Genomic DNA, 70,025 nt, shown 5'->3' with positions numbered 1-70,025 from the left:
TCCCATCTAACTTAATTTTTCCTATAATTTCTAATACTGCTATAGGCTCCTTTCTGTTGCTAGTCTTCTCACCACCTGATTCATAAACTTGAGGCCTTAACATTGCACCATGCAGGACTGATTCATTAAACATGACTGCAGGTACCAAAAGCAGGCACAGAGATTTGATGAGCTATTTGGCTTGAGAATTATACAGACAAGGCAGCATAGCAGAACTTGGCAATATGCCAGAATCCCTTCCACTTCTAGCTGACTACAGCTAGAAGTCTTGAGTAATTACTTAATTACTAACAGCATGGATGTTCCTACACCACTACACAGAGGAGAATTTGATCGCTGCCTTGCAATAAATGCTTGGTCCAATAAGGAAGACAAAAGAGAACTTTCTGATCTCTGGTTATCACTGACTAACCTTCAGGGTTGTTTACATACACCCATTCCGAAATCAACTGCAATGGCTTTCAAACTTCAATAAACACATCCAGCATACAGAATTCATGAAACACGCTCCACAACTTGATGATTTGAAACCACTAATACGTGGTATTCTTTTCTCTTTGTTTCTTTTTGAGCTTCAGTATTTTTATGAGCTCAGTTTTCAAGTTTTAGTTTGCTCGTGGCTGGAGACAAAAGCATGTTACTATTCTTTAGAAATGGGTAGACTGACGTTCTACTGGAATAATGTGAAGCAGTAGTTAAGACATAAAAGAACCCCCCAAAAAGCTGAAAGTGCAAAGAATATCAAAAGTTCAAGGTCAAAAAAACAAAATAGTGCTAATAGCGGCAGCTTTGTTCTAATGCAAGAATAAATTGAGTTGTAACTCTGTCTTAAAGATAACCACCACTGGAAATGATCACAGCTTGCCAGTCTTCCGCTGACTCCATGAGAGAATTTTCTTTGAGAATACTTGTCTAGATCACTGAGTTCCTGCTGGGGAACCCAAACTAGCAAATTCAAATTTTGATCCATCTGGAACTTCTGAAGGATGAACCATCTCTCTTCCGACTGTAAAATATAATGATCCAGCAGTTGCACAGAAAGCTAATTAGTTTTTGATCTATATATTTGAATGAGGATAAATAAACCTCCTTTAGTATCTAAAAGGCTGTCAACTTCAAAAGGTTGTTCTTGATGATCTTTCAAAGTCTCTTCCAGCCGGGGCTCTTTGATGGTTCTACACAACATGTATAAAGAAATCCTTGGCTGTTCATTTTTTTGTTAGTAGAGTGCTGTTCGCTACAAACAGATATAAAACAGTACAGTAGAGATTGCTGCTCATGACTCAAGCTGTTTGTCTTCATGCAGCGTGAAGAAAAGGAGGCTATCCATTCTGAGGAAAGAAAACCAGGCATTTTTCCCTCAGCTTAACTAGCCTTCAAAACATTTCTTTGCAGATGACTTCAGTGTTTCTGGAAAATCTCCAAGAGAAAAGATAGTGGCTCTTCCCTTGTTGAATTCTATTCCATTAGGTCAAAACATTGTTTCATCCACAAGTCAATTACTTATGGCGTAAGATTCTAGAACGAAAGAAAAAAAAATACAGGAGTAAACTATTATGTCTTCTCTTCTAGAAATTGTACTAGTTATACAAGAATACTGCAGGTTTTAAACACTAATACAGCGTGACGGTGAATTAAGACATTGCCACATGATCCTAAACAATCCAGTTACAGCAGCTTTTTGACCCATGGTTATCTGGTAGGCCCTAGCCACTTACCACACACAATATTCTGTTTAAGCTTAGAGATGCTGCTTTGCAACTGGAGCAAGTTAAGAACATTTACCAGTTATTGCCAGCCATCTGCTAAGCAGTTTGCAACCTAAAAGCCTGTTCTGACTCTATGACTTTGGATCAGATAACTACGCCCCTAAGACACCACTTTTACACAAAGATTTAGGTTTATGATCTTTATACCAGCTGTGCACAACACATCCATGCAACGCTGCTGCTATTCTTTCCACACAGTAACGGCAGGTGCTTTTGGAGGTGTGAGGTTTTTCTGTCTGTTTTGCTTTTCTGAGGAATAAACATAGAGTTCTTATTTGACAAGCAGGGAAAGTGAAGACGAAGTGAAATTACAGTGCAGGAAGTTACATTCCAGGAAGTTCAAGGCTACGTGCTCAGCCTAACTCACTGCATGCAACAGACATCAACCTATAACCAGGCTGATTCTGAACAACGCATACACAAGGTTCTCTTGCATCAGTGTTTCCCTGATGGTGCACACGCAGCAACAGTGTAAGGGAAATCACCTGGACATACCAAGGCACTACACAACTCAGTCTTTGCTCCAGTTATCACAGCATTACTTCTCTCTTCCAGCAGTCTCTAGCTCAGCATCACTCCAACCTAGGACAAGATGCCTGGAAGCAGTCTAGGAGAGCATCACATGGTGATACATGGCAATCCTCTCAATAGAGGATAAGAAGAAAGATATCCCTAGTCTGGTTCTCACAGGGCTCCTGGATGGGCCTGAAATATTTTTATGGTGTATATCCTTAAAGTCCAAGCAGGGTTGCTGCCTTACCTGCAGCTGACTTACACCAGCTTGATTACGAAACTAAGGAGAGTGATAGAGGGGCCATTTTTTTGTTTGTTTGATTTTGGGGCGGAGGGGGGAGCTGCTATTTGCTTGTATCTGTGCAGTGAGAATGCCTGAATGAGATTACTGTTCTCTTCTCATTTTATAGCTGTGCTGATAAGCAACAGGCTTCACACTCCCCACGCGACACGTAACATGTGTCACATAGCTTGCAAACAACACCAAAAACGGCACAGCTACTTCTGACGTCTTCCTGTGTCGTGCCACACAGACACAACGTGACATAAAAGAACTATTACGTCAGATAAAAAGTCTTTAAGCATGACCTAGAAGCACAGCGTAGAGAAGTAGGTGCCATTTCAAAGCAGTTCATAACGTAGCCCTAGTATTATACACTGACTACCTCATTTGGTCTTCAGTATTTCTCATTGGCACCTCACAGGATCCAGCTGAGTTATTCCAAGATAGCTCAGCTTCCTCTCCCGTAACGCAGCCCTGTTTCAAGCCTGCTTCCTTGTTTCATGCCTGTTTCCTTGACAGTTTCTTCTGCATCACAGAATCAATTTTCTTACCCTCATTCCTACCTCACTCCCACCCTTGCACCCATCCATGTTCCTGCACTTTCTGAGATTTTTTTCCCTTTTCAACAGTCTTCAGCAAATATTTGAATATAATTGCTTGGCTTGTAATTTAACAGAAGAATCAAAATTGGCAGAACAGAAAAATGCAGCACGAGGGTGTCACTAACTTCCACATTCCTGTAGATTTACATCAGTGGTCTCCAAAGTAGGGTGCACCTAGGGGGTGCAACACAAACCACTGTGATGTGGAAAGAAAATATTTTTGTGTCACTAATAAGTAAATATGCATATACTGGGGGCATGTGCTCAAATTAATTTACTGATAGGATGCATAAACAAAAAGGTTTGGAGAACACTGTTCTGCATCTCAAAAAGAAGCCAGTATGAAAAAACCACATCTGCAACTCTTAACCAAGGGCTGTATGACAGACAAAACAACGTTCTTCCTTTTCTCTTGAGGAAATGAAAATTATTTTCAGTCAATCTGCAAATTTAACTTATTTCCAAACAAATATGCTTCAATTCACACTTACATATAGTATGCATTTCATAAAAGCTTTCAAAACACTTTTTAAACATTTAAGTCAGATTTAAAATTTCAAAACACAAAGTTTCTGGTGTCCCAGCTAATAAATTTGAAAACAAAACCTTTAATTTCACAAGTTTCAGAACAATTTTTTTCCATCCCTTCCTTTTTTCCCCTCATCCAGTTTGCTGTAGTTGACCTAATTTCACGTGTACCCAAAACTTTAAAAGAAGTTAATTGCCCTCACTGAAAGTTCAGAAATGGTTCTCAGTATCATCTTAACCAGCGTAAACTTCACAGGGAGACCAACAATGAGAGTTTTATTACGTATTTACTTATTTCTGAAAATCTTGTATGACTCAATTGAAATTCTTTCTAAGCTAGCTAGACGCACTTCAACTATATCCCCTGGGAGCCATGACATTCAGATTTGGAGAAGGACTAATGTGAGTCTTGATGTTCCTCATGCTGATGTACTCCAAGAAGCAGCTGATGCTTTGGTCTGCACACATACCACAGGAAACAGATTGAGAGGGCAAAACAGCTTTTGGAGAAGTGTAAATGGGGGCCTGCTATGCTCCCGTTGAAAATACAGAACACAGAACTGATAACTGATTAAGGGACTTAACTAACTCAAGCAATATGAGTAACTGTAAGAAATGTTGCATCGTTGCTACCTGAATTTCACTAATAAGATGTAGCATTGATCAACTACTTCCCCGTACAGAGTAATAACCAGTTTTCTCTTTCCATGTATAAGGTTCTCAGGCTCACTAGTCTGTTTACTTTGAAGAGCTTTCCCACCACATCCTTATAGGCTTAGAAACAAGCACAAACCACAAGAAAAACACATGATAAGTAAACTTAGCATTCTTTATGACAAAAGAAAACGCACCTGCACACCTAAGCAGTAAGCTGTCACCCCTCCCCTCCCCATGAGTCTCACGCTGCTTTCTACTTGAGCAAAAAGGGACTGGGGACGTACACAGCCTGGCCCAGCACTGCCACTCCAACACTCTGCACGCTCTCCTGAGGCGTGGTGAAGCCTCACCATCACATACCTGTTTCACTGATGGGGGAACAGCCGCTCAGATGCTAGCATTTTCCATCCTCCACACCCTGGGTGGCACCCGCTAGGATGACAGACAATGCTCAGACAATCCCGGAGCTCACCCCACTCCCCCCAGATGGAATAAGAGTAAGCCCACCGAGACCTGAACCATTAACAGTCAGCAACAATAACAGCCCTGAACCCACAGGGACAACACAAAACACATCCCCTCTTTCCTCCATACCTGGCTCCACAATGTCCTTGTGACCCCTTCCAGATGCTCCAAAGGCCAAGCACAGAACACACTCAGAAACCCATGGCACCACCCATAACTTCACATCCAGAAACGTGATGGAGGGAAACTAAAGCCCAGGGAAGGTATTTGCTCAGCGCTATTTAACAGACACAAGGATCCAGGTCTTTTCGACTTCCCATCTAGTGATTTACCCACCAACACTGTTTCTAAGGCAACAAGCCTGTCTAGGCCAGCGGGGGAATGGAAATCTCTGCACTGAGAACATGCTAGTACGTTCTAGACCGTCAAAGGCCATATGCAAAATTAATTCTCCCCTTGTGTTGCCCTGTTTTAAGGTACCATCACACTCCTTACCTGCTTCAGTCTCTTCCTCCTCCATGTCAGAAGGTTGCATAGATGCAGCTGCAGGTAAACAGAAATGTGCGTGGAGGAAGCACGACAGTTTGCAAAATATGCAACTCTACTTTAAACCGGCAGTTTCATCAGTTATAGAACAAATACAGCATATTCTCCAGATGAATCATATGTTAAACCTGTATTGAAGGCTTTGCAATTAATTTTAACTTCCCACCAGCAATCACTTCCATTTCTAAACCTTAATCTGCATTATATATGTTTACAGCTTTACAAAATCTTTCTGAAGTGGGTTTACTTAAAATGATTAAGCTGCACAGATTTGCCATAAGAAGCCAGACAACTGAGAAGAGAATCCACATCTCCTTTCTTTACTTCATAGACTTGTCACACAAACACTGTGACTTTCTCTTTGCAGACTCTAAGTGCAATGTGGCTATTCTAAAGTACATTTAAGTGTACCAGCAAAAGAACGTTTGTTTGTTTTTAAAATCTTTTTCATCTTCTTCAAACCCACCAGTAGTAGTTTCTGAACTTCAGAGGTGTCTGAACCACGGGCTAGAACCATAGCTCTAACAAACATATGAAAATATCAAAAGATTTTTTTTTTTTTATCCTAAATCCTGCTGACAAGATCTTTAAACTTTGATTTGCCTGGGGAAAAATAAAACCAACAAAAAAATACCCCCAAACCCTGTTTTCATGGCACTGCTTCCTTACCTATGTTACCGTTTCCAGGCCTACCACCATTTACTTCATTTTTTTCTTCCTCCCCATCTGTAAAAGCATGGACGTAAGAAATTAAACTAAACATACAGAAAATTTCTTCCAAGGTGACACGGTAGTTTACAACCCAAGAAACATCCTGCTTCAGCCTTGTATTAATTTCAGCACCTCACGTAAGATACCAGACTGAGAATCCCACATGCAACCACTGTTCATTCTACTCCAGAAGGGCACTGAACTCACATCTGATGACTAGAAATTCCCCAACTGGGAAAGATTTGGTCTGGTGACCTCCGTGACAAAGGATTTTTTAGTCTTCCCTTGTACACCCCGATCTGCTTGGGTGCTTAGGGGCTGGTGATCTAGTCTGGTTCAGAGGAACAGACCACAGAGGTCCTGGCACCAAGATGCATATTGTGAAAGGAGAACAGACTGAAGGAGTTGTCCCCTCCCTTAGCTGATCACTGTGCAGAGATTCCCAACCCCCAGTGCACACACCCACAAACCAGGGAATTGAACAGTCTAATTGCTTGCTGTAAATTAAAGAAAAAAAAATAGAAAATGAAAAAGCAGGATTAGAACGGACAGCAGGCACGTAAGTGAAGATCTGGATAGGAATACAGACAATACTGAGAATCTATACTTCCTGCAGAAGGGCATCATGTAAAGAAATCGGGGATGGACAGCAGACTGGTAACTAATGGAAAGAGGTGAGAAGCTCATTCACTGACTTTCTCCTTGCCTTATCTTGGCTGTTACAAGAAGACAGGCATATGCAAAAACATGAGTAGAAGTGAATCAAAAGGCACTGTTAAAAGATTATTTTTTTTCCTGAAACAATTAGAAGGGATTAGAGAAAGAAAAGGACACAATTGCAACTTGGCCCATAGGAGATAAGCACAGACCATAGTCTTTCCTTCAGCACAACAAAAGCAAGGACCAGGCAGTTCTGCACAACTGACTAGCAACATGTATGTCTTTGCCAGTCCTTAGATGGGTTTTCAAGATATAACCAAGGTCAACTAACAGCATACTCCAGCCAAAAGACTGCTTTACAGCGTGCAAGTTTCCATCCCTCAACCTGAGGCCAGCCCCCAGTCTCCATGGTCAGAAACAGAATTCACCCCCAGACAGAGCTGCTGACGGGGCAACTCTCAGGCTGCTTCCTGTCGGTAATTCTGTCAGCCCCCCTAACACATACACTAAGTGCAAAGTGATTATCTGCTACTAGACCTCAACTGAGATTTTGAGGTTGAGTGTGCTCACGCTGAAAATTACATCAAAAACATACACGTGGCAAAAAAGGAAAGAGCAGATCACACTCCATGTTACAACCAACAGGTGATGTGAAAAATAAAAGTTTTTTTTAAAAAAAGGAGCACTAAACTACAAAAGTATTTCTAGTAAGAAATATTTATGGACTGTTAATGGCAATGACCTGAGACAGGTTTCTTACCTGCATTATGGTTTCCAAGTAGATGAACTTCTCCTATAATAAAAAATATATATATATATATATAAAGAATGTGTATTGATGACCTGTAAAAAAACATCTATACTCTGTAAAACAGCTAAGGCCTATAAGAAAACTTACTTCTTTATTTGTCAAATGAAAGACCATACTGCTACAAAAAAAAGTCAAATTGGGACTAAATTAAAGCAGCAGTCTGATTTCCAAACATATGTGACAGTCCAGCTCTCTTACCTGGAATATTCCTCTGATCAGCTCCTCCTGTTCCAGATCTAGCTTTTTCTGTGCCAAAAAAAAATAAAAGTATCTGAAATATCTGGAGATACCACGTGGAATTAAAGTTTTGTGCTTTTGGACACTAGCTGACAGCCTCCATCCCCCAAAATGAGGCACAGCAAGTTTATTTTCTAGAATTGTCAGAAGAAGTGTGGTCAAACCTTTGTTGTTTCAAGGCAAAAACAGTTGAACTGTTGCAATTCAAACTGATGGCACGTATGAGTGACATCCCTCATGGGTACGTATCAAGCATAATATTGTTTAACATCAACAACATGGACAAGGGCACAGAAGGCAGCCTCAGCAAATTTGCAGATGACATCAAACTGGGGAGAGCAGGAGATACGCTGGAGGGCAGGACTGCCACTGAGAGGGATTTCAACAACCTGGAGGAACATGCTGGCCAAAAACACGTGATGTTCAACAAAAGCAACTGTGTAGTTGTGCATCTCTTGAAATCACCCCATGGAAGAGGACCTCATTAGCTCTCCCTGACTAGAAAACATCTCTGCAGAAAAGGACCCAGACCTGCTGAATAACAGAGCTGAACATCAGTCAGCAATGTGCACGTGCAGCAAAAGTCTACCATATACAGGTCTACCACATACTCATCTGAGAAAAACATGCAAGTACAAGCTAGTGTTTCCCAGTACACAAAGCCTAGCATCTGAGTGCAGCAAAGTTCAGTATATTAGCTCCCTCAAGTTTACTAGTCTTTGTCTAAGTTGTACTTGTTTCTACTACTGTAATTACAATACATCCCATGGTCAGAAACTTTCATACATTCTACAGAACTTACATCAACATAATCCTAAAGCATGTTGAGCTCAACTAAGAAATGCCATACATACTTCTTTTGAACAGGTATATTAGTAGCCCAGTTCCAACGATGACAAGACAAACAATGGGAGCAATAATAAGCCCACGTCTACTTCTCTTTTGATATCCGTACCCTTTAAAAAAATAAATTATGATTGACTAGTTAAAATGCAACATTTTAAGGTGATACACATCTCAGTAGAAATAATATTCCATGTACATTCTATAGCTATTTACTTTTAAGAAGTAAGCCCAATAAATTAATGCCCCAGAATTAGTTACTAGCAAAACGCTAAGCCAGCTCCAGAAAAGTCACATGGTAACTAACTCAGTTCAGTGAAGGCACATCATCGCATGGAAGGTGATGGCTCTTCCATTTTTTTGCCTATGAACAGCCAAGCCAGATCTCAGACAAATGAAATTTCAGCATATCTGTCATTTCTAACAGGTTTCTAGCACACAACTCCAGTGAGGGAGGGAGAATTCCCTACTGTAAAACTAGGACAATTACTTTTGCACAGAAGTGTAAAATTTTGTTGGTCAGGAAGTGCCTTACACACCCCTCAAACCAGATTGTTCCAAATATTCTCATTCCAGGTTAAAAATGCAAGCCTCCAGCCGACCTGAAGCTCAGCTGAGGCCGAAAGCAATAACCAAAAGAAGGAAAATTCTCCCTTCTCCTTTCTATATCTGTCTGTGAAGGAGAAAAAGAAGCATGCTTTCTGACTGATATGCATGCTAGAAAAGAACTGACTTTGTCTAATGGCTGCTGGCTGACTCACTCGAAGTGACTGACTAGTTTCACAGCATGGAACGCGGTACAAAAAATGCCAGAGTCACCAGCATTAATTACACAAAGCCAGGGTGTTCAGAAGATAACTTTTAAGAGCACAGAAAACTTTTCTCCTCTCGGGTGGTAGTAAATGGGACTACATTTGGCTTGCAGACGGTCATTAGTGGAGTTCCCCAGGGCTGTTCTATGGCCAGTTCTGTGGAGGCTGAGAGGTGACCCCACGACTCTCAGCAACTCCCCAAGGAGGGGAAGCGCAGAGGAGGTGCCGGCCTCTGCTCCTGTCACCGATGATGGGATGCATGGGAAGGGCACAATGCTGCCCCAGGGCAGGGTCAGACTGGACGTTAGGGAAAATTCCTTTCCCATGAGGGTGGTCAAACACTGGAGCAGGCTTCCTGGAGAGGTGGTTGATGCCCCATGGCTGTCAGGGTTCAAGAGGCATTTGGACAATGCCCTCTGTAATATGTTCTAACTTCTGGTTACCCCTGAAGGGGTCAGGCAGTTGGACTACATGATTTTTGTAGGCCCCTTCCAACTGAACTATTCTATTCTAGTCTCCAGGCATCTCCCTCTATCACTCATTTCAAGTCAAAGCTGAAGGTTTTATTTTATTGAGATCCCTACAAGAAGTATCTTTCCAGGGGGATCAAATTATCAACACAGTACATTTTGTCAACCTTTAAACACACTTGTAGCAGCAGACAAAAGGCTTCTGGTGCTTTTTAGTCTTTCAATTCAACTTTGAGAAGTCAACAGAAATCTTACAGTCAAAATCCATGCTATTTTCCCAGTCAGCCTCTTAGAATTGCATATACAACCCAACCCATTACCTTGATAAGTTGGAAAACACTGATTCAAAGTGATTTCGGAGCTCTTTTCCGTTTCAAAGTATTTAATGAAACATGCAGCTTTTGCCCCAGTATCAACATCCGATGTAGGGATCACAACCTTCTGGTCCCAGAAAGTGGTTGCTATGCCAGCAATCTTCCAACTATAACCCAGAGGCTTCTGGAAATCTGCTGCACATGTTAGCACAAAGTTGTCACCACTCACGTTGCAACTTATATGAGGTTCAGAAGGGGGAGCTGAAAGGAGAGAAAACATGCTGTATTACTTCGGTTGCACACTTCCTTGAGTTTTAGCACAGGACAAGGGTTGGAGCAATATTAGCAGCAGAAAAGCACATAGATAAAATCACTTTTTTTTTGGCGGGTGGAGCACATGTGTAAGAGGAATGTATTTCTAGAAGTGGCCCTGTTCCTGGCTCTTCAGTGCCTAGGGCTGATGCTCCTCGTGCTTTGTTGTCAGTAGGTTTAATATAAACACTAGTCAATTATCTTTCTGGAAAACAATTAGTGAAGCTGCGCAGATCTGCACAGTACAATGTCACAAATATTTAAAGATACAACATGCCTGCAGGAGCATCTTTAGTAGAGGCTTACTGCTTAGGGTAACTTGGTCAGCTTGCTCAAAGAGCTTGATTTTCCCTCTGTGGTGGTACGCTGTGTACCACCCACATGCATTCTGAACACCATGCCAAGGTGAGCAATAATGGGCACACCTTAGATGCCACCTTTGAGAATTTGCTTGAAGTGTCTCAGCAACTTAACAATGGAGACAAACAGTCCCCTACTTTCTGTTTGCTTCTCTGACAAATAAACACTCCCCTTTCTAGCCTTCTTAAAAGGGAACAAAGCGGTGCAAATTCTTAACGCAGTTCTTCCATACTTACCTAACACAGTAAGCCTGAAGTTTAAGAAGTCATTTTTTCTATCATTAAAAATACGTTCTAAAGCGTATGTTCCATTATCACTGTTCTCCAGTATAAATATGGTCAAGTTCCCACTCTCCTTGTTAAGCAAGCCTCTGTTCTGGAGAGAATTGTAATATATTGGTTCGCCTTGCCCTTCCCATTCAGCCACTTTATCTTTGTTTTTCGTCCAAATAGCTTCGTCTATTTTTTTGTCTGATTGTACTGGAAAAGTAAAATTTTCTCCTGAAATGCCGAACACTTCCTCTTCACAGTAGACGTGTGCTATAGGGGAAAAAAAAAAAAAAAAGTTGCTTTAACTTTTTTTAATAAACTATTACTTGACCCTGTATGCACTGTTACATTTCAATTTATCATATAGATCCAAATTGAGGTTAAAAGCACATCACTGATGTTGCAAAGTATGTTAGTTAAGAGTTACCCAAACCCAGCCCGTCCTCACAACCATATGATAGGCTTTAGAAATGGATCAAAATCCCACAGCCTGATCTCAGGTACAGTCATTGTCCCAACCATCTTCCTTATCCTAAGCTCCTGTGTGGTTAGTACCTTCCATCTGTTCATCCGAATTAAGCCTCCTGCCCATGGTCTGGTGAAAGAGACAAAATGAAGAGTTGTTGTCACCAGCGAAATCAATCTCAGCATCTTGTTGCAGAAAGCTTAGACTGAAGCTCCTGCTGAGCATGTAAACTGCAATTTTTCCAACGCTTTGTAATTTAGCTGAACATTCACAGAGTAACAAGCACACTTCTGACACAAAACTGCTGCTCCATTCAAAGTGCCTGCTCTGAAATCAAGGAGATACTATGGAATCCCTTTGAAAACGTCACTTAAGCCAGGTCATTTCATGGCCAACATAGGCAAAATGGCAACCTGACCTCTGAGAGTCCAGCAGAGCTGCAAGCACAGAACGGGAGCTGTGCTGAGATCTCAGCTGCTGACTACCAGCTTTGAATCAATCACAACCTGCTGCAAAGGCTATACATTCAATAGAAACGAACAAAAATAAAAAAAAAAAAAAAGAGGGATGAGAGATTTTTCCTGACCTTTATTAATAGAAAAGTTACCTGTGTGAAAATCATCTACTGATCTAACAGACGAGACCAATTTTTGCTGTGGAAAAGGGATGCTTTAAGATTAGCTGCTAGCTACAGCAGGATTAGAAACGGGAAGCAGGGAGCCCTCTGGAAGGGCACTGCCTCTGTGCCCCTGCTTGTCTTCAGCAATCACCTCCTGCTCTCAAGTAGCTCTGTTGTGGCCCACCTTGCTCCACATTAAGATGTGAGATAAGATAAGTCTCATCCTATCTCTTTTCCAAACAAAAACAAAACAGGAGGTGAGCCAGGCCAGTCCTTAAGAAGACTGGGTTTCCCGTTGGCAAAAAGCAACGCTCACCGGTGTATTATGTGTCCTGCTCCTCTGCCTGGCACCACGCCATGGAATCAAAGACTTTCTCAGACACAAGGTGGAAGGCAAGAAATGGGAAACACATTTCTGTGTGCCTGGGTAGAGAACTGCACACACAGCAGGTCTTCTCTGTGCCTTTCTTCTCATGGACCATCCCATTCGTTTGCAATTCACCCATGAAGTTACTCTTCTCATGCTATTAGTTCATACTCATTATCTGCACTTGTGCAATTCCTACAATTGCATTTTCCTCAGGAAGTTCTCTCTCTCTGCCTAGGGAGAAGGAGAAGAAGTGGAGAAGTCCCTGCTCTAGCCACTGGGAAATTCTGCCTCTCGATAACAGACACGATCAAGCTGTGGTGGCTCAATATTGCAGCACGCACTAGCCAAGGCACAGTGGTAGCTGACAAGAGCAAGCTAACACAGCTCTCTTTGGGGAGCAAAGCAGCCATCTGCTGGGGGCACGGGACATGAGCAACGACAGCCAGCACTGCTCAGCCCAACACTCACAGCTTCCTAAGCCCAGGTGCCAATGCATGGCAGCTCTCCACATCTTTGCTGTCTCTCAATTAGCCGTAAGAGCCAGGCTGGGGTTAGGAGGGTAAGATGTTTCTCCTTCGAGCCCAGAAATGAAACTGGAGGAATGCAGAGCTGAAAGGAAGACACATTCTCCCTCCACAAAGGCTAGGCAGCACAGAGCCAGAGCTCCTACCCAAGGACACCCAGGGCTCCCAGAAACAAGAGAGGGAAGAGCTTATTCTTACAGGACAGCCTTCATTTCCTCCTGTCCAAAACCAGGGATCAGCCACCTTTATTTCCCTGCTCAAGTGAGAACATAAAGCAACCTACCACTCAGTCCTGTCAGCTTCCTTTTTACAAGGAAATCAAACCTCACACCAGAGCACTGCACAAGGTCTCCACCACAGCTCTCAGAGCTTCTACAGAAAGCACGCGTCATTATATGCTTTCTAAATCCCCCTCATCTCTACTTCATGCAGCATGGGAACAGATGTCCCATTCCAGTCCACTTAACTCCTCGAGTGGGAGCAAGCTGGGAGAAGTAGCAGCCCATCACGTTCTCATTCACTCTCTTTTCAGAAGGCTAGAAGCACGAATGGTGTCTCTACTTCCTCTCAACATGTTCTCTTCAGAAGGAATATGGAGAATTTAACATCCCATTTATCAGCAACAAATGCTTTGTTATTGCATTGGTCTACCTGGTTTCATTTTCTTCACTACTTTTCTTGGAACTATGTAAAGCTTAGTTATTTCAGAGCACAGCTGTAAGCTAATTCCTTTTTGTTGTTGGTTAATTATTATTATTATTTTAATGCCATCGTTACAATCTCTCCTGCCTCAGGTACCTACCTGAAAAGTATACAAGTATATGTTAGGTCTCTATAACCAGCAGCTACCAAGGCCTCTGCACATGACTCACAGAAGGACTCAGTGGATCCCAGCAGAGCTCAGGGACAAGCAAGATGGTGAAAAGCTTGGTGGTGCCAAGGACTAGGCCATCCTGGGTATTTCCACCAAAATAACCGGAGGAATGGGGAAGGCAGAGGGCTAAAATACCAGCTCCTCCAGAACAAAGGTGCCACCAGCGCCAGACACCAGCTTGGGCGAGCTGTTCAGGTTCACAGCTTAGGATTTGTGAACTGAGTGGAAGGTGATAATCTCTGACAACTTTTGTAATTTTATTTCAAAATATATATATGCATTTTTATAATAGCAAGAATTTTCAGTTCCTCTCCCCTCTTCCACTTGCACCTCGCAGATCTCTCAGCTCCCACCACTCAGTTTCCTCCCCAGGCCTCTTCCACTCCCCTTGTCCTCTCATTATTTCTCCAGTCTTCCTCCTCCTCCTCCCCACCATGGTCACTGCTACCATGCACTTGCATATTAGGTCTGCTTGGGACAGACAGAAATTTCTTCACGGCAGCCCAAAAGGTGCCGTATATTAGGTTTGGGACCAAAAGAGTGTTATAACACACGGTAATGCTTTAAACTAAACAAAACAGCACTTGCACAACTACAAACCTCTCTTTCTCACTTTCTCTGCATCATTTGGGGCTTCCTCTCCCCCCCTTTTCTTTTTTCCTTCACTACTAAATTGTCTTCATCTCATCTCGTGTGTCTTTCTTGCTTTTGCCCTTCTGGTTCTCTGCCCCATACCACTGAGGGGGAGTGAGCAAGCAACTGCGTGGGGACTCCACAACTTTCATATCCCTACCCATCTCTGACTCATCTCTGGCAGCTGAAAGCTTCAAGTTTTTACCCTTGAATTAAGGACAGGATCTGACTGATCCAAAATCGTGCAGCCCCGGTCTGTTTCTTCAAAGATCTGAAATGGGAGCTCTGAGGCAAGTACTGTGCACATCTCAACAGGGATACCGACGGTGCAGCTGTGGGAAGTTTTCCTCATCTTTAAAACTTTGGTTCTTGATACTAAAGCAACTCTGAGGAGATGCTTCTAAATAAATTAATCTTTTAGAAGTGTCCTCCGGGCTCTATTTCCAAGCTGGAAAGGATATTCCTCTCTGTGAAGGCATGGGCTCTTATTTTTGTTGTAACTTGTCTTTTTGCCAAAACATTACTTCAAGCTTATTCCTACAGAAGTCTGTTCATTCCACACTAAACAAACGTATCAATAAAAATACTCTGTCTCTGATCAGATGCCTTTAAACAGATCATCACCAGGGCCAACACAGCAGGTGTCAGCGAGAGAAAAACATCCACGAGGTCGCCAGCCCTTCAGGCAGTCTGGCATCCTGCAGCCATGCGGTACGGTGGTTAACGCCGTGGTCAGTGCCTGCGCTCACACCCTTCTCGCACTCGGTAACGTAACAGCGAAGGGAAAATCCTGGTGTAACGGCCTAGAAACACATGGCATTATTAGCAATCCTCGCCTACTCACGGTTCTCACCGTCGCCCTGGCTCACGCTGAGTTTTCACTTCTGCTAAGTGAAGTAACTCGCCATGCCACTTCTGGCTACCAGACGCGCAGGTAGTACCGCTGCCCCGGAGGCGACGCTTTAACCAGAGCTTTTAAGCAGGGGTGGGGAAGTTTTGCATTTTTTGGGTCTTTGCAAGAAATTCAGAACTTCCTCTGTTTATTCAGGAGGAAGGCAACCGGAACTACGAGACCAGATGCCTGCTTCGCACAGGTGACTGGAAAATATTTTTCTATTCCTACTATTTAAAACCGCTTAACATCTGTGCTAGCAATCTTCTGAAGTAAATACATTCCAGAACCAACTTGATTTTGTCCACCCATTCATCCCAACACCTTGTGACTCCTCTCGGGGAATAGAAAGACGGACCAAAAAAATACCAAGCAGTTACGGAATTTTTACAATCAGAGAGCGGGAATTTGTGTGTGTGGAAAAAGGGAAGAAATTTTAAAGCTACAATAAGAAAATAAACTGGTCAAACTCCTTAAGGAGGAAGAAACAAAAAGCCACGCTGAAGGTAAGCTTCTTTTTGGGGTCAGTCGCTTTTAGAGGAAGTAAAAATAAAATGAAATAAGAATTAGCATTGCTAATAAGTATCTTCCTGCGAGCCCGTGATCAACAGTGTACAAGGTAACTTCTGCTCTTATGCAAACCGCGCTGTCTCCCCTTAGCTCAATTTGTGTAAAAGAAGTTGGACTGGAAAATGAAGCATGAAAAGGAACCCAGCAAAACAGAGAATTCAAAAACAGTCATGCTGCTTAAATACTATTTAAGTTAATTAAAAAATAATTTTAAATTAATTAAAATTTTAGAAAACTCAGTAATACTAAATTGACGCTCAGAGCACTGAAAGAGTTTCCCGGCTTTCAGAAGAGCTTCGTGACAGGTATAAAACGCTTCTAACTCTTCTAGTTCACTCATCCAGCTCTTCACCATCATCTCCTCTGCTTTTGGGGTGAAGTCCTGACCCTGCTAAAGCCAGCAGAGGCTTGGCTGCTGTCTGCAGTGCAGCACAGCGTCCCCACCAGTGCAGGAACAAGCCATTTATACACCTCACACAGGCAAGGTACATAGATCTCTCCGTGGTTCCTGCAACAAGATGCAGGGTTTGGGCCACAGTCACTACTACCACCTTTTTTTTCCCTCCTTGCACACCCCCTCTGGATTCCACAACTGAACACAGTTTGGGCTTGGATTTCCAATGACTGATTTTAGACCTATCAAAACCACTCTCCTTCAAAGTCCTTCATGGCCTCAACGTGATCTTTACTCCTTAAACATTGTATTACACACTTGTGGCTTTATCAGACAAAAGCCCGACCTGGCAGAGACCTGTGAAAAGCAGAAATCCCTACGTGTTGCACAGGGAATCTGAAGATGCCGAAGCCCAGCTGCATGTCACAGGTTCCCCACGGACAACGGAAGAGCAAGCCTTCAGGAAGGGTTATGCTCTGCGCGTCTTTCTCCTTCCCTCTTCCGGATTATCTGGAGACGTGAAACCAGAGGCGCAGTACTTTGAACCTGGGCAGAGGGATGGGAGGGCTGGGATCCAGGAAACAAGGGTGGACGGGGGAAAAGGCACCACAAATAGCATACTGGTGTTGACAACAGTTTGTAAGACCGGAAACTTGCGTGCCAAGACAAAGTGTGGATATACAAAAACTTGCACACCGAAGACTTAACTACATGCACTTGGGCACACTAGTCTGACTTTTGAAGTTTTGATTTTCTTATACAGGTATGGCAGGTTGTATTAGCTTTATAAAATCTACGTGCAGCAGTAAAAACATTTACACATAGGCAACAACACCGATAATAGCAATAATGTAAGCATACAAACAAAAAGAGGGTGTGAAATCTTGCCAAGTAATTTAGTCTGCACCAGCAGAGAGTTTCTATTTGTACTCCCCATCTCTTATACTAATCAACAAATACAGAATTTTACAGAGGAAAGAAAAAACAGCTATTATTTTTTCCTCAAAGAGGTGTATTATTATATTGGCAGCCACACTTACCCTCTCCAATTGCCTAATTAGCATCGTCTCTTCTTTACACCTCCTCTTCTTTTAAACTATAGATTTCTGGGAATTTGGACTCTCATTTGCTCAGTAAGCCTACAGCAACTGGACCCCAACGCCCAGACTACCTTTGGCATGCCAACTTAGTTTCTGTAAGATACCAGTACGCCTTCACAAAGGGAAAAAAAAAAATAAAAATGTACAAATGTACAAGGAGATATTCTATTACTCATGCATTACCAACACTTGTTTAGAATTTTATCTGCAAAATAGTTGAAGATCGAACAAATAACTTGAGAAATAGTGTTAAGGCTCAAATCCTGCCATCACATGCAGAGTCCTGCAGGTGTACAGCATCTTAGCTTCTCCACTGGTCCTCTGCTCTCTGAAGGTTTTGGCTGCAGAACAGTATTGTGCAGTTGTAATTAAACGACAGAAGCTTCTTGAACTTCTGGAATAGCATGAGAGGAAATCTCAGGGGCTTGCTCTGAACACTCAGTAACACAACCTACTGCTTAGACGCCCTTTTCTTAAAAAGGAGATGTAATACATCCTATTTTAAGCACATCCAGGAAACTCCCAGAGCAACAACAACAAAAAGCCACAGACCAGGGGAATGATAAAAAGAAACAATAGAAATAGAACAAGCCATGCTGCTTGGCCCAAACAGCAAGAGCAGCTCCTGCTGCTGCTGAAACTTTGCAAGTCCACCTCTAATTTCACAAATGGGAGAGTTTTGATCGTATGTCTCATATTCACAGCTCTGGGCAAGTTCCCTGCTCCCCAGGCACACAGGTGCCATTTGGACTAAGAAGGTTTTCACTTAGTAATTCACCAGAAGTGAGCATTAATAGTTTACTTCACAAAATGGAACCGATGGAAAGGAATGGAAAGGAACGGATGAAGAAATTGGATGGTTTTTCCCTTGAGAAAGAAGACACACAGAATACAAAATACGGAGCAGTTTTGTAGGCAGGGATGACGAGAGTATATGTATGTATATATAGGTGTGTGTGTGTGGATTTTTGTTCTTTAAACACCCCAGCCTATACTCCTGAACTGCTGAGTACCGCAGAACTGGGGAGGAGCTGGGCTGCAGAGCCCATCAGCTCGCCTAAACGCCTGCTTCAGAGGAAATTAACTCACTGCCGGCGGCTCTGCCCTCTTGCACCCTTTCCTCACTGTTTACAGCAAGCTAACTCCCTGTTTACACCAAGCCCGAGACCCCCAGGCACCCCGACACCCGCAAAAACGGCGGCAGGTGCCTGGGGACGGGGGGGACCAGGCGTTGCCCACCGCTGTGAGGAAGGGGGGCAGCCCCGCGCCTCGCACCCCCACGGCCCCCCTGAGGGGTCCCAGCCGCCCCCTGACTACTCACCCAGGAGGGAGCCGATGACCAGCAGCTTCTCCGGCCCCCCCAGGGCCACCAGCTTCATCGCTGCTCTCCCAGCCAGCAAAGGCGGAGAGAAAATGGAAGTCGCCGGCGCCGGCACCGCCACCCGGCCCGCCTCCCGCGGCCCTGCCCTTCCCCTCTGGGCCGCTGGGTAGTGGCGGCTCCGGGGAAACGCCTGCCCCCGGATCTGTTGGGGTCCCCGGCCGGCCGGGGGCAGACGAGACGCTGTGGTCACGATCTGGGGTCTGCAGGTTCAGGCTGAAGCCCACTGCCGTAAAAGCCGAGCCCCGGTGAGGCTCCAGGCTGCACCCCGTCACCTTAGCACTGCCGCAGGTGGGTGACCAGAGGTGGCCCTGCCTCCTGAGCTGAGGGAAAGACAAAAGTAAAAGAGAAACCAGCTTGGACTCCTAGGGGTTTCCTCGGCTGCTCAAAAGCCCATTCAGAAAACTCAAACAAACTTAACATTCCTCTTCATTCGTGGCTGGCCTTTCACGCTACAACGTGTTAGTAAGAAAGAAAGGGAAAATACCACAACAGTTCGGGAAACCTAAGTAAGCATCAGCACGAAAAATTGTTGCTCCAGCAGCAACCATGGTCCAGCTCTCTTCCCACAGCTGTGGGCTGCTGTCGGAGTGCGAATGTTAGCCTACCTGCCGCTCACACACTTGCAGTGAATTGCCTTGGCTGAGGAAATGCCAGCAGCTGGCTGGTCCAACCACACCTTTTGCAGCCTCGAGGCATGCTCAGTTTCCAGGAATTTTCTTCTAGGATTTTCTGTGAGCTCCCTTACCTCATCGCTGTGGCTGTAGCATGGGCTAGAGTGACACAGCAGGGTGGGCTGAGCAATTGAGCCCCTCTCCATAGATAGCTCGTACCAACATGCTTATCTGCAGGGCACAGAAGTGGCTCCCGACGGAGTCAGACCCACCCCAGAAACTGCTTAGGGACAGGAAACCACTGACCGCTCTTTCTGTGCCACAGTCCTCGCTCCTATTCACAATCTCTGTCAAGGGTTGAAAAGCAGCTTCCTACACTGTAAAGGCTCCAAGTTGCACTGTTTACACCAGAAATCTCATATGGCCATCTTCCTGCAGTTTACTGGTCGCCAAGCAGCTCCCTGCTGCTGACTACCCTTTCTGTCACGTAAAAAGTCCTCCCAAAATGGCAGAGACTTTGGGTGAAACCTTATTGCCTGGGAGGATGCTGCCTCCCACCTTGCACTACAGCATTCCTGTAGGGTTTTGAGATCTTCTGGGCTAAGAGAGAGAAATCTGAAGGGGGAACACACACTTTTACTTAGATAATTTTAGTCTGGGAGAAACCACAGGAGGTCACCCACACACACTGAAAACAGGGCTGACTTCTTCCTGCTGAAGCCACTCCGGTTTGTAGAGAGCAATTAGGTCTTCATGGCACAGAGAAAGTGAGAGAGAAACTTCAGCCCAGTGGCTGGGACCCTCCCTTAGGCTCATCCAGTTTGGGGAGACAACAGGGTTACGTGGCAAGGAAGCAGTCTCCTCCCTTCTTGTGCATGTCTATGTGGTCATGCTAGGTAGAAGGTCTATGAAGCACTCATAAGACTCATCTTTTTCTCCTTTCCTGGGAATCCAGTCTGACTCATCCATGCTTTCCCTCCCGCGCTTGCCAGGTCTATCTTCAACATTTTTCTCCTATTCTGTCACAGTCAGGACACTCTATGGAAAGTCAGGAGTTTGAATCACTTCTTGCTGGGTTAACTCAACCCGGTTCCTCTGTCACTCTGGGGAACAGTGCACAGGAGGAGCCTGGGCGCTTTATCCTAGAGCTATGGTGTCTGCCCCAGGGACAAAGGACAGAAAATGCAGGAGTTGTGATAACACATATTCCAGCTGTGGAGTGGATCCAGCCTTAGTGGATCAGCCTACCATGAGCTAAGTCATGTGAGTATTTCATTCCCTCCCTCGAGTGCAGAGACTGCAGTAACTGGTTTTAAATATTCATCTTTTGCTTAGTTTCCCCTGTGGTCACATTCTACTACCCAGGCTGCATTGTTTCTTTTACCAAGTAATAGCTCTCAAAATGAAGTGAATTTTCCCATGATCAGATTTCCTCTTGGCAGCTGGGGGTGTCACAGTGCTTGTATGTTGCTGCCAGCTGTTGCTTTGTAGGTGGGGAGTTGACATTTTCCACTTTTAGCAATTGCTTGAATGTGCAGAGCGCACAGTTTTCAGATTTTTAATGAAAAGAATTTGTACATAAAATCACGTTTGTTTGTTGACTGACTCAAGTGAATCACAACATGCTTCAATCTACTGCGGACCGAAAGTCTTTCCAACAGTGTAGAAGTCCCCACTGCTATTATAACCACTGTCACTGGGAAGCAAAATAGGAAGTAACAACAGTACCTTTCTGAACTAATATTACTGTAGTTAATAGTAGTTAAGAATAATTAAGTTCACAAAATTAAAAAACAAAACAAAAACAAACAAACAAAAAAACTTGATACTAAAATAGCTTTACTGGTAAGAGTATTTTAAGCACAGAGGAACTGAGTGGTTTTCTATGTTTGCATGAGGGACCGCTGCAGTATGCTGACACAATCAAAAGTTTCCTGAAATTACTAAATCTGAGATTACAGAAAAAAAAAAAAAAAAAAAAAAAAAGCACAGCTGCTAAGGCAACAGAATTTTCAATTCTATGAAGATGTATTTTTTTAGCATACCAGGATGTTGTTTAACAACTCTGCAAATGCACGTAGTAGTAAAAAATAAATAAATAAATAAATAAATCAGATCTGCACATCTTGACAGCAAGGTTTGTTTTACTCGAAGGCTGTAAAACTAATGCCTACTTTATGATACGTGACTTTTCAAAATTGCCTTAGGGCTTGGCAAAGAGTAACAGTTATATCCTGCCACAAAGAGTAGAGCTTATTACCCTGATTTTAAATTAAAAAATCATATTATTTTCTTTTTTTAAAAAAGGAAGAAGTGTTCAGAGATTTTCTTTAGGTGCTCCATTTTGGTTCTACTCTAAGGAATGCATCATTTTCACTATTATGCTGTTCCTCTGGAAGCTTGTTTGTATGGAAATAGCACTGCTTACAGGTATGATTTCACAAGCTTTTTTTTTTTTTTCTCTTCATTAAGAAATGAATCAAATCAGTTGAATTTCCGGGTGTAATGGTAAAGGAGTGGGCCCGTTGCAGTCTAAAGTTAGCTTGTGTTTTACAGCGTGAGAATCTACCTGACTGCACCGGGGTCAGAAGGACAAAGAGTTGAGTTGCAACACTAAATCTCGGAAATTTGGTTGGGCTGACACTAATTCAGTGTTGTACTCTAATTCAGTGGTGTATTTGAAGAAACATTGAGAACCTGCTTCTCTGACAATAAGCCAGCATGATCATGGAGCCCAGCATTTCAGGGCCAGATAGTTTCTGTTAGGCACCTCAGGAAGACGCAGATGGGTCAAGGCAGACCTCAAGGCAGCTGAGGCTGCCTAACTTACCTGCAAGAACTGGATAAATTTCCCTCAGGAGTATCTTGGAAATAAAAACAGATCTTATGCCTAAAACAGTTGCTCTACTCCAGTGCCCTTGGATGGAGCAAACTAGGCTAAGGAAATGGCTTCTACTGCCACTAACTGTAGAGGAAGATAATGCCTGATGCTGTTGGAAAGGTGTTTGATCATCTTTCTGGTCAGACCAAGCCAATTTCTTCATTTTGTAGTTCAAATAAAGCAGCTCTAGAATAAATAGTGCCTGAACAGGGACCCTGACAGCATTCTCTTGCTGCTTCTTGCCATTTAACAAAAGGGCAAAGCTGCCTGTTCTGAAAGAAGGCCCAGCTTGCACCAGTGAGACTTGAGAAATAGTGTGCCCTCACCTGAACATCTAGCACAGCCAGTGAGGTGGAACTGCCATCTCTACAATATGGAGAGACAGGCTCCCTGTTCCACACTGGGTTGTACACTTACATGTCTCCATCTTCTTATAGCCAAGCAGTAACGTCTTTTGTTCAAAGATATGCTTGAAATATTTTCATGCTTATGATACTGGTATGTAACTGAGATTATCCCTCTATTTCCTGTAGTATCTGAAATGCAGTCCCTAAAGGAGAAGAGGAAAGTGTCCCTGCTCTAAGAAATGTATAGTCTGAGCCTGCCACAGCAGTATGACCACTGGTTACATTTCAGCCTGTCTTTCCCTACACTTTTCAGAAGCAAAACCGTTGTTTCACCTTCTTCAGCAGTTACTGGAATCTAACCCAGCCGGCAGCAAAGCACCACACAGCCACTCGCTCACCCTCCCCCCCGCAGTGGGATTGGGGAGGGAATTGGAAAAAAAAAAAAAAAAAAAGTAAAAGCTTGTGGGTTGAGATAAAACAGTTTATTAGGACAGAAAATAAAGAATAAGAATGATACTAATAATACCGATGTGTGCGGAATAAGTGACGCCATTGCACAGCACCTTCTGAGCGATGCCCAGCCCAGCCCCAGCAGCCGTTCCCCCACCCTGGCCAGTGCAGTGGGCACCCGACAAATGTGTTCCTGTTCCTACCTGTTGGGATGCTCTGTTCTTGAGCATTCAAGAAGCAGTCCTTGAATGCTAACCAGCTATCTTGGTCCCCTTTTCCTTCAAGTACCTTGTCCCATGGGATTTCCCCTAGGAAATGCTTGAAAAGGCCAAAGTTGGCCCTACTGAAGACCAGGGTTGCAATTCTGCTTGGTACTCTGTTCCTGCCACATGAGATCCTAAACTCCACCATCTCATGGTCGCTGCAACCAAGGCTGCCCTCAACCTTCACTGCTTCAGCCAGCCCCTCCTTGTTACTGAGGACAAGATCCAGCAGTGCACCTCTCCTAGTTAGCACATCCACCATTTTATCAGGAAGTTATCATCGATACCCTGAAGGAACCTCCTGGACTGCGGATGGCTGGCTGAGTAGGCCTTCCAGCAAATGTCAGGGTAGTTAAAATCCCCCACAATAACCAGGGCCTGTGTTTGTGAGGCTGCTATCAGCTGCCTGTAGAAGGCCTCATCAGCTTCCTCACCCTGATCTGGTGGCCTGTAACAGACACCCACAACAGTATGCCCCATGCCAGCCTGCCCCAAAATTCTCACCCACGGACTCTCAACTTGCTCCTCATCTGCCCCTGGACAGTATGCAATACAATGTAGATGCACTTTCATGTAAAGAGCAGCTCCACCACCTCACCTTGCTGGCCTGTCTTTCCTGAGAAGGACATACCCATCCATGACCAGTCATGGTCCAGTCATGTGAGCTGTCCCACCATGTCTGTAATTGTCACTAGATCAGTCTCCTGACTGAACACCGATTTCTAACTCCTCCTGCTTATTCCCCATGCAATGTGTATTGGTGTACAGGAACTTCGTTGGTTTGTTATCACAAAGTTTTTAGGTTTTGCAGAGCAGTGCTTACACTGAGCAAAGGACTTTTCTACTTCTCATGCTGCCCTGCCAGCGAGGAGGCTGGGGTGCCTAAGAAGCTGGGAGGGGACGCAGCCAGGACAGCCAACCCAGACTGACCAAAGAGATATTCCATATCATACGTCATCATGCTCAGCAATAAAAGCTGGGGTAAAGAAGGAGGAAGTGTGGGGGGGAGCATTGAGCGTTGATGTTTGTCTTCCCAGTACACCATTATGCATGATGAGCCCTGCTTTCCTGGAAGTGGCTGAACACCTGCCTGCCCATGGGAAGTAGTGGATGAATTCCTTGTTTTACTTTGCTTCCATGAATAGCTTTTGCTTTACCTAATAAAATGTCTTTATCTCAAACCATGAGTTCTTACACTTTTACCTCTCTGATTCTGTCCCCCATCCCACCTGGGGCGAGTGAGTAAGCAGCTGGTAGTGCTCAGCTTCCTGCTGGGGTTAAATCTCAACATCCAGGAGCTTTAGGCCGTTCTGTCCGCTGTCCCCATGCAGGGCTGCTCCTGATGCCTGCTCCCTCTGTTGCTTCCTCTGGGCTGGAGGAGAGGCCGCGGCAGCCGCCAGGCCCGCCCCAAGGCCAGCCACCCCATATTAATTGCTCACCATGGCATACTATTTTATGGAGTATCTCTGGCCAGTTGGGGTCAGCTGTCCTGGTTTTGTCCCCTCCCTGCTCCTGCTGCACCCCCAGCCTGCTCACCGGCAGGGTGTGTGAGAAGCTGAAAAGTCCTTGGCTTAGTGTAAGCTCTGCTCTGCAGCAATTAAACCATCAGTGTGTTATCAACATTATTCTCATCCTCAATCCCAAACACATCACCAGACCAGCTCCTAGGAGGAAAATTAACTCTATCCTACCCAAAACCAGGATAACTGGAAAGAAACATCAATGCAATAGGAAAGCAGTCAGATGCAAAGCTCTGCTACAAGCCTTTCTGGCACTGGCATATTCTGAAGCCTTGTGACTAATCAGTGACCCCACTGAGAGCCTAGGAGGCAGGGCTAGGTGACAAGCATAAAGCCCTGTCCGTCGGTTGCTGCAATTAGTTTCACTAGCTGATTTCTGAGGCAGTAATTTTGCCTTCAGGAAAGGGAAGTTGGAAGGAAAGGGGTGTCAGCGTCTTTTTAAACCAAAATATCAGTGAAGCCCTCTGCTGACACAGACTTTGGTCAAACGAGCAGAGGTGATTGCACCTACCCTTTTTTCACAAAAGAAACAGACTAGTTGATCATTGACAGAGGCTAGCTGATTGACCAGCCCACCACATCTCTTTTTCCGTGTACAACCCTTGTACTTGTAGTGGACTAACATGAAGATGGTTGAGGATCTGAAGAGAAAACCCCTCTTCATTCTTGCTGTCATCTTGCTGCTCAGTTCAGCACAACCAGGTAAGAAAGACATGAGTGCTTGGCAAGGGATTTAAGGCTTTACGTAGAAGGGCCTGATTTCAATTCTACCTAAAGAGCCTGTGTTTCAAGAGGTCCTTCCTATAATCTAGTTAGATGCCTTAAGAATGGGTCCTTTCTTTTCCCATGCTTTGATTGAAACTGTCTCACTGATTTCACTCCACTAACTTAATTTAAAAGAATGATCCACGATTACTCTGAAATGTAAGGAGGTTCAAAACAGACCACTTGACCTCTGGACATGGCACCCCCTTCTTTGCAAACTGAGCAAGTAGCTGAAAGAAAATAAACAGACACCGCACGTCAATTTCTCTGTTTAGTTGTGATCTTTCTTTACTCACAATCCCCCTCGTCTGATGCCATTCTGGACACGCACCATGCTTTCACTGAGTGCACCCTTTCTAGAGAAGCTGGCTTATGAGTGGCAGTATTTCTAAACTGATTTCAGAGAACAACTCTTTCTCTTTTTCCTTCAGTCCCCAGGAACATCGAAATAGGCAACAGTAAGGGACAGCCACATCCCACGAGGGGAAATCTTGAGTGCTAAATTTCGTTTCTTTGCACTGAGCCTTAGGCCATGTTCCACCTAGCTGCTGTAGAATATCTTCTGTGGGAGCAGGCAGTGGTTAGGAAGCTGATTGTTTTTTTTATTATTATTATTAATTATTATTATTATTATTTATTTTTATTTTACATACAAATTCAAGGCTGTTCCACTTCCTCCAGTCTGGAAAAGGGATGGGGCATGCGTTGTCATTTCAGCACGATGCAACTACACCAGTTCATAGAGTAAACATTGTTTAAATTGGAAGGGATCATTTACTCAATTGTTTGGCTTCCTGCTCATCACAGGTTAATAAGTTTCATCCCTTTAGTCCTTCAGTCATTCCAGCGTCTTGCCTCTACAACCCCTCCAGAACAGCAGCCAGTCCTCTGAAATGCCAAATGATAGGCAATCCAGCTCTTCTGGGGGTAACTTGTGCTGCTGCCTAGCCATACATACTGCTCTGCATCTCTTTGATTCATTTATAGTCAAAATTTGCCCAAGTTTGTACTATCTACTGGTTTGAGGTATTGTTGTTTTGTCTTGCATTTGTTTATTTGTTTGTTTGTTTGTCCAGATGAATGTGCTGTCCAGTAGCTGCGTTTTCCTTCCCGTAAAACATCTTCATCCTGTGAATTGATTGTCATTGACAGGTTTTGTCATCAGCATTCTTATATTTATTTCTGTATTTTTTATACAAATGTCAGTTAGACTCATACCTTCTACCGAAGAAAAATCAGAAGAGAGCTACCAATTCAGTGGTGAACTGGCAACCATTTTATTACTATTTTTTAAGATCTAATAGCCAGATCATAAATGTACTTATGATACGTACTTATGAGCTGATATGAAAAAAATATATAAATAATTTGTTGTTCATGTCTCAGTAAAACAATTCTCGGAAGTCAAAGTTATCATGACACCCACAGTTATCTTCCTGTCAATGCTCAAATTCCATCAAAGGGCAGAAAAGGATTCATCAGATCAGACCTGTTTTCCAGACTGATTTTAATTTATGTCCTATCCTTTCACTCTTTATTAATAGAAACCAAATTGCTACCTTTATTTTCCTAGTGAATCAGAATAAGCTTTTTCTTCCATCACACAGACACAGGCCAAATAATGCTTCTCACCCCCTCCCATTGCAGGGAACACAAACAGAACCTCATGGCATCAGTGTGCTGACTTCCAGACAGCAAATTTCCTACACGGCAGTAAACTTAATGTCCAGTTTCTTCTATTCACCTCCTCGAACCCCAGCTGTGGGGAGTTGATTTTAGCTGATGATGTTATCAAGGACACCAGCTTCAACAGCAGCCTGGAAACCAAGATCATAATCCATGGCTTCAGGTGAGAGAAAGGAGAGCATTGTGGCTAAATTTGTACTCATAAATTAAGCACCCAGTGGGCATTCCCAAGCACAGCATGGGGCTGGCAGAGAAACCCCCTGCCCATGTAATAATCTTAGTCTCCCCAACAGTGACTGCATGTGAAACACAAGTTAAGAGCAGAGCCTGGAGTGCTCATCAGCAAACCATACCTGAGAATTGCCTGGGAGACTGTTGGTGGGACAGGACCAAGGGCATGGAAAATCCTGCCAACAATCCTCTTTCCAATGCAAACTTAAGTCCTTTAGTTTGTGGTCAGCTGCCTCTTTCAACCTTTCTTTTTAAGAAGTATTTTCTTTAAGATTCTTTTAATTTAAATTGCTCCTTGCAGCTCAAGTCCCGGTTCTACAACTCCTTGGATTACTCACGCATTTAAGAGCCCTGCCAGGCTCTTCTAATCTTGAAGATGTAGGGATGTAATCTAGGGTTTTTTAATCTGTCGCCATGTTGCCAGTTTATTTTACTGTGCCATTTTTCAGCCCAATGTGACCATACAGCATTATTTGGCTTGAATGTGCAAAAGCCTGAATGGAAAGTGCATAGATATCCAGGATGAGACCATGCAAGGAGCTGCAGGGTCTTTTCAGAAAACCAACTGTTGCCCTCACATGACACAGCACACCCCCAGCCCCGGCAGTACAAGGGGAAGTTCGTAGGATACAGCCTCCTCAGTTTTCCTGGTATTCTTGGGTAGAGTTTTTGTTGTTGTTGTTTGGTTTTAAATCACCTACAGAGGAGGAAGTGTAGCAGTGACAGACTAAGTGATTTGACCGAGGACTTCCTGCCAGTTGGTAGCAGAGCAGGACCATGTGTTCCCAGCCAGTTCACTTACCTAAGGTGGGCTCTGTAGTGGCTATCTGAAGCATCACACTAAGACCAAGATCTCAGCCTGAGCCCTACAGATGTTTCTCTCCTTTGGTTCCTTACTGAATCAGCCCATTCTGAAAAATGTTTATTACACTGCAGCAAAGACATGCCAGGTATGTGTGTTTGGCACCAGGAAGAAAAACAAACAAACAAACAAAAAACAACCAAACAAACAAAAACTTTCAGCAACTATCTGGCAGCCTACACCAGGATATGTGAAGCTCCAGCATCAGTGAACAACAAATTGGCACATGCCCTACTTTGGAAGACACCTAACATACGTGTTTCTGATGACTCCGCAGGGCTTTGGGCACCAAACCTTCCTGGATTGAAGGGCTTGTCCGTGCCATACTTCACACAAGCCAGGTGAACGTGATTGTGGTGGACTGGGTTCATGGGTCTACTGGAGCCTATCACTCTGCAGTGGATAACGTCACACAGCTGGCCCTCTCCATCTCACACTTCATCAGCAAGCTCCTGGTAAGATTCTGTGCTTTCCCAGTGGGGAAGCACGGTCACAGAATGCCACTCATGCAGACAATCTAGAGAGCTGCTCCCAATCTGCTGTCCCCGGGAGCTGGGCAAGTGAGCTCTTTATTCCGGAGTGAGCACTGTGTAGTGCTAAAGATATTTTTTCTTTTTGTTTTTCCCCTCTCTATCATGGATGGATGCCTTGGGTTATCTCAGGTCTGTGCTTCACTGGGCAGGCTTCTTCTTCAGCCCATATATATATATATATTTTTTTTTTTCAGGAAGCTGTAGGTGTGGGATTTGAGGCTATTTTGTATTTGCTTTGGGTTACAGATATACTTCTTAGTAGCTGGAAATCCCCAGCTGTGTCCTATTTTGCTCATGCACAGCACAGCTGAACAGCACTTATGCAATGAGGATGTCACATCTTTATATTTACCAGCCATGCATAAACTGTCTGCCTAACAATTTCACTCTAGAACCTGACCACAGAGCATGGGAGTTCCTGGGTATGCACCCCAGTGTGCAGTCACACTTTCCTATCCAGAAATACAGCAACTCTTTGAGCAGTGATCTATGATTCTATGGTTTTGTGATCAGGAGGATGGAGTGAAAAGGAGGGGAAAAGGGAAGGGGGAAAGAAGTTTGTCACCCCTCTTTACTGATTAGGTCACACAGTGAACAAATGACTGGGCAGCAACATGACCCTTGCCATCCATCCTGTGCCTGTGCTGGGCCCTAGTCCAGCTACTCAAGGATTTTTTCTGCCCAGCCCCTCCACCACAGAAGACTACACTGGCTTCTCATAAGCCTCAGTACTGCTGCGAGATGTAGCTACACATATCTCGAAGGCAGGATTGTTCGTCTCATCCCTGTGGTCTCCTGCACCATGTGCAGTACCATTGTGTGGTGCTGCATCACACAGACCGGCCTCCAGCCAGCTGGGTTCCTTTGGATGGGGTCATCTCACATCATGTCTCAGTGGCCGTGCTTTACCTGGCAGTTCAGCTTATGGATAAGTCCTTTTTCTCTGAAAATATACTCTTAATAATCAGGGTATGGGTACAACCCATATGTTATGGACTTGCTGAGTGGGCTGGGACAGGGTATTTCACTTACCTTCTGCAGAAATACTGATTTATATCATCAATCTGCAGGCCCTGGGAGTCTCAGGGACATTCATCCACATCATTGGCGTGAGCCTCGGTGCGCATGTTGCGGGCCTAGTCGGGCACTTCCACGACGGTCAGCTGGGACGGATAACAGGTATCGTAAAACTGAGTCTTGGGTCTTCATTTCTTGTTCTGGGGAAAGAATGGAAGAGCAGGAAAGGAGAGTCATCCATAGTGTTCTTTTAACACCATGACGGCTCATTAAATCCAAGCTTATGGGGTTCTTCCTCGCTTAAGAAGAGCCTGACAATGCCTTTCCAACCATCAGTCTCCTCCACACCACCACAGGAGTGCAAATATTTGAAAAAAAAAGTTCCTTCTGCCTCTGCTCCAGTCTTCAAACTGGTGGGAGCTATCTTATTTGTAAGGCCTTGTCACTAACGAAACAACATGACACCCTCATGCTTTGCTTCCACTTTACAGCAGGTATGCCTCTGTGGTTCTTATTTAAGGCCCACGATGCTTGTTATCGGTGGGGGGAGCAGCAAGAGTGAGCTTCTCTGCAGGAAAAGGTGAGGTGGGAGCCAAGTGTGAGAGCGAAGGAGACAGGCAGCAACCTCACTGACAAGGGACACAGTCTTACCATACCTGGACAAGAAGAGTAGAGCAGGTCCAGTGACAGGAACCAGCGTCATCCACAATCCAGGCATGTCTGCAGTGATGAGGCAAGTCCAAGGCCAAGCCAGGAAGCCCAGCCACCAAGGCAAGGGTAGGGTCAGCAAAGTACGGGGCTGGACATGGCATCCTTACAACACAGCTCAGGCAAGGATCAAAGGCAAGCGCCTGAGACAAGGTGGGGACCCCCCAGATGAAACTTCTTGCTCTTCTTTCCCACAAGTCAGCTGTTTCCACGGGAGACTGGTCTGAGGTCACCCTGTGGTACCAAATCAGATCTGTCCTTGAACACAGACAGACAAAATTCTGGATGTGAGGAAGAGATTGCAGTGGGGGAATTACAGAGGAAGATGGATAGAGGTTGATTGTGGCATGTAGACCTTTTTCATTCACACAGGACCCTGCAGTCTTTTAGGTATGGGGCAGGAACAGAGACACAGAATTATTCGGGTGAGAAGTGACCTTGGAAGGTCTCCAGTCCAACCTCCCACTCAAAGCAGGATGGCCTTCTACATCAAATCAAGGGTTTGTCAAGTTTGGGGAAACTCCAGGGCTGGAAATTCGTTTTGGTAGGAGAGAAAACTCCACCAAGGAGGAACAGACATAGACAGAACATGGCTTCCAGTCTGCCTCAGCCCACGCTGGGCTGTCTCACAGAGGTATCCTCAAGGGTAAATAAAAACTCTGTAGGTTTATTTATTCCATTTATTTTTAGCTGTACTAGAAGATGCTTTTTCTACACTCCTGATTGCCCTATGACTTCAAAGGCACACTGGGCATTGCAGGCTCCGGTTCAGATGTAAGAGCATGAAGACAGGTGGAACTAGACCCAGCCAAGATGTCTCTTCTGATCTCGTCTCCTGCCTCTTTCCACACACGCACACATACACAGAGCAATGTGGTTCCAGAGCCATAATTTGCTGAAGTGTTTTCAGCCACCTAGAAGGAACTGTGAAGTAAAACCAGAATGAATATCTTGGACGTCAGAAGACAGACTGTTTCTGTGCAGTGAGTTTCTTTAAGTCACGCCTGTTCTTGTGGACATCTCCTTGTGCAAGAAAACAAATGCTACAGGAACTTGAATGAACTGCCCGTTTCCAAAATTGCTGAAGAGCAATTTGTTTCAGTTCTTTAAATGGAAAAGAGGAAGCCTGAGGAAATCTACTTGCACACAGTACAGCTACAGTGAATAGTACAGGGTGTACATTAGGTGATGGTTGGACGTGATGATCTTAAGGGTGTTTTCCAACTGAAGGGATTCGATGATTCTATCCTTGGAGGAGGCTGGCATAGAGAACAGAGGGTGGAAAGGTGCTTGCCTTGAAGCTGAGCTAGAATTGGCTGCTTTTCATCCCTGTGTTTCTCCCTGCTCAGGAAGAACTTTAAGCTGTACTTGATAACACTTCTAAGCCTCTCTTAAAGCCTTTGACTAAAATTTGGTCTGTAGAAGTGGGCAGGGAACCTCTCAGCTTTCTGTATTGGACAAGACCATAAATAAACAAATAAATAAATAAAGCAGTACATTCTTCTGAGCACTTGTCCCTTTGACAGCTTTTATTTTTAGATAGAATAGGAAATATTTTTTTTTCTTCTTTCCATTCCCCTCCTCCCCTGTCCCACACACAAATGCAACATGTCAGTTTGTATTTTGTTGACTCCACCTTCTCCATAGAGAATTAATGGGACTGAGACCAAGGCAGTGAAACTGGCCAACTCTGAGGATGAGAGCTCTGGTACCTGGGGCAGAGCTGCTTCTTAAACTATTGTTGCTGCCTGGAGAGTGGAAGAAGTTTTGTGATGTTATTTTCCTAGGCAAAGTGAGCAGGATAAACCTCAGCCAGAACAAAAACATGATCTTAACCTGTTCCATGATACTGTCAAAGATAACTTTCAGTATTCCTTTGGCTTTTCAGAATTTGCTCTAAGAGCATCCATATTTTTTTAGGCAAAAATATAGATGGCTGCTTGAGAACTTGATTTTGTTTGTGGAGAGAGGGCTCAGAAGCCTCTCTGTTATAAGGATGTTTGATAGTACTGAACCTTCTTAATGCTTGGATTGGTTAATGCCTAGGATGCTGAATTCATCACCTAACTCAAGATCTCCAGTGACATTTCTCAGACTGTAGCACTACTGCAGATGACAGTACAATTAGGAAAGGTGTTAAAAGTTTGATTCTCTTTCACTGAAAATCCAAAAGACACTCCGTAACCACTCTGTCAGAGGTATTTGAAGCTCAGTCATGGCTTTACAGCCTAGAAACTTGAGGCCTTGCAGGCTGTTTGGTACAGAACTGCTTCATGGGAATGGATGTCTGGGAGCAGTGGAGGACACGGTAAGGTAGCTGCAGTGGAACTTAGTGAGGGCAGAAATCTTTCTGGACAATAATCAGTATGATGTGGGAATAATTCATCACTTCTGCCTGGCAACATTTTAAAAGTTTTGGATAAAATAACTGGTCCAGAAATAAGAAAGAGAGGGTCTGAGGAACACTTACTGTTGTTGAGGTATTTAGAATCACAGAATGGTTTGGGTTGGAAGGGACCTTAAAGCCCATCCAGTTCCAAACCCCTGCCATGGGCAGGGACACCTCTCACCAGACCAGGTTGCCCAAAGCCCCATCCAGCCTGGTCTTGAACACCTCCAGGGATGGGGCATCCACAGCTTCTCTGGGCAGCCTGTGCCAGTGCCTCACCACCCTCTGAGTGAAGAATTTTCTGCTAACATCCAACTTAAATCTCTCCTCTTTTGGTTTAAAACTATTCATCCTGTCCTATCATTATCTGCCTGAACAAAAAGTTGCTGTCCATCTTTTTTATAAGCCCCCATTAAGTACTGAAAGTCTGCAATGAGGTCTCCCTAGAGCCTTCTCTTCAGGCTGAACAACCCCAGCTCTCTCAGCCTTTCTTCACAGAAGAGATGCTCCAACTCTCTGACCATCCTCGTGGCCCTTCTCTGGACCCACTTTAACAGGTCCACATCCTTTGATTTTGTTGCAGGCCTAGACCCTGCAGGCCCAAAGTACACCAGAGCCAGTCTGGAGGAACGCCTGGACCCTGGGGATGCCCTCTTTGTGGAAGCCATTCATACGGATGCTGACAGTAAGCTGGCTTCCATCCTCTTCAGCCTGCACTTCTGTTCTTCCTGCCATTATTATTGCTAAGGGCCACGTAGGTCATTGTCCCATTTACACCAGATGACCATGAGTTCAGGTTCAGTCTGAGGGTATTCCTTGATTAGATAGGTTTTAATGATGAATTCATTGGTAAGTATCCATACCCCAAAGCACATCACAGCAACAGACAGGTGGAAGCTTTACTGCTCTAGACACATGGCAATCTTCCAGCAAATATTTCTTCTTTAACCCTGCTACAGCAGAGTTAATTTCCACAGCACAAGCTCAGTGTGGTTTTTACCACATGGAAGGAATTTACATGTCTAGTCTCACTTTGCTTTTGCCCACATGACATCAGAAAGGTGCCACTGTAGGCACCGGTGAATAAAGTAATGGAGTCAAACCCACAGCTGGTGCAACAACAGAGTAACATTTCCAAAGCACTTAAAGTCTGCTAGGTGGAACATGCAAAAATAATAATAATAATAACGTGGTGCCTTTCAGTCATACCTTTTACCTGGAGATCACGAAAATCTCTACCAACATAACTCTCAGTCATGCCTCATAATCCCTCGTTAAGACTGTAGTCACAGGGTCAAGAATGTGAGGGACAGGGATGATGATGAAGCCAAAGTTGCCAGTCTGCCAGTCATTTTGGTGGCAGGTCCTGGAGCACTCTCTGCTCCATGCAGGAAACCTGGTGATGACATGAACTGCACAATGCAGGCATCTGGGAGGGAACAGGAAATGTGTTCTTGCTGTGTGGAAAAACAACAACAACAACAACAACAAATATGGAAACTGGGTCCAGCACTACTAATACTACTAATGTTCAACCAGTTATGGGGCTCTGTCAAATACCACATAGGGTACAGCTTACAGCAGAGCCAAGCATAAGCGTGAAGTGGCTTTTCACCTGCTTTCAGATTTCGGGATCCGGATCCCTGTAGGCCACATCGATTATTTCGTCAATGGAGGCAAAGATCAGCCAGGATGTCCCCGATTCATCTCTGCAGGTGAGAGCACTCTTTGGCCAAGCAAAAAACCTTTGTGGTCATTTAGCAGTCCATGAAAATGCTGTTTGGCAACCAGCTCCTGCTACAGTCAGAGAAGATATCAAAGCAAGACAACACATATTTGTAAGGACACACGGGAGCAGAGCTTCACAGCCCACGTCTCCTCTGAGCAGCACAGAAAGCATTTGAAACTAAAATCACTTGCAGGTCAAGTGTCTTGGCAGCACCTGCTGTCAAGAGATGTGATTTTGGTGACACTTCTGTATGAGCCCACACCACCTAACATTGACAGAGCTTATAGCAGCAAAGAAAGCATTTTTGTTAGAAGGGCTCTTTGCTACCAGCAAAAGCTTCTTTTTCTTTTCATGCTGCAGGCTTAGACAGCTTGTGTGATTACTGCCTTTTCCTTCTAGTGAGTGGGACTTCACACAGTAAATAGTGTGGATAAATATTCAAATACTTTCTGGAGGAACCAGCCCCATTGAGGGTCACATTACTAAGGATGCCCAAGGCACCTCGATTACCAGAGCAGCGGTCACAGTGCAGGTGGAAGTCAAAGCTACTGTACCCCCTTGCAGAAGGCTTGGGCCTTCATTGGTCACACGCTGACAGAGACAGGGCAACCATATGGCCCCTCTTCTGGGGGATTTGGTGTGGGAGATATACTTCCAAGTTCCTGCATGACTTTCTTTGCAGCAGGATCTGGGTTTGTAGTCACAGAGGTGCTCTACAAAATGCTATTCATGGAGAAGAAGAATAGTATTTCTTGATTTTCCATTCCTTAAGAAATTGTAGAAAGACCCAAACCAACTGAAAGGCTCATTGATGCTTTTCTCTAGGTGACTTTCTTCTTACAGGCTACAAGTATCTGATCTGTGATCACATGAGGGCAGTACATCTCTACGTCAGTGCCTTGAAACACTCCTGTCCCATAGTGGCGTTCCCTTGCTCAAGTCATCAGGATTTTTTGAATGGCCGGTGCCTGGACTGTGATGATCCCTTCCCGTTCTCCTGTCCCAGAATAGGTACAGTACCAGCATGAGGCCTTCGTGGAGCAGGGGACGATACATTCCTGACGGGTGTCAGTGCAGACTGCAGCACGATTCAGATTTCTCTGAGCAGGGTTTGCTTGGGATCCCTCTGGGGATAGCGAGAAGCTGGTTCATTTTCAGGCTTCCGTACAGAAGCCAGAAGCTCATGTACTGTCAGACATTAAAAAAAAATGGTGTCTTGAACATTTCTGATCTTTAAACATTTCACAGGGCCCAGCAGAGTGCTAAAGGTCAGTCTCCAGAATCACCTGCCTAACACATGGGCAATGAGCTCACAAAGTGTATTGTTCAGAGAAGCAGCTGGAAGTTTTAGCCAAGCATGAAGTCCCATTCACTGTGTCACTTCCTGATAAATCCCTGCCATGGCCACACCAAAGATGGACTGGCAGAAGGCAATATTTGCCTCTTTTAGGCTTCTGAAACTGGGCTGTGGCAAGAGGAGAGGAAGTGTCCTCTGGTGCTATTTGGTGACCGGTACCAGAGCAGTACCAAGAGGGGCTCTCAGATCAGCCGCTCCCTTCCCACCTCACCAAAACCACATCGTCACCTCGTCAGTGGTGCAGGTCTTCTCAGTTGAGCCAAAAATCCAGTTTCCCAGTACCTTTTGTTTGCATTGTCCTAGCACCTTGTGTTTGTTTGCATCTGCACAAAACCACCAAGAGATACTCTCCTGCCGATTACCTAGGGTAGTCAGGGGAGATTTTCTGAGGGCCTGTTAACCTGTCAGGTGGATACCACAAACCTGTGTTTGGTCTGATTTGCACTGGTGTAAAGAAAGGGGTCTGTCCTCCAAGACAACAGAGCTGGGAGGGGGGAGCAGAGGTGAATTGGAACTAATTGTATTTCCATTTCTGTTCTGGCTCCTTCATGGCTTTCCCTGCGCTGACTTTGTTTCCTCCTGCAGGCCTGCTGGAGCAGGCAGGGGTCAGCATGAGAAGGCTGCCCAAGGAAGTGATTGTTTACTTAATGACAAGTCCGTCAGCCCCGTTCTGTGGTAAGTAACAAAGAAAAAAACAAGCCAGAAGGGGGTTGACCAAATGAGGCAGACTGGGGAGGACAGACAGTCGCAGCCTACCCCCCTTCAGAAGCAGCTGCTGTGGCATAAGACACATAGCTGGAAATCAATTACTGCACATATCTCTCCTGAAAAGCCCTTTCTAATGGATTTATTAGTGTGGGCACAGCCCTGGATTAACACAGCCATGTGGCTTCAGGACTGAAGTGAGGAGTACAGAAAAGGCCTGTCTGTTCACACCAGACTGTGCGGACATGTCCACTGTGTGTCCTATACTTCAGGGTCTACTTTCTTTCTCAGATCTGCATAACCTTCTTCGTGCTGGTGGGAGCAGGGAGTGAGAGCTAGGGATGACTTCTTTTGGCAGGCTAGGTACAACCGACTCACTCACACATACTTTTCCTCTTGCTCAGTCCACCACAGCCTGGTTGAGTTCCGACTGCAGAAGAAAAGAAATGTAGTCACCAGCATTGAGATCACTTTCTACAGCAACAGCACCAGGGACACTGCAAAGATCACCATGTGAGTGACAGTGCATGCTTCTGGCCTGTTTTTTTTTTTTTTTTTTTTTTTTTACCATATCCATGTGTAAGGATGTTTGTCCCAGTCCAGGAAAGGCACAAGGATAGCGCATCTCCCTGAGTGCAGTCACTGTGTGATGAAGCACAACCTTTCTTCTTGAACCCCTCCACGTTTCCCTTAAATGCTCTCAGGAATCAGGTATGTGTTACCATTATTCAGTAACCCCAGCTAAGCCCACAAGTACACAAAGCAGTAGGTGTGTTCCAGGATCCCCAGATCTGCCTACCTTTGTGTTGCTACCACAGTTCCTTTTGTACACCATACCCTTGCCTGGCGCTGATTCAAATCACAGTCGCTGTCAGATATTTATTGATCCTACTCTGGCAGACAGAGTTGTCCACACCAAGACCCTACTCACCACAGGTTCCAGACAGATGGACATCATGGCTCAGACATTTCTCTTGGTGCCCATTAGGACAGCAGCTGCAGAGAGGAAACAAGTGCACCTCTGCAGAGTTAGAAATATGTTCAGTAGCTTGTCTCTGCAGTAACACAGCAAAGCTCCCATGCTCCCATTGTAGGGAAAATGCTGAGTGAGCAGGGGACCAAGAGCACATATGTAGACAGTAAAGTTTCGCTTGACAACACCGTCCTCCAAACCATACCTGAATTAAAAGATGAGACTCAGAGCCCTGTTCCCCCAGCCCTTGCCTCAGGGGGATCTCCCCACCACAGAGAAGTTCCCCAGAAAAAAAGTATTTGTCACTTCTTCCCACACCTTCCTACCCGCTCTGGTTGTCTAGTAGCCACCATATGGGCAGCCAGCTAAAGGCTGCGTATGTTGCAGACAGCAAAGAGTGCTGGCTCCCTCAGGAAGCAGGAAAGCAGCCTGCTAAAGACCTCAGCCAGCTCTCCTCGGATCAGAGGGGTCCCAGTACTGGATCCCACATAGACCTTATTAAGCCAAAAAATTGTGACTTGATGCTAACTGTGTTGCTTTGATCCTTTGCACCAGGAGGTAGGGGTGAGAACTGGGGATGGGAAAGCCTGCTGTAGTGCTCTCCAGCATGACACAGCTGCTTGATCATGGATTTCCAGCCTAACACTGCAATTTGGAGTTCATACTCCAGCTTGATGGAGCTCAATCTGTCCAACACCTCCACGAAACAAAGGCAGGTCCAACCAGCCCTGGAAACTTGAAGGCCAAATCTGCCTTTTCCAGAAGGGAGGGGAATAACAACACCCCGACCAAGTCAGGACGCGTGGGTTTTCTCAGGAGAACTTGCAGCACTTCCTTTTGCAGCTCTCGTATACAGTGCTTGATACGTGTCCAGCAGGAGGCATGTGAACACTGGAGAGAAAGGCTGCCCGGGGAAGTGACACAGGCAGGCGATCCCACGACTTTACTGTACCCTCAGGTTTTAATGAGACAGAGTTACAGCTATCCAGGGACACCCTTGCCCTGGGAGGACAGCAGCTGTATTAATCACTTAAGCGCCCTCCTAAGAAGCAGGAGACTAAACTGAAAAATGCACTTAGAGCAATAAACAGATTTGGGAGTGCATGTGAAGATAGCCTTTTTAACTCGCACTGGAGTAAAAAGCAAAGAAACTCCCCCCGTCTCCAAGAAAAGCTCAACCCTCCGGTATAGTTAATCTCAGAGAGTCAAACAGACATCTTTTGTAGGTTCTCACACTGCAGTTCAGACACTGAATATTTCAAGTGATCTAATCTGCATGTCATCCCATGGTTCCCAGGAACCACACGGGGACATGGTAGTGTCTGGCCATTCCCATGCCTTCAGCAAGCGACTCATTCCTTGCCTCACACTGACCTCTCTCAATCAGTTCTGATCTCACCCCTCAAGATGCCGTTACCCCACACATGTTGCTCAGAGTGCCCTCGAGAGAGACCTGCCCCCAAGCCCCACAGATGCTGTGGGGCTGACAGAGTAAGGAAATTGTTACAGGGCACTCTTCCCAGCTGCATTGGCATTGCTTACACGTCAATGTAACATGTCATCCTCCTCCATAGCCAAGGAAACATACTTCTGAAGTCAGCCAGAGTCCCACACGCATCCAGAGGTGGTGTGGGCTCTGACCAAATGTCAGTCCCAGCAGAGGATTTATTCAACCTACTTAACTGTGCTCCTCTGTCCTACAGCACAGCTGCATCCTGCCCATGCAAAATACACAGTAAAGAGACAGCCTCCCCTCTGTTTTCCATTTGCCATCTATTACTGGACTTTATAGCTGCAATTTCACGATGCTTCTCATTTTTGGCAGCTTCATGCCAGCCACACAAAGCCTCCAATATCTACTGCTGCAGTCTAACAAGGGAACTGGGTGCACTGGTTTGGGCTGGGCACTCTGGCCCCAAAGGAGGGCATCGAGTCCAGCCATCGGCCCACTCCTAGAGGCAATTTTGGTTAGCAGAATTGTAGCCGCTTCCCGACCCTTTTGTCACCTCTCCCCTTTCCCTACTGTCACGTTTCTGAGCAGGCAGTCACCAGATGCTTCTAGGATTTCAATGAGTCAGCTCAGCACATTATTCAGCGGTGCAAGGGAGTAGATGCTCTCCAGGCTCCCAGAGGTGCCAAGTAGGCCAGGCGTAAGAAGGCCCACAGGACAGACTCCATGGAAGGGGAGCAGCCCACTGAGGTAAAGTGGCTGGGCAGCACCACTTCATAGCACACAGTCTGCCACTGGGCTCTTCACCCAGCCTTTAGCTCTTTACCCACCCTCTGGCTTTTCTCAGTTCCCGTTACCTGGTAAAGAGCATAGGCACAAAGGTCCATCTGTCCAAGCACCCCACCTTCAACATGGCCAAAAGCAAATGCCTAGAGAAGAGTATAAAAAGGCACGCAGCAATACTTAGCCAAGGTAGTTTCCCTGTTTCCCAATTTCTAGTTAAACACATCTCAGGGACCTTCAAAGCCAAAAGCGAGTTCTTTGTCTTTATTAGCTCCCAACACTTTTATTTTCCATGAACTTGTCTAGACCCCTCCTACGACTTGTGCAGTCATATAAACTTTCTAGCATCCACAACATCCCACAGCAAGGATTTGAGCAGCTTGAACAGAACGGCATTTTGTGCGCTGAGCAGTCATTTTAAGCCTACCACCTGTTCACATTTTTTTGATGACCCCTAGCTCCTGCACTGGAACAAGTGGTGAATAATCAGTTCAGATCTGTGCCACCCACGGTTTCATAGATGTTCACCTTACCTACCACTTACCTCTCTGTAGCAGTATGGGTAGTATTTCAATCTATGCACAATAGCGGGGACGGTTGTTGCAACTGTGTGACAGAAGGAAGCATTTTTACACAGAAGTGCTCCTGACTGCAGAGGTAAAGCATGGAGCAGAAGGCCAATAAGAATATGTTCAGTTGCAGATTCTCATGTAATGCCCTATTTTGACAGATGGGTCTTTTATTTATGTGAGGGTTTCACGTGAATACCCCAGGTTCCTTCGGTGTTTTGATGCATCCGCAGGCTGACTGAACACTCTCCCTCACAGCTCTCTCCCTGCCTTGCAGACCTCAGCAGGAGGAGCTGGGCAAGCGGCTGCTGGCCCACAAGGTTCCCCTCTGCGAGATAAACAAAGTGACACTCAAGTATCTCCCCAAGAACCGATTTTGGAGGAAGGATGAGTCGCACGTTGTCGGCAAGTTCTGTGCAGCCCCACTGCCTCTCAATAAGAAGTAAGTCACAGGAATACCTTTCAGGCATCCACTGAGCCTGGGGATGCAGCTTGTACTTCATACTAGTGCATTCTCTCTCCAGCTTCGATAAATGCATAAAGAGGTCTCTCCCATCCCTCTGTGTCCCTATGTATATAATAAGTATATACCTGCAGCTGTAACTACCTTCTGCAGAGTTGAAGCAGCCAAGTCCTCATCCTGAGAGACATGATGACCTTCTCCATAATACAACATTCTCACCAGGTCTGTTGCAGATCTGAAGTTCTCATGGGCAGGGCAAAATAGCAGGGTCTATACTGACACATTAAACCCTTCCCATATTGCTTCTGAGCTGACTCTTATGCTACCTCCTGGCTGAAGCAAGCTAGTAAGCACTCCAAAGCAGGGAAACCCAGAAGCAGAAGGGAGACCGGCTCACATTCAGATTCTGTTCTGATGGGCTGTATGGAGAGTCAAGCACAAGGCAGAAAAATATACCACAGGCCCAGATAGGGATAGTCATTCCCATGTAAAAAACACTTGAGCATAAGGACTATTCCTCATTATAATCCCAAAATTAGGATGGACAGGCAGGATACACGGCTTTTTGCCACTTATGAATGGGACAGCATGGCATGCTGTCTTGAAGGTGTGCTAACCTGCACCCCTGGAAGCACTGGACTTGACTGCGATGTGGGTGGGAAGCTGCAGAGTTGCACAGGATCACAACTGCACTCATTGCAAAACCAAGAGCACTCCAAGAAGCAAGGGTTCTTCTAGGAGGGAGCGGTGGAAAGGTGGAAGGCACAGCTCCACAGACCACCCTCCAGCTGATTCCACCCAGCCAAGGCTTAGCACCATGTCCACCATACCCTTGCAAAGCAGCATGAGGTCCATCAGCAGCTTGTTTGCCTGTGTACCAGGATAGCAATGCCTGCCTTCTAAAACAAACTTCCCTGTGCTCTTCCCACAGCAGGACCATGTTTTGCCTGCCCGGGAACATCACTCTTTATGGCAACACAGACCACTCTGACCAGCTGCCTGCTGCGTGTGCCTAGCACGTCTTTCAGAGTACGGATGCATACCCAAGATTGGGAAGGAGTCCTAAACCTACTGCTTCTCTCTGCTCACGGATGATACTTTCATCAAAGAACTACATGGGTCTTTTACTTCCTGCATTCAGGAGCGGATGTCAGGGAAAAGTAGCGTGCAGTACATCAGTGAGTACGAGACTTAGCAGTTGCAGCAAGACTTCCCAGTTAAAAGACTGAATTAGGACTTTTATCTCACAGATTCTGCACCAAGATCTGAAAGAGATGGGCAAGTCATTTAATCACAAGATTTCAATCTCTGTGAAAGGAGGAGATGATATCACTCTTTCTGCACAGGGAGTACTGGGATGATTCATTTGTGTTTTATTAAAGTGTCTTGAGGTTTTTGTATTAAAGGTGTGAAGTATTACTTCTCCTCAGCAAGGGGAGTTTAGTTTTGATTTAGCCTTGGAACTGGGAGGTGTTATAGAATCATAGAATCACTTACGTTGGAAAAGACCCTTAAGATCATCAAGCCCAACCATCACCTAGACTAACTACCAAGTCCACCACTAAACCACATCCCTAGTTGCTTAGACAACTTGCTTAGCGGAGAACTCACTTGCACCACCTGCAAGATGCTTTCAAAGTGAGAACCTCTCAATTTCGTGTTATCAGAGTGGATCTCCATCTCATGGTGGGACTGGTGCAGCTCTTCAGGCTGTTGGCGTATTCTCTTTGAAGCTCACATGAAGCGAAGCTGACACCAGAAGCTCAGAGTGCTCTTCCATGCAATTTTGCACTGCTTTGAGCAACTGCCCAGAAGAGAAGGTAACAGAAGGACATCAGCTGTAGCTGTAGGACCACAAATTAGCCCCAGGAACTCAGCACAGCCCTTCGGACATGGAAAAGTAGCAAATATCTGGAAAGCACTGGTAGAAGACTACAATGTCAAGGAGATACATACAGAAGCAGCCCTTACCCACTCTACCCGTTTTCTACCACCTTGATGCATCTGCAAATTAAAGAGGCAACAAGTCTTGCATCGCTTTTGCCCAAAACCACACACCTTGTAGACCAATCTCACTGTTTCCCTGGACTGGCTTTACTGAGAGACAAACAAGTTCACCTGGAACACTATGGTCAAGAGAAAGGGACATGCTAAAAGCATTTCTGCCTTGAGGAGAGCTCTGTCACTCTGCATGAGCTGTCACTCCACTAGATATTGTCACTGCAGAGTTACCTCCTGCCCTCAGCTCACATCCCAACTTTTGGACCCTGCCATGTGGCTGCTTGGAAGGCTAATTAACAAATGATCTCTAGTGTCCGCTCAGGAGAGAGTTAGAGACAAACTGACAGCCTGGCACAGATCCCAGTTTGATGGTGCCATGACCGAAGAGTTTTCCAGGAGCTTCTTGTTGGAGGCTGGAGTACAACCAAGAGAGCGCAGTGACTGGCCGTGGTGACAGCCATTAGCAGGACGATCCCCAGACCTGGGCAGCCCCCTTGTCCCATCCTGGGATGAAAGCAAAGGCGAGTAGTGCAAGAAGCAGTGTATGCAGTGGCGATGACTGTGGATCCCACATACCCACCACTCTACCGGCCTCTCCAGATCTCAGCAAGTACCAGATCCTGAGGGCTCGGATCTCACTTGGAGACCTGCAAGCCACAAACTATCCCCAGGCCACAGACCTTGTGTGAGCAGCACCAGGCAGGCAGGGCTGCCGGTAACAGCCCAAGCCTGACAAAAACCCAGCCCAGCACATGGGGTGTCTGTGCCCCTGTGTGTCTGCGCCAAGAGATGCTGAAGATCGCCCTGCCCTGTGCATGCTGCTGGGGGAACTAATGCTCCTTGCTCCACCCCTGAATATGTGCTGTGAAGAGGCTCCCACCCTCATCACCAAGCTGGGTTGTGCCGGGGGCTGTGGGACAGGGAAATTCTCCATGGGTATCTCCATCTCTGTGACTCCCTAGAAGAGGAAATGGTGGGGGAAGCCCACCAGCCAAATCTCATTGCAGCTGAACATGGAAGAGGCTTTCCAATTTCACACTTCCATCTAAGACTGCACTTTCCCTAGCAGTGACTGCTCTCCCCAGAGACTTTTTGCACTCACTCATTTCTTTGCTGTGTGTGTGCTCCACAGAGCACAAAAAAAGAAAGAAAACAAAACAAAACAAAAGCCATCTCAGGCTCTCCCTTTTGCCTGAGTCCCAGTTCCCTGCCTTTCTTGTTCCAAAAGAATCAGCTCAAGCAGCCCCTTCACCAGAAGCTGGTAGCTTCTTCACTAAGTGGTGCTTGCCATTAGTGAGAAAACTAGTCCCTGGAAAGGAATTTCTGGTCTTACTAGAGTGGATGCCCAGCGAGATGCATCACATCAAATCTCCATATCATTCTCTCTATCCTATGCCCAACGCCAAAGCCACCAGGCAGCCCATTTTCTACTGTCCTTCTCCCCATGCTTTGAGACCACCTCACATCCTTCAGACAACGTTACCTCCCTAACCAAATCCTCAAACACCAACAGTTTCATCTCTGTCTTTAATGGGAATCATTAAACAAAAGGGAACACAGATCCTGTGAGCGGGCTCGTGTCGCTTGCAGCCGTATCCGTGTGCTGTGGTATCGGAGCTGCCGACACCCTTTGGAATAAAAACCAAACCAGGGAAGCTCCCTGGGGGCCAGCAGCTCCAGGCGAACATCGTGGGGTGGGAGGTGCTGGAGTGCCACTGCAGTCCCATGCGCGTGCTTCAGGTGCTCCTGAGTGTACGTGTCTGTGCGGGCAGACGTTTCAGTGCGTGCCAAAGAGTATCTGGTCAGAAAGGTGAGTGAGCAGACGTGCCCTCGGAGGGACTTTGGGATCCAAACAGCCTGTTGTTCCCTAGAGCTCGGGGGTCTGAGTGGGAGCCAGGGGGGCTCGTCCTTTGCAGAGAGGGTGGGGGAAGCTCCGGAGGTGTCCAGAGGCTGCAGAAGGAAAGCAGTGGAGGGGGAAGGAAAATGGGGGGTGGGGAGAAGAGAGAGACAAAGAAAGAAAGCACCGTTATTATCACATGAATAACTCCTGTCTTCCAAACTCTTCCAACACACAAACCACATGGAGCCCACCATTACCTTTCCTTCTCCCCTCTCCCCTGAAATCAGCATGCAAAACTGTGCAATTCCTCTGCACACGGTAAATCAGTAAATGAGGTTACCCACCTACATGAGGCAACAAAAACAAAGCTCTCCAAAGCACATCCTCTGATACCAGTGAAACAAAGCCAGGGCAACTTTAGTTTTGCTCAAGAAGCAGCTGTAAAACAGTTCCTACTCACTCAGATACTGAGACGCAGGCCAAGAAGCACCCATCCGCCTCACCCACCAAACAGAAGCCAGCCCACAGATGCAACTGCATGGAACTAAGTAGCAGCAGCTCTGCACATTGCAAGCATTGCAAAGCAACAGGCCAGGGCAAATGTGACATGTAAGGGGGAAAAGGCAGGTGGCTTTTGGTTGTTTGAAGATGCTAATGAGAAATAAAGCTTAGTTTGCAAGGGAGCACTGAGCTATATATGCAGCAGTACGCTGTTACAGCGGGTTTTGAACAGAACCCCTGAACCTGTCTCTTTCAAACAGGCAAGTTACTGAAATATCTGTCCTCTTCAGAAAGAACGTGCTCATCAGTAGGACAGCACAGTCTGTCTTATTCATAAGCAGTCTATAAACTCTTTCAAGAGCTAGGTAAGTAGAGTAGGTCAATACATCTCACGGGAAAATTTCATGTGAAACAACCTCAAGATGCACCAGAGGGGGTTTAGGTTGGCCATCAGGAAGAATTTATTTGGGGAGAGGGTGATCAAGCATTGGAACAGGCTGCTCAGGGAACTGGTGGAGTCCCCATCTGTGGAGGTATTTGAGAGACACGTGGACATGGCACTAAGGGACATGGCTTAGTGAGGGGGCTTGGTAGGTCAGGTCAATGCTTGGACTTGATGATCTCGTAGGTCTTTTCCAACCTAGATGATTTTGTGATGTTCACAGCACTGTGGCACAGCAAGGTGGCTATTGCAATGGTGATACGGAAGGTGGTATGCAGAAGCACTTCCACAAGGGGAATTTAGAGAGCCAAGAGGTAATTACCCAGGCTGGAAGCTGCTGGGGAGCCGGATGAGAGCTCAAAACAGGGGAAAGCCCCGTGGGGAGCTCTGACTGCTGGGATCGTGGCTATAGCGTCCTTCAAACAATGACACTGCAGGGAATATCCCTGTTTACTATTAATGTTTTCACCACTTCTACAGCATATGTTATGAAAGTGCTTTCCCTTGGCCACGACAAGCCCGCTCAGATAATCTGTTGGGCTGTGGTTAGTGCCTGGCCAGGAGAGGACCGCAGCTCCTCTCCGTCGCTAAGTTTTGCTGTTTGTGTTTTGCACTCAAGTCCACGGAGTGGAATAGAGTTCTGATGGAACTCTAGAGTTCTGATGGATTCATGGAATAGAGTTCTGATGTGACAACTCTTGGTGTGCTGCTGGGATGTTGATGCGATTTGGATACGATAGATAAATAAATAAATAGCGGCATTCCTTGCCTCCTTCCCTCCACTCTATTATTATTATTATTAGCATTTGGAATTTTGGTTTATACTGAGCTTAATCAACCAGGAGAACTCTGCCAATGACCTGAGAATGGACATCCCTGTGCTGAGAAGACAACATCCAAGCAAAGCATACGAAGTGACTTTACCCCCTTTTACGACACTAACTGCACTTATTTTTGATCGCGTCCACTCAACAGAAATGCCTGACAGCTAAGAAGATGGCTGTCTCATAAATGATTCATGTCCCTGCCTCTCCAAGTAAGGACTGAAAAAGTTGCAAGTTCCTATCACCAGCAGTCTACCAGGGACTGTCACATTAATAGAACTTCGCAGCTAGCAAACAAGTGAAGATTTTATTTTTCTCCTCTCTGCCTTCTGCCTTTTTTTTTTTTTTTTTTTTAATAAAGATAAATTAAGCAAAGCTCTATCTCATTTTTTATCCAATTTGAGGAAAGCCAGACACGGTTGTTCCTTTCCTGGCCAGTTCTGCCATATCCCAGATTTCAATTCTGGAGGCATGGAAGCAGTACAGGAACAAGAATGTGACTCGACTCATGGCAGAATTGTACAAAACCAGGAAGATCTTGCAGTCCCACTGCTTCCAAAAACTATATTCAACTTCCTTGCTGCCATGCAGATGGGGCTTCATGCAATGGTCTCTTCTAGGACAGAAATCCCAAACCTGGGCTTAGTGTCTGACAACTGGAGGTCAGAAAGCCGCTCTTATTCGGCGGCAGCAGGAATGCACATTTGGAGGCTGCAGCTGGCGTGCAGCAGCTGGCTAAAAGTAGCTCAGCACGGAATTTATCTCTCGGCCATTTGGATCTGAATTTCAAGCACAAGCCACCCTGCCATCTATTTCTGTTCACCTACGTTGCTCCTCTGCTCCAACATCCCCCAGGCCTGGGGATTTTCCCCTCTGCAGAGTAAGGAGCTGGCATTTTGGAGGAGAGCATCTTATTCCCACTCACCCAAAAGCAGAGTTTGGGGCATGTTAAAACAATGCTTAGCCTGCCAGCCCCCCAGGCTGATTGCAGACCTTGAACAAGGATGCACAGTGCTCCCCACTATCAACCCACGGTGAGCCCTGGAGGTGGTTTAACCTATGCCAGGTTGTCTGCTGTTCCATCTGCAGATACCCTCCTGAGTTCAACACTGGAGCGTCTCCAGGCTCAGCAGGCTGAGTCTGTGCTGTCCCTGTGGGCAACCCATGTACCTCCTGCCTGCTTGGACACCATTACAGTGCCTCTGCCTCCCTGGGGAGATGGACAAACGACAGGGCAGGGAAGAGCTTCCTATGGCCAGGTTATCGGCCCTTCCACCCCACTGTGCAACTGATGCCTGGAATAAAGCCTTTACCCTCCTCTTGCTTAAAATCACACAGATCAAGGACAACTCCTGGGGTTCTCGGCGGCAGCCAGTGAAAAATGCTGCAGAGCACAGCAGACCTCACAGCAGCGTCACAGACCTTCCTGGTGCCATTAAGACCAAAGTAGGTGCACCTGGCAATCAAGGGGTGTATTTTGGGTGATTTCCTTGGAGAATAAGAGGGATGTGTGGTGGGTGTTCATACCTGCTTGTACACTTGCCTCCATGTCAGCAGAGAAGCGTCCTGTGCTGGTGGCCACCAGCCCTTAATCTGCTCTGGGGTCTGCCAAACCCCAGCCCCTGGGGACCCCAGGAGAGCCATGGGGTCTGCCCCTGGGGACCCCAGGAGAGCCACCTGCACTCCTCCCCAGCTCTGCGCAGGAGCAAGCCCGTGGCAAGCAGAGGCGAGAGGCCGGGGAACGACTCGCTGCCGCCGGCGGGTACTTACGCAGGGATGCCACATGGGGTGACGCGTGCCCGTGCCGGGTGCGCCCTCACTTCATATACTCCCCTTCGCTCACATAGTCCATAAAAGACCCCGGCAACTCAGCAAAATCTTCCAAGACAAGACTGGTGGAGTCCTCACCCAGCAGGTCACTCTCGGGCCGGGAGGCCCGGGGGCGCGGAGCTGGTGGTGGCGGTGGTGGTGGAGGCTGCGGAGGGGCCTCGGAGGCACCAGCGGGTCCGTGGGCAGGCGGCGGTGTTGGTGGCAGCTCCTCGGCCTCCTCTGGCTCCCCCTCGGAGGAAGCCGGCCCCAGGACGTGGTAGAGGCTGGGCAAGCGGATGTCGAAGCGGAGGCCGAACTTGGCGAAGAGCTTCTCGTTGAGGGAGTAGAGCTTCTCCGAGATGTCGTAGCCCAGGTGGGAGGAGAAGAGGCGGGCGACGTAGCGGTCCTTCCTCAGCAGGAGGTACAGCCGCCGCCTCGGCCAGGTCACGTAGCTGCAGTCGGTCTCGGCTGTCAGCGTGACCTGCAGGGCAGGGAGGGAGCGGAGTGAGCCCCAGCACCCCCATGGTGAAGGACCCCAGCCCTCCTCGGGGGTGGTGGGGCTGGAGAGCCACGTCAGATACATCCTCACCCACTGCTGATTTCCTCTCCCCAGGGAAACAGTTCCAGTCGGTTTTAGAGAACATTTGTTTTGCTTTGGGTTTTGCCAACAGGATTACAGCCATTTATTCTGCTAGCTGTAAGATCAGGCTAACAATAATAAATATTTATATACACAACACAAGGCTGTATATGGCAATAAATATAACAATAAAACAAACACACAAAGGGTCAAATGCTCCTGGGCTAAAGAAGAACATCCGAGTGTAACGGAGACACCGGCATGCGAACAAGTGTCGGAACAGAAATATCCTGGGGGCTCCCTTTCACTCTATACCCAGGGGTCTCCTTGGCCAGCCACCATGGCAGAGGGCCACAGGGAAGCTGAACACAGCTTGGCTGCAAGTGCGTGTCCTTGGGATTGATATCCAACACCGCTGCCATGCAAGCAGCTGCTGTAGGAAAGAAATACAGGAGCTAAAACATGAGAACTTCCCCAGGCCAAGGTAAGCGGGATTACGGGTCACAGGGAAACCACAACGAGCAGAATGTCCTTTTCCTAACCAACTTCTGGTGCAGCAATCGAAACCCTCTGCTTCCCGCATGGGACTAGGTGAGCTGTGATCACAGCAGCTGTCTCCTCACCAGGGCAGCAGGACGGGATTCACCCACGAACACCTCCAGCATCATCAGAGCTCCTGGGGGAAAGTGCCAGCTGTGAAACCCAACTCCTGCGGGCACTGGGAGCCAGCAGCTCGGTGGGCCAGAGCAGAAAGCATGAGGAAACCAGCTCTCCTCGGGGAGTGAGTCAAGCTTCTGCCACTTTTCAGTGGGCCCAGAACTGAAACTGCTCAATCCAGGCAGCTGTGAGGAAAGACCTGGACAAGAAAAGCCTTCCATACCTTCCTCCAGCAAAGCCCCAGAATCAAATGTCCATTTTTTTTTTTTTTCACCCAGATGATTGTGATGCTGGGGATAAGGTTGAGATGAGCCACAGAGTCTTATTGACTACCTGGATAAGAGTGACTAGTGGGCCAAACAGCTGCCAAAGGCAGCACGCCACCATGGCCAGCCGTGGGTGTCAAGAGAAAAGTCCTGCCAGGAATACAGACCTGTCAAAGTCTCACCTGCTGAATGCTGGTTTCACACAGCCCGATACTTCTTCATGCTCCTCAGACAAGGTTTTAGGCATTTTTGGCACACTGCTGCAGCCTTTCCCCACCTAGGACAGCACCTCCCCATCCCAGTGCCTGGCACAACTGACCTCCCCAACTGGAAAAATCTCTCAGAGCAGGAGCTCCCCAGCTATCTCACACACCACAGATAAGGATGCTCAGGAGCTCTGGGAACATTCAGCTCCACAGAAATTAGCTCAGAGAGCAATACAGATGTCTTCTCAGGTTGCACGCCATCCAGCTGACTGCTTCCCACACTAGAGGGAGAATTTCCCCTCAAGAAACACTAGGTATCATTCTCCCTGCTCAGCTCTTGCACAAATACCATCCAGCAGCCAGCAACAATCTGCTGCTGGGTTAAATTCTGGTGCAGAACATGAGATGCCCTCACCTCTATCTGTTGTTGCCCTCACCTACCCCATTGCCCCAGCCTGATACCTCAAGTTCTGCAGCCCTGTGCCACTGTCACACAGCCAGCCACTGACTGCCACTGTTACTCTCGCAAGGCCGTGATCAGTGTTGGAGGCAGAGCTTTCAGGACCAGCCATCATGAGCCCCCTCACACAGTACGCAGGCCAAATTCAGAGCCAAAGGAAGCAGATTTGGGGAGCTGCCCTGGCTTAGCCAAGTCTGAACTCGGCTGTTCTTGTAAGAAGGCATCACCATTCCCTCACGGCTGTCCCACGCTCCCAAGGGATTAGAGAAGTCCCTCCCTGTACGCCCTAACTGGCCCACTCAGGACTGACATCCTGATAGGGATCAGCCTGTTCTGGCTTGTGAGTTAGAGGCAGAGAGATGTGGGCTTGAGTAATCTCCTCCAGAAGGAAAGCCAAGCAAATACGGTGGTGTTGACAGCAAGAGCAAAACCCTCTTGGTTGCTGCAAATAAGAATTGGTCTGGCCTCTCAGCAAGGGATTCCTGTGCTCAGAAAGGACCATATTCAGGCGTGAATTGGCCTATCTGCTTCTCCACCCCAAACGCATCACCATCAGAAAGGGGATATTTATGGATTTACATCACTGCCGCGATTTGCCACCCTGTTGTAGGGAGGCACAGCCAGCCAGCAGCACGTTGGGGTGAGCGTGTTGGTGTCAGGGGCTTACCTGGAAAGTCCCTTCCTCGGAGGGTCGCAGTGATTCCCACTCTGGAGAGTCCAGGAACTGGTAGGGGAAGACGTAGTGGAGGAACTGCCCGTCCTGGCTCACTCGGACCCTGCAGAGAGAACGGGAGAGATACGCAGGCTTAGACCACAGAGCAGGCACCCCATGAACATGATCCCACCACGTGCAGGAGCCAGGCCCACCAGCAAGGAGAGGCTTTCTCCCTGCCCCACACACATCCCAAGTCCCCTCTGGGACAGCTGAAAATGCTCTGGTCTGTGGGGCCGTACCCCTTTGCTCCATGGAAATGAGATTCACTGCCCGTACTCTGCCTGTTTTTGTTGCTTGCTACACAGGTGCAATGCTTGGTCCTAAACCAGGACTTCTCAGCCTGCAAGGCTGCTGCTTTTCAAGTACTTCTCAGCCTGACTGGGGCTCTTTTCACTTGCATTTTCCTCCTTTCCTCAGAGCTGCACGAGGGCAATCCCCACCTCTAGGCTGGGATGCCGCAGAACCCTTCCCCAAAATCCCACTGCACGTCACACCGCAAGCCCATAGTTTGCTGCACATTATCATTCGACCTCTCTTGGCCTCTTTGCCTTCTAAGCATGACCTTCCCCTATTTTTTGCTACAACCACCTAACAATGCCAAGATCGAACCCCCACCCAGCCCCACTGCATAACAGGGAGGAACCGCAGAGCCCCGGGCAGAGGCAGGGCACACTGAGGCTCTATTCTTAGCTCTGTGCCACCACATCACTGCGAGGTTTGGGGCCTCTTTCCTCCTGTCACCACGTTCCCCTGTTGCACGATGCTCACAGGCAATTCCAGCTTTCAGGAGGCACAGGGCTCGGGTCACTGGTGACACCCAGACACCTAAATGTGCTGCCTGGACAGGTCAGGGACTGCAAGACTTGGTGATTCAGGCATGTCCTGCCCTCCCAAGCCCACCTTCCCTTGCTATTGCTCAGCTCAAGAGCAACAAAGCTCTGCAGCGTCAGCAAGGGCCTCACAAGGAAACAGAGCGGGTACCAAGAAATGCAAATCCAATCCCATCTCCATGGACTTTATTTGCAGATCTGGTGCACTTCAGCGCAGGCTGCTCAGCACGGGGGTTTGGCAAAAGGAAAGGCACATAAAGGAAACAGATGTACCCAATTTCCTACATGTACCCAATTTCCTCTCAGCACTTTGCCATTCAGCACCGGTCAGTGTTCCCAGGATACTCTTAACACATCCCCAAAAAAAGGACTAAGACCAAAAAAGCAAGGACAACTTTTCTTCTCCACGCACACCTCACCTCCCACCAGAGAGGACGGCCCACTGCAATAAACCCTGAGCTCCAGGTGATGCTGGGCTCGTCTTCCCAAAGGAAAATCCTTGCGAGACACTCACAGCTCAGCACTGCTCCCACTTGCAGGTCTCTTTCCCTTCCCACTCTCACTTGACATTAACACCACGGGCCTGACAGCAGCTGGGAAGCTAGCATCACTATTTTCTGCATTTGGATTTTGCAAACTGGGTAAGAGGTGTGCTTATAGAGGCACGCCACAGGCTCTCAGGTGAACAAATGCCAGTACTTCATCAGTGCTTCATTCGATAATCAGAAAGAATCAAAAGGATGTGACTTGCAGACAGTCAGCTGCAACCATCCCCAGGTCCCTGTGGTCCTCCTCGATGGCCTGGAAGAAGGAACAGCATGAAAGCATAAGAGCACAAGGAAGGTACGAAGCCTGATGAGGCGGTGTCCAGCTGAGGGGTGTACTCACTCTTGGATGAAATGACCCTCACAGTGAAAAAATTCAGAGCCCTGAGGGTGCAGGTGTTGGGAACAGGAAGCAGAGCCTCTCCCGTAGCACTGCTGGCCAGGGTGAGCAGGTTAGGGGAAAAAAAAAAAAAAAAAAAGCCAAACCCCAAAAGCAAATTAAAAACAAACAACAAAATCAACAGACAGATGCATACTGCAGAGCCCTTTCAGAGGAAGGGAAGGATCACCACCCTAATTTCTGCAGAGGGGCAAAACCACAAGCAGCAGCCACAGCACTTTGCTGCCAGAGATTGTTCAGAAACGGGAGGGCCCTTACCTGCCAGAGAGCAGCAGCGAGAGGCGGTCAATGGGCGTCTTGCCCTCCACCGCGTAGTTCTGGTCTCGGGCTAGTGGCTGCACTTGCTCCTCACAGCACTTGACGATTTCCCTGTAGACCTCCAGGGGCACCTGCAAGGGCAGGTACATGGTCTTGTAGAGAAGGTCAAACTCTTCGGGGACGGTGTCTTTGCGGAGCCGGTAAGCCAGGTGAGCCATCTGCAGCAGGCAGACGAGGACGAGCAGCATGTTCCAGACGAAGACGTCCAGCCCGCAGGCGCTCAGCCAGCCCCACAGGGCATAGCAGAAGTAGCCTGGGGCCAGGAGGCCGAAGATGTAGAGGGACCCAAAGATGCCGCTGCCCCCCATGTAGCCCAGGAGGACGATGCAGCTGGCCAGCTGGTAGGCTGCTCCCTCCATGTGCTCCTTCCAGGCATCGCACGCCGGAGGCTGGAGGACAGCCTGGTCCCAAGAGGGGCTGCTGGCGCTCATCCTGCCCCGCTGCCCACCCGGCGTTAAAAAACTATTGTCATACGCAAAGAAGTCTGAAACCAGAGCTGCTGGGAGGCTGTTCCTCCTCCTCCTCAGCGCCAGCGGGTCCCGCGGCAGCACGCTTCAGAGCAACATGCTAAAGCACTGCCGGGCGTTTTTGCGCCTAGAAAATCCCCAAAGCGTTCATTTTTCCTCCTCGTGGCTCACAGATCAGGCCAGCCCCCTCCCTAGCCGCACCAGAGGGAAACGGAGCTGGCAACCAGGAGGCCGAAAGAGTTCAGTCGAAGAGAAAGCAGAGGCCATTAGCTGGAATACTCCGGGACCGGACGGAGATCTGGTTGCACTGCCCCTCTCGCCAGCCCTCTGGCAGTGAAAATAGAGCCCGTGAGAGAGCTGCGGGGAGGGGAGCGTAGGGCGCCCGGGTTGGATTCGGTATGTCTATCTCTTGGCAGCCGCGAGGAGAGGGACCCCAGAGGGATAACCATGTTTGGAATTGAAATCCAAGGAGCAAAAGCAGCGAGGGGGAACGGAGAGCAGGCACGCACCCGCCACTTAACATAACTCAGGCACCCAGATAAGCCGGGCAGCGCGAGGAGAGGGAAAACAACCAGCTTTATCGCTGCAAACTCCAGCCGCACGCGGGGCTCAGCGCTGCTCTGCACTCCTGCAAGGGAGTGACAGCCACGCAGCACAAAAAAAAAGGAGAAAGGTCGTCTTTAGCTGTATCTATCATGAAGAGGAGACCGTCCTGCCTAGAAGTTTTGGAGCGTAACGCTGGGAAGCGTGCTCTGCGGGAACATCCCAGCTGAGGGAGGACTCTCACCCCACAGATAACAGGCTCTCAAGCTGCATTTTCATCTCATACATGGCAGGAAGGATGCTTTTGAGCAGGTCTCCTGTTTTCATCCCCACTAAAGTAATGCAGATGCTGGCAGAAGGTAAGCTCCTGGGGAAACATCGTCTCCCAGAGTAATTATTTACCGTCGTTCATAACTCCCCTGGGGCTTCATTCACCACCAAGAGGAAACAAACCCTTTCTGCTCAGGTGGCTCAGGACACAGGTAGGAGGAAGCAGTTACATTTCAGGCATTGACGCAACCGGCACGGTCAGTCAACAGTATGAAGTCAGCTCGCATGGGTCAGTGGAGTAGAGATTGGGTTTCAGGGGTGGTTGTGTTTCAGGACGAGCTCGCAGCTGCCCTGCCTAACATGCCATTCTCATTGGCACCCTGCACTTAAAGACACACAATCAGTTCTTCCACCCATAGCGCTCTGGAATAATGTTATCGAGTGGGTGAGGCTCAAGCAATGCTTTCATCGTGGTCTTGGACAGTACAATTTATCCCCACAATGCCTAGTCCACACACAACATGGAGCACTACTACGCCTAAGAGCAGCAAAGCTTAATCAGTTGCCATGTGTCACGGAAATACCACCAATTAAGCTTTGCACATGGGTAAGTACAATCCACCCAGAAATATGCTTCTGTTAAGGGTGAAGTGAAACAGGAAAAACTGTCTCCAGTGGTCCCTTATTTAAGAGGAGGGATAAATCCTACTGGCTGAGGCAGAACAAGGCGAGAGGCATGGAGAAGTGAAAAACTTCTTTCTCTTGGCCCTTCTGCAGAGAGGCAAGAACGATCTAAGAGCCAAAACACTACAGCACAAGTATTGGGAGCCAAGTTCTGATTTTCCTACCATTGTCATGTACTTGCTAGGTAGTCCCAATAACAACTCATTTATCCTTAGGTCTCTGCAAAATCAGTATTAAACGGGGCACACTTTCCAAGACAGGCTGACATTTGATAAAAGAGTGTTGGGATATCAAGATTGGGAACACTTAAAGAAAGATACATAAGATGTTTGAGACAAAAATGAACTGCTGTGAATAGCAACGCTGAACTACATTAGAAGAAGCATTTTGAGAAGCAAAGTTGTAATAAAATTACCACCAGACCAGTTTCACAGCCCAGCCTCAGGACAGTTTGATAAACACCTTCCCATTCTTCCTTTGCTTTCTGGTATTTCCCATTCCTGCGTGTAGCTCCAGGTCATAACTTTTGCCTTTGGTACTACCAAAAAACTCGTGCAGCAACATCAAAGAAAGCAACAACAACAACAAATTACTAGTTTCACTCCTCAGCTGGGTAAATTCTTGCGCTAGGAGACAGTCTGGAACACAAAATTAACAATTCCTCGGGACAAAAAGTGTTTCCCCTGCCATCTTCCAGAACACGTCTTTCCTAGAAGAGAACAGCAATGTCAGTGCAGCTTTTAGCATATCCCGGAGTGGGGCTTCCTTCACAGCACTGGCACTTTCAGTCGGGGTCAAGCATGTGCCCTGTGACTCTTGATACTAGCACTACAACTCTCACCATTTAAAGCCCGTACCACTGAGGATGCAGAGCGGAGAGCCCCAAACAGCAGCATGCAGGAGCACCTATGCTGCTGGAGTTGCTTCAAGCATGTCTCTGAGCGCTGCTGGAGGTGTCCAGTGAGAAGGGACTGCTCAGGGGCAGGAGCTGTCACACTGCTGAAGAACTCCTGGAGCACCTTCGGATGACCTTGGCAGCTGCCCAGCCGCTGTGGCAGGATTAGAAAGATCAGCAAGTTGCTCATTAGCAAGGAGACCAAAGAAAGGATCTGCAGCCAGGTGGCATACACCTGGCCGGGGAGGCACACCAGGCAGTTTACAGCATATAAAGAGGCTCTGCATGATCTACTAACAACTACTAGGTATGCTGAATAATTCCTTCACTGGGGAAGGCAGACAGAGCTTTAACCCTGCAGCAATAACAGCACAAAGCCCTCATTATAAACTATAAAATCTTCCTGCTGGGGCTGAACGCAGTGATGGAGCGAGAACAGCACAGCTTTTTAAAAGGTAGAGCCCTGAGCACCCTGTAGAGATTAGGTCTTTTCAGGCCCACTTCTTTTTTTTTTTTTTTTTTTGGTAGAAAGATTTGTGAAATGGTTAAACCACCAAGTCTCTAGTCTTACCTTCTCCCTTGAGAGCACAGTGGCCACGCAGACCATCTTCGCAGCCTGTCCAGTTTTCCATCCAGCGAGAGTTCAAAGAGCCGCCTTAGTTTTCTGAGGAGACATTCTGTTTTCATGCCTTGCCTAGAATTAGAATACATGCCTTCCCATCTAGGGATGCTGGGGTTCATCTGAGTTGAGCGTACTTAAGTCGATCCTGACTCCAGGAGAAAAGCTAAACAAAAAATAAAAGGGGGACACCAAGCCCAAAGCCATTTGGAATCAGGAGAGCAAAGACACATGAAATACTTGAGCAGCATTAAAACTCTTTGCTTGAAGAAGGCATGTAGGCATGACGACAAAACGAGTCTGTGAAGACAAATAGACATCAATCTTTTCAGCTCTGAAATTGGCAGCGTGCAAACATTTATTTTGCTGATTACCCACATCTAATGAACTCATCCAGCAGCACTGAACATTCAGTCACACGTGATGATGCAACTCAGGTGCAGCCTGCACTATTTTTGGCAAGTAGAACTGTACTTGGCATTACCCTCTATCCTTGAGAGCAGCTCCGTATTGAGAGATTATCAGTACCGCAGCTACATGACTGGTTATTTTTCTCAGGATGCCTACAGGTTCACTGCTGATCCGACAAACCAAAAACAAGTTCAATCACCTGCACTGAGGACCTTGCTGGCTTAAAGTCAGAGCGGGCATAACTAAACATGTCCTTTTTGATTTATTACATAATGCATTACTGACATCAGATTGCCAAACTTATCTACGCAGTAATAAAACCTGTAGCTCCAGAACATCCACCTGGTGTTTCAAGTCACATTGGATTTACAGCGCTGGTCCAGACAAGCTCATGGTAAATTGCAAGTGGAAAAAGATGCGTACTGAGTTTAGTTGAACTAGTACTCTACAGTTTAGTCACATTTCCTGCTACTGCTGCATTTTGTGTCCTTGTAGTAACTGAACACCCTGTGCAAAACAGGGTCTGGCATCAGCCCCCCATGCAGGCCTTGAATCCACCCCGTAGGATTCCAGTATCTTTCCAGTACTGGTTACACACTGGTATTGCAGCATCCTACTCATCATTTTCTTTCCAAAAAAAAATTCAAAAACATCTACCATGCATCTACCTTCATGGAGATACAGGTGTCCCTAGAATTTGTTTATGGAACCCTTTTTTCCCCCCTTTTTCTGAGTCATATTTAAATAGCACTGCGTTCTCCCCTGCCTGGATCTTTACTCTGTGCCATCATTTCTAGACAAGGTGTGCAACTCCAGAACTGGTGCTCATCCACCTTAGAACAATGAGTGCCAAGAGGAGCACTAGGTCCTGCTCCCAAGCCAGCTACAGTGCCACAGGAGACTTTAACACTTTTTGCCAGAGCTACACCTGTGTCCTTTCTCTTAGGCTGAGAGCCAACACGGGCACAACTCCTATCTGAGGAAAGTAAGCAAGCAACGCAGAGCTAAGTTTAACAGCCCAGCTTGTCCCCTGCAAGCATTTTCAAGTACATTTTCCCAGACTTCAGGAGCTTTGTGAAGCACCCTAGGAAGCAGAGCATGAACTCCTTTCACACAAATTTTAAGTGTCACATACTAACATTCACAGCCTCGTCACTGCTAGCTCAGATTATGGGATCCCCAACAGGCAGAGAAAAGATCACTGTTGTACCCATCCCTTCCCAGTGCTATGTCGCCCAGGTAAGGAAAGAGCCAGAGAACTAAAACCCACATGCACCTTAGCACAAGACCAACCCAACAAGAACTAGGCATAAACAGCCCCTCTTATTTCAGGCAAGTGATCTGTATGCATATCTGCAGTCCTCTGCTTCCCTTCCCTCAGGGAACTATTAGCTCAAGAACTTGAGATGGATATAGGAAGTTTTTAGTTCTTCATTATAAAGAATGACACTTGAATCCTACAGTAAAGCAATTCTAGTAACACAGCTTTAACTTCTGAGTAAGAGAAAGCAAATTCAGTTTTGACTGTAAGGAAAGTTGCTTTCCTGAGACTGGTTGTGTTTGTACAAATATAGCTAGACGCAAGCAGACTACAAGCAGCACTACAAGCTTCAGCACGACTTTGCTGAAAGCAGTAACGTAAGTGTGTTGTTAGCATGATTTCTCATTTTGCATCAGAGGGAAAACCCACTGAAGACCCATCTGTTCATCCACAAAACAGAAGAAATTCAAGTTCTCATTTCAATTAAAGCTTTTCTCATTCTCCCCATTACGACAGCACACTGTTTTGAATGACCATTGTCACTTTTTATTCAAAAAGAAACAGAAGTCAGGAACACTGGTCATTTTAGACTTTAAATAAGAGGGGGAAAATAAACTTTTTCTATAGCAGCAATGAAGAGCTAATAGTGGAAAAGCTGCAGATGTGTACACCATGACTAGTCTACAATTAAAGACTCTTATAAATAGATACTTTGTTCATATTTGTCCTTTGAAGTAACTTGCAGAAATAGTTTATTTTTCAGCCTTCCAGTCCACCAGTCACACAACAGGCATCATCTGGAAGAGAGCAGAAAGAAATTTGTAAAACACAGATTTCCACTGGATATTAAGGGACAGTTGAAGTCTCTAGTCACTAATGAGTGTTGTATACAAACAGCCCTTGTCTGCTCTTAAACTGGTTTCCTGAACTTCTTTCTGAACTCCAGGAATATATCACGGTTAAGGATGTACCCTTCTAATGAGGATGAAACAAAAAAAAGATTTTCCTCCCTCCTTTGTTTGACTTTTGTATTTGAGGGGACAGGGGGACAATGTCCTGCCATTCGAAATCTGAATTGAAGTTTAGATCTGTTGAAAGAGAACGGAGGCAGAGAGGCAGAACCACCAGCCTCACAAGGACAGCAGCAGTCAATGAAGTTTACTTTGTTTTCCCTCTCTTAGTGAAGACTTGTCCTTTGTCAACTCAGACAGTACTCTGCACTTTCCAGTGGCACCAACTGAGATGCCAGAGCACTTCTGACGTAGAGATCAAGTAACGAGAATGTTCCTGAAGGCTATACTCACCACACTCACAGTCCTGCTCATCTCACTCATATCTTGAAGCCCAGAGCTCTCATACACTCTTTGTGGGCTTCAATTAGGTGTCCACAATTTTCTTCCCCCTTCTCAATGATGCTGCAAAAGAAAACATTTTCTTGCTGAACCTTGGAAATCTTTATCTCACTACTATATTAGTCAAACCTGCAGAGCTGACAAGCTGTTGGGCACAAACAAGAAACCCTATTAGGCTCCAGAGATCTTTCTGACTGTCCTGTCCAGGGTAGCATTGTTTTGGAAAATATAATGCTATTGCAAAAAGCTGCCCAAGCGTGCAGTGGTGCGCTTAAACTCCGATGAGATATGTAACAATTTCCTAAACAGACCAATGCTATACTGGGCAACTCTAGGCTGGAATTTTGTTATAAAACACAAGGCTGTCGCCTCACTTTATCGAGTATGCTCAGCGTGACAAGAAAGAAAGTTTCAAATTATTCAGTAAAGAAAAAATAAAATTTCTATAATACAAGACAGATAGAGCCTAGCTTGACCAGTAAATAACCAGTAAATTTAGGCCAGCTTTAGGCAGTATTTAGGGATTCTGATACACACACACAAAAAAAAAAAAAGAAGGCATTACCACAAACAGTAACTTTCGGTATTACTCATCCATCCAAGTGTCTAATACATTATCAAATAGCGGTAAAAGCCTATCATCATTGGTGTACAGCATACACCACAAAAAAACAGTTCAGACTTGCTTTCTGGTGACTTGCAGAGCATTCCTGGCCTCAGGGCTGGGGGTTGCACCACCCCGCAGAGTCCAGGTCACGGATCTGGTCAACCCCCATCTACCAGACACAGTACGCTATTTTTACTGACAAAGAGAGAAATTAGTCAGTTGTGAGTAACTAAGATGTCTAAATTACATTTTAGTTACGAAAATGTAACTAAAACTTCTTCTTCTCCCAGTATTTTAGCTTTGTTACAGATGAAATTGCACCACAATCGCCCAGGGTAACTCCATTCGCTGCGTGACTTTTATCCTACCACCCTTTTCTCAGATGGCCACGGACACACCTTTAATTTGTCACGTAACTAGAATCACATGCCTAACTTTGGCAAAAACACCCTGTTGGTATTATTCCATCTGCTGAAAGGCACTCCTACAACCTTTCAGGTTAAAAAAATAAAATAAAAACAGTTTGAAAGTCTCCAGACTAATTTACCATTTCAGACAAGGGACCAGTGTTTTGGGGTACATTTCATGATACCACATAGCGATAATGGCTAAGCCTATAGATATAAATGCAGTCAAATGCGTCATTGGCAATGTCTGCACCTCTGTGAGGACTGCAAGCAAACAGAAAGCATTGCTTTATTAGAAAAGCAGTGTTCAGAAGGAGGTAATAGAAGCATTACTAGGCTCTGGTACACTGTTTCAGCCAACCAACAGCAGCGAAGGCTTCTTAGGAGCTTTAAAATCTCCTCTGGGAGCCTGCCTTTAGGTCGAGCCACTAAACGTGAACCTCCTTACTCCCAGCGATGCCATGAGGCGCCCCCCCCCCGCCCCCCGCCTGCACACCCCGGGCTGCCCGAGGGGAAGCCCCACAGCCCGGGGGGCACTCACCAGGCGTCCCTCGCCTTCTTGGTGTCGGGGCAGGCACAGCAGGGCTTCAGCGGCTGCTTCTGCCCCTTCGCCTCCCCGCCGCCCTTGGGCTCGCAGCTGGCGGCCGCAACCGACGACATGGCGGCACCCGCGCGGCCTGGGTGGGGAAGGGAGGGGGGGGAGGGAGGGGAGAGGGAAAACGGGGCGTCAGCAACCGAGCCGAGGAGAGCCCAGCCGAGCCGGGACGAGTCTCCCGCTGCCGGTACCGGTCTCCGGTGCCCGGGAAGCAAACGGAGAGGCGCGGAGCGTGCCTCGGTTCCGGGTGAGGCCCCGCGGCTGGGCGGGCGGCCCGCGGCCCGCCGGGAGTTGTAGTGTGGCGGGCGCCATGGCGCCGCCCCGCCGCTGGGCAGAGCCGGGTCGCTGCGGCGGCCCTAAGGCACATAAAGTACTATCTGCTCCAACGAAACGCAGAGAAAACGAAGGAATATACGCTAGGGGCTTAATCGGTTCGGTCAGATAAAAGGTGGAGAAGCGTCCTGCCCTGTAAGGGGCATGAAATAGCAAGCACCCCCTTTGTTTTCAGGATCCCTGGGCCAGGGAGAGCGTAGCTTTGTTATTTTCCCTATCTGCTTTTTCAATAAGCCAGAAGTGAGATTAGTCTCTGCTGAGAAATTTTGCTCTTCTGTTTCTCTGGATCACTGAGGTGAATGCCAACACCACTGACTTGATGCCGTAATGAGTAAATGACAGGAGAGGATTCTTCTTGGATCCCATCCCCATCATTCGTACAAAGAGATGAGAAATACAATTTAGCTCTTTCCAGAGGCCCAAAGCCCCTCATTTTCATCACATGCACAGCTGAGGCTTCCTGTTTTCACTATCAAGGCATCTCTGTGGCACCCTGTCAATGCATCTCCTGGAAATAGAGGCTCCTAAGGGGGCTGGCTGCCGATGCACTGCCATCCTACCTCTGAAATGGTGCCCGGTGAAACTCACTCACCTAATCAGCCACCTGCTTAATTCCCCATCAGTCTCAGCTCTGTGGCCTGTCCCCAACTATCCCTTTTTCACTAATAAGGCCGTCTAGGCTGACCCATTCCCACACAGCCTCCGGGTTCAGCACACGTGCACTGTGAGGCCGTGCACTTGGGCATGATCTATGGTGACTAGGATATGCTTTTCCCAAATACATGCAAACATGCTGCAAGGTGGAGCTGAAACTCCTATTTAAAGGTTGCATCAACTGTCTCAACCAGTGTCTTGCTATTGCTTTGTGTGTGTTCATTTAACATATTAAGCATGTTTTCCTTTCAAATTAACTAGTTTTGTCTTTTCTTTCTAGAGCTTTATCTACTGGCTGCTATCCAAAGGCCTGTAGTTGGTGGTAGCAACACAAACTGAAGGAAAGTGTGTGGTAAAAACCTCAAAGAGATTTTTCAAAGTCTGCAAGTGAACAGTGTCTCTTACTCAAAAACATCTTCCCCCCCAAAAAAACACATTTCATACTCTAGCTGGAGGTACATAATACCAAGGGTAGTGGGATTACCATTACATAACGTGAAACACAGTCAACACATGTTCATACTGCTTACACCAACCTGGAGTACAGTGCAGAGGGGAGATCACAGCCTTATCTCTGCTGACATTACACTGTATATAAGCATGGATGGTTAACAGTGCTTTTTGTTATCCATTTGTCCTCTGCCTGCTGACAGTAGCAGGCAAATTGTACTAAGGAGTATGTGTCAGAATGAAGAAATTCATCAGCAAGTCAAAAAGGAATGGTTGAGGGCAGTCTACTGAGCTGAGACTGCTGGAAAATTGTCAGATCCAGTACCCAGGAGGTAATTCCAATGAGGTTCAGTGAAAATCTCTGAGGCTTTGAAAGAGGTAATGAAAAAAAGAGGTTCCTCAATCTACCATATTTTTTGGCAGCCTAGTGCCACACGTGGGATTAAAAGGAATACAGATAGCACTCAACGTTTACAGCTCTGGGTTTAGAGGAGTAATTGGTGAACTGGGGGAGATTGCTCAGTTTCCATGGGGATATAAATTATTTTCCCTGTATGGACTTTTATCAGAATTAAAGAACATGTAGTCACAACACATAACATGTGAGCCTCACAGAAGCACTGCAGTCTATGTATGTACAGCTTCTTTTACCTTCAGCCTCAGACAACTGAAAAAATGGTTGTCTAAAAAAAAAAGTAGCTGTCTGTTAGAGAGATTCAAGTGGGCAGACTTTTCAAGGAACCTCAAAAATATATTTATGTTCATTATTATGTAGGGTAAGCCCCTATTCAATATCAGTTGAAAGCAGCAGCCTGGGGTAGTCTGGGGTTTTCCAGATTTCTCACACTTCTGATATACATGACATAAAGATGAATTTAGATGTGGAAAATCTGTGTGGTGAAACAGAGCTGAAGGTATTTTGGTATCTTCCCCATAGTGTCTATTCTAGGAACCATTAACCCTTTACCACTTTGAGAGAAAAAAAAAAAAAAAAAAAAAAAAGCCTGTTTAACATTGATCTAGAGAAATATTTTTGTCTTTGACTTAGTGTAAACATAAGACAGCTACTGCCTCAGCAGCCCAGTCAGCCATACAGTGTTTCTGATTGTCAAATAAGTTGTCTATATTTTTGTCAAATAAGTTGTCTATATTTTTGGTCAACACTTAAATACACATGCTGTGAAAAAAAGGACTTCAAACGTCCGAGCAAAATGACTTGTCAGGGCCCACCTGCTTCTCATATTAACTGCCTAGGTACAGGATAGAACCTCTCTTTTTGATCATAGTTGCAGATCTGCAACAGCCACACGCCATCTGCTCAGCAGTGTGACCTGAGTGAGAACAAAGGATAGAAGGACCTTTGCTCTGGTCTTGTACAATGGAAGAGGCTCTAAGGTGATTAATTACAGCCCCTCTAAGTTTCGAACTCCATCTTTAGGTGAAGGTAACTGATTCTCTAAACCTGGGCTAAAATCACCTCAAAATGTGATGCACCAGCCCCTTCCCAGGCTGAAAGGCAAATCCCAGTGTTCCAGGACTACGGCATGAATTCTGTATGCATGGATTCTGTCTGACAGCACTGCACTGTCCCCTGAGATCATCATGGAAGGCTGTATGGAGAGAGCCTCCTTCCATACTGGAGAGCATGTCCTTAAAGAAACCGGAGTAGAACCAAGATTACTTTGAAGGCATTTCTCTCAGTGTGAATGCCCTATGAGTTTAGTACTGCAGCAGGTTGTCCCTTGCCAGAAATTCAGCCAAATCTTCCGAGTGTCAAAGGCTGGAGGTGGATGGCAGTTTGCAAGATTACAGTCGCTTTCAACTTCAGACGCAGAACAGAACTGCTGCCTCCCACATCCCCAAGATTATGGGGTCTCATGCAAGGACCAGGGCTCTGAGGCCCATCCCTCCACAGTGAAGAAAATGGTGACCCTTTTACAACAAAAGGCAGAGCAGAAACTTTTGTCCTGATCAAAATTTGCAGCAGAACTAACTTCAAGCATTGCCACCACTGCTTCTGCTAAGAAACCGACATTTTTATAGAACAGGTTAGACTTTGTTTCCAGCAGTGATTGACCTTTCCATCGAAATCTGGATGTTGGTATAGAAGAAAATAATAATAATAATAATAATAATAAAATAGTATTTTGTATTTTTTATAAAGAATTTCAATGTCTTTCTTACAATTTTCCTGTAAATCTCTCCCCATTTCGTGCTAAGGTTATCACTTCATGTTATGCCTCTTCTTTTAACTTCCCACTGTAGGAATATCCAGCCCCATTAGTAAAGATTATGAACGTGCCTTACAACACTCTAAAAGCCAGATCAGCACATTCAGTATGCAATCACCCTAGCAACATAACAAAAGAAGGAAGCTGGAATTTTGTGTTGTGACACAAAATAACTTGCGCATGCGTTGGAGGCAAGGGTAACTGGGGCTGTGACAACACAGCAGCTTTTTCGCAGTGCACACGTGCTGCAGCTGATGCTGGATGCACATTTCCAGCACAGCCAGCTTGCTTCGGTGCTTGCTGGGTCAGCTGCCCCCCTTCCTGCAGGGAATACCAAAGAAAATCCAAGCCCTCTGGAATCCAACCCCACTGCGCAGGCTGGTGGGAAGGAAGGGTCAGGCGCTTGCACACAGATGGCTGCATGTCCTACCAACACAACATGGGAGCAGGGCTGAAGAAGACAAGTGTGTGTCACCTGAGAATTTGTATGCTCAGCAACTGAGAAAATCCTAAGCTGTATGTGGAAAATAACATCACTAATATTCAATGAATCTGCAAAGGACTGTCTATCTGTGCTCATTAAATTCTCATTTTTCAGTTAAAAAACAGCAAAAAATGTCCAAATTTAAAAACATTTAGGCGTTAACAAGATATACACTAATCACCCAGGAGGAAGTCTTGCTATCCTCAGATATTTTCTCCGCTACAGAGTTAACCAAAGCAGCTGCGTATATAGATATTCCCAAACAGGAAACCTCTTTCATTCTCACTTCTCATGACTTGAAAGAGTAAGACTTTTAAACTTCTGCATCACCCATATAGAAATCACCAGAACTGATCTGAATGTGACCGCTGAGCCACCATAAATACAGCACCCCATGCATGCACGGATGATCTCCGATTAGTCACCCCACAGAGAGCAAATGCTCCCTAAGGTCTGTGCTTATGCACTACAGGAAGTCTCGCTGAGAACCCACGTCCACCGTGTATTGAAGAAAAATGACCCCTGTAAAATACTGCATAATACCAGCTTCTCTTGATCAGTTTGCTGCAAACCAGGCTGTGCTACTGAACAACTCCGACGAATGGTGTTCAGCTGTTGATCTGCTGAGAAGCAGTGATACAGGAGGTTCACTTCTTGTCTATTGCACACATTACAGTCATCCCTTTTTCCCCTTAGCATTGCTGCTGTTAACAATTTTATTCTGCCTGGTGCAGTGTCGTTTTGATGTCAGTGTCAGTAGCAAACCTTGCTTGTTTGAGTCTATTGAAGTCTCTCTTGATCGTGTTTTATGAAATGTGAGCTCCGCTATAGCAAATAATTTAACAATCACAACAAATCATGGAAGCTAAATGGAAGCCTGGAAGAAATACTTAGTATTTCCAAATATATGAGTCTTTCCATTTTTGAGATGTCACTGACTGTGGCTGCAAGCTGCTTGTCAAGAGCAGGTAGCTTTATATATCTTCTAAGTCCATTTAGACTCCCCACAGCTCTTATTTGATGGGCAAAGGTACAAAACAATGTAGAAAATGGAGTCACTCTTAAGCCATTGCTTTCACATCAGTGGGCAAGCTAGATTTCAACTTCAAATACCTAATTCTCCTGCAGTTGATTTCTTCTGCTTTTCTTCTTGTTGACCCAGCAGAACCTTTGAGTTTAATGAGTGTTACTGGTACCTTCTGAAGAATATCTTTAAAAACCTCATTCCCACCAAAAATCATTTGGACTTGACTACCGAGTCCAAGTACCAAGTGTCTACGGGGTTGGTACTTATTCTGTGTAACAAATACTAAATTTTACTCTGGACTGGTGCATCATTAGTTTCAACTACTCCAGTCCCTTATTCAAATCTCAGAATGGGTTCTTCTGGGTCATCCAAACACTTACTTATGGTCAAAGTGGGGATGTTTTCAGATCAACATGCTAAAGGACGAGTTCCTATCATGCTGTCACAGTTGACGTATCAAGACAATGGCAATGTGCTCTAGATCCTGTACTGTGTTCTGTTTCGTTTCCACCATTTGAGACTGGGAAGTGAAGTGGTAAGGACTATGTGGGTGCAGGCAATGACAGAGGGGCAAGATATGAGAACTTACAAGACCAGACAAAGCACAGGCATTGCTTTCTTTAACAAAGGAAGTGATACTTAGGCATCCTTCCCCGACAGGGGGAAGGGCCCTTTAAAGGGCTCCATTCCGCACCCCTTCCAATCCCAGCTTATTTCTTGCTGTGACCGAGGTGTTCTGCAACTGCTGTCTTACCCGTATTTCTGATAGTCTTTCCCTGGGCCCTTGGATGTGTGTTGGCCCTCAGCTTAACTCAGTCCCGTGGGTTGCAACTGAAGGATAATAAGTAAATATTTTTGAAATAAAGATGATTAAGATCGTATTCCACTAATTGTTTGAGAAGAAATAAGAATGTGATGTATGGAATAATTACACTGTATTTATAATTACAAGCTGCAATGCATATACGTAGCACATCTGGCCAGCAATGTAATTTCCATTAAGAGACTGACTAAGACTCACAGAAAATCAAGAGTCCCTGGGGCTCCCTTCACATCAGGTCTTTATGCAAACACAAACACTCACTTCCTGGAAAAAAATTCCAATTATTAGAAGCCAGACTTGACCAGGCACTTTGACAAACAATAGGAGGAAAAGCAAGGAGAGCTGGCTGAAATGCTGTGAATGTTAACAAGATACTCCATTGTATAGTTTTTGATCCATCAGATAAATATAAACTGCCTGTCCCGCCATCTGCTGAGTTGTTAAAACTACTCTAAACTATTGTTGGCTTTAGTACAAACCATCTTTCAAGCAGACAGTAAAATCTAACTACCGAACTTGTGAACTTCTGGGTACGCAGATCTCCTTGGATCAAGGAGACAACCTTCTATCTACAGCCCTAGACATTTTTAGGAAGTCACCACCTCTTTTACTCATGCTGGCCATGGGGGGAGAGCAGAGCCAGGTGGCATGTTCGATTGGCATGGCCAGGATGGTGGCTGCTGGTGAGAGCACTCTGCCTGCACCCCTGCAGGCTGAACAGGAATCACCAGTCAAATATTATGGAGATGAGTACCTCGGCAGGACCTCTCTCCAGGCTGGGCTGAGTGATGATTTGCTACCAGCAAACACAGTTGTTATTTATTTTTAAAAATTGACAAAAAAAAAAGTTTATAAGGCTAGAGCCAGACCCTAATGAGAAGCAGATACGGAATTGGTACACCTCCAATCACAACCCAGCTATATGCACATCCAGGTCTTCTGAAGCAAGAAGTAGTTGGATTGATTTAAAGATAAAAGCTCTTCCCAACCCCTACTAAGACAGAAATATTGGGTGATATGTTGTGCTGTTGTCCTCGGACTAGGACATGGCATCTCCCCTGGTGATTCAGCCATTAACTGGGGAGACAAGGAAGAGAGCAGATCCAATGTTTTATTTCAAAGTGAGATGTGTTAACACTCTGTAACTTGAATGCTGCAAGCTAACATGTTGGCATTGCCCTTTATTCCTCTGAGTATTTGCATGGGAACTGTGGGAATACTAGGAATTCACTAGTTCCCTAAGGAGTTCCATCTAAGGTCCTTTTGCTACTCAGACTAGACAACATACCTGACTTCAGCCCAGCAAATCAACCAAATGTCTGCTTCACTCATTCCCTGATCACTGAGAATTTCCTCCAGGTTTCATGCAAGCAATAAAGTTTATGAACATGCATGTCTAACTGTACTGGTGAAGTGTTTTTGGTGGTGGTGGTGTTTTTTTGTTTTGTTTTGTTTTTATATCAGAAAATACGCTTCCCTGCCCATTAGGTGGAACCGTCCCTTTCCTCTCCTTTTTTTTTTTTTTTTTTTTTTTTTTATAAAGTGCTAATCAAAACCATTACAGAAATCTTTCATCAGGCTTTGGAGTGAATCCTTTAACTGTGATCAGAAAGAACTGCTGCTTTGCTGCTTCATTTTCTCTGAACTTTGACTTTTAAGCTATCCTCATTTGTTGTTTGCTTTTAGCGCAGGAAACATGCCAACAGTCATACTAAGAAAAGAAGAGAGAAAGCGAACAGAAGGTTTCCCATAGCTTCATCTTTGTTTCTTTTTCTTTTTTTTTTTTTTTTCCATTTCAGTGGTTGTATCTCAAGATGTCTGTTTTAGCAGAGCTATTAGTAAAAACAGCATAAAGAAATTAAAGACTTCACCTCGACGAAGCTACATTTAGCTCAATCAGTACTCTAAGGCCATTTTTACAAAAGATGTCACAAGTGAAATGTTCGGTTCAGTAATATATAGGTAAATAATGGTATATCATATGGGTATATAAGGTATATAATGCCTTACTGCAGCCGAGAGCCAGCACAGAGACAAGGCCTAGACCCCAAAACCAACAGGTTTCACAACATCTGCCCAGTCACTGAATGTTGTACGTACAGAGCTAGAGAACCACAGGGAAATCAGACCAGGAATGGATATTAGGGCCTCTCTGGAATGGGTCCAGGGGCCAGATTCATCTGATAGCATCTCGTGGTTAATAGGAGCGCCGAGCTGGCACCACCCAGGCCAGGGCCTGTG

At 46.1% G+C, this 70,025-nt stretch overlaps 4 protein-coding genes across 7 annotated transcripts in view; 1 reads left to right on the top strand and 3 right to left on the bottom strand.

Moving 5' to 3' along the window:
* The window catches only part of CD58 (CD58 molecule), a 19,741-nt gene extending 702 nt beyond the window's left edge, over positions 1–19,039 (bottom strand). Inside the window, exons 1-10 of one of the 2 annotated variants that reach the window (XM_035314776.1) lie at positions 18,926–19,039; positions 11,130–11,432; positions 10,228–10,482; positions 8,637–8,738; positions 7,744–7,791; positions 7,495–7,527; positions 6,033–6,089; positions 5,313–5,360; positions 4,713–4,784; positions 1–1,518 (exon numbers count right to left, since the gene is read on the bottom strand). The exon at positions 1–1,518 is cut by the window's left edge and continues 702 nt beyond it. In XM_035314776.1, coding sequence (XP_035170667.1) covers positions 4,747–4,784; positions 5,313–5,360; positions 6,033–6,089; positions 7,495–7,527; positions 7,744–7,791; positions 8,637–8,738; positions 10,228–10,482; positions 11,130–11,432; positions 18,926–18,983 — 942 coding nt within the window. In that variant the 5' untranslated portion in view covers positions 18,984–19,039 and the 3' untranslated portion in view covers positions 1–1,518; positions 4,713–4,746. Of the gene's footprint in view, positions 1,519–4,712; positions 4,785–4,946; positions 4,983–5,312; positions 5,361–6,032; positions 6,090–7,494; positions 7,528–7,743; positions 7,792–8,636; positions 8,739–10,227; positions 10,483–11,129; positions 11,433–18,925 lie in introns of both variants that reach the window. The other variant, XM_035314775.1, reaches the window with a different exon arrangement.
* A 6,484-nt stretch (positions 19,040–25,523) lies between these two features.
* PLA1A (phospholipase A1 member A) lies at positions 25,524–42,697 on the top strand. Of its 2 annotated transcripts, none has more exons than XM_035314770.1 (11): positions 25,524–25,759; positions 27,470–27,671; positions 28,879–29,056; positions 30,205–30,313; positions 33,832–33,933; positions 34,874–34,963; positions 35,821–35,988; positions 36,920–37,009; positions 37,444–37,552; positions 41,092–41,256; positions 42,209–42,697. In XM_035314770.1, the coding sequence occupies exons 1-11, from the start codon at positions 25,681–25,683 to the stop codon at positions 42,291–42,293; spliced, it is 1,377 nt and encodes a 458-aa protein (XP_035170661.1). In that variant the 5' UTR covers positions 25,524–25,680; the 3' UTR covers positions 42,294–42,697. The 2 variants fall into 2 exon arrangements, with proteins under 2 accessions (XP_035170661.1, XP_035170660.1); XM_035314769.1 differs by having other exon boundaries at positions 35,803–35,988.
* Positions 42,698–44,788: 2,091 nt separating this feature from the next.
* On the bottom strand, positions 44,789–54,764 carry POPDC2 (popeye domain containing 2). Of its 2 annotated transcripts, none has more exons than XM_035314774.1 (4): positions 53,612–54,764; positions 51,531–51,639; positions 48,794–49,175; positions 44,789–45,228 (listed from the first exon to the last, which is right to left on the bottom strand). In XM_035314774.1, the coding sequence occupies exons 1-4, from the start codon at positions 54,100–54,102 to the stop codon at positions 45,146–45,148; spliced, it is 1,065 nt and encodes a 354-aa protein (XP_035170665.1). In that variant the 5' UTR covers positions 54,103–54,764; the 3' UTR covers positions 44,789–45,145. The 2 variants fall into 2 exon arrangements, with proteins under 2 accessions (XP_035170665.1, XP_035170664.1); XM_035314773.1 differs by having other exon boundaries at positions 48,656–49,175; positions 53,612–54,752.
* Positions 54,765–59,344: 4,580 nt separating this feature from the next.
* On the bottom strand, positions 59,345–62,038 carry LOC118160229 (cytochrome c oxidase copper chaperone). The gene is made up of 3 exons (XM_035314777.1): positions 61,729–62,038; positions 60,126–60,236; positions 59,345–59,618 (listed from the first exon to the last, which is right to left on the bottom strand). Exons 1-2 carry the CDS (start codon positions 61,845–61,847, stop codon positions 60,152–60,154), a joined length of 204 nt encoding a protein of 67 aa, XP_035170668.1. The 5' UTR covers positions 61,848–62,038; the 3' UTR covers positions 59,345–59,618; positions 60,126–60,151.
* Positions 62,039–70,025: the final 7,987 nt, after the last annotated feature.

The sequence above is a fragment of the Oxyura jamaicensis genome, chromosome 1, assembly GCF_011077185.1.
Source record: "Oxyura jamaicensis isolate SHBP4307 breed ruddy duck chromosome 1, BPBGC_Ojam_1.0, whole genome shotgun sequence".
Taxonomy (NCBI): Eukaryota; Metazoa; Chordata; class Aves; order Anseriformes; family Anatidae; genus Oxyura; species Oxyura jamaicensis.
This window is presented reverse-complemented; position numbering and strand designations above follow the sequence as displayed.

Bases quoted from the DNA above. Each gene is read 5' to 3' on its own strand.
- POPDC2 (XM_035314773.1), bottom strand. From the start codon at position 54,102: ATGAGCGCCAGCAGCCCCTCTTGGGACCAGGCTGTCCTCCAGCCTCCG. The intron at 51,640-53,611 runs GTAAGGGCCCTC...TTCTCTCTGCAG, and splicing joins TCGCTGCTGCTCTCTGGCAG to GGTCCGAGTGAGCCAGGACG. The intron at 49,176-51,530 runs GTAAGCCCCTGA...CCTGCCCTGCAG, and splicing joins CCGAGGAAGGGACTTTCCAG to GTCACGCTGACAGCCGAGAC.
- PLA1A (XM_035314769.1), top strand. From the start codon at position 25,681: ATGAAGATGGTTGAGGATCTGAAGAGAAAACCCCTCTTCATTCTTGCT. The intron at 25,760-27,469 runs GTAAGAAAGACA...CTCCCATTGCAG, and splicing joins GCTCAGTTCAGCACAACCAG to GGAACACAAACAGAACCTCA. The intron at 34,964-35,802 runs GTGAGAGCACTC...GCTTTTCTCTAG, and splicing joins TCCCCGATTCATCTCTGCAG to GTGACTTTCTTCTTACAGGC.
- LOC118160229 (XM_035314777.1), bottom strand. From the start codon at position 61,847: ATGTCGTCGGTTGCGGCCGCCAGCTGCGAGCCCAAGGGCGGCGGGGAG. The intron at 60,237-61,728 runs GTGAGTGCCCCC...TTTCTTTTGCAG, and splicing joins AAGAAGGCGAGGGACGCCTG to CATCATTGAGAAGGGGGAAG.